We start from the raw sequence: 72,089 nt of genomic DNA on the forward strand, positions 1-72,089 counted from the left end.
CAGGGCCTTAGCCCCTTGGTTATCAATGAGGCCGCTACAACTGCCTTGAATTCAGATATGAACTATGGGAAAATGGTAGGCATTTTCTCAAGCTACATAGACTCGCAAATTGAAGAATATAATGGCGTGTGAGAGAAGCAGCAAGGCCCGGTCCGTGGGCAACTTTGGTAGTTCTTCTGGTGGTGGTGGTGGCAGTGGTAGGTCAGCATTCAGGGGAGGGTCATCAGGGCCATCCCAGTCTTTTGCGTAGTCTTCAATCAGTGCGCAGCCATTGGGGCCCCGTCAGTAGTAGGGGAGCCGCTTTAGGCCTGATCAGGGCAATATGGGACCCTACCAGCAGGGTTGGTCTGGTGCAAGATTTCGGCAGCACCCTAGGCCATCATGCCCTAGGTACGGGAAGATGCACTTTGAGGCCTGCTTCATGGACCAGCCCATATACTATGAGTGTGGTATGAGGGGTCACATTCAGAGGGATTGTCGTTCTTATCACCGAAGCAAGGGCATGGGGTGCATCACAACCGACAATTCTGCAACTACTACATCCCTAACACCTCCTCTAGCTCGATGCACCCCAGCACCCGCAGGGCATGGTGCAACTAGGGGTGGTACACCGAGTTAGAGAGGACCCAACCGTTTCTGTGCTATGAAGGGTCGCCAAAGTTAAGAGGCTTCTCCAGATGTTATCACAGGTATATTGACTGTCTAATCTCATGATGTGTATGCTCTTATTGATCCCGGATCCACTTTATCCTATGTCACTCCTTATGTTGCTATGGAATTTGGGATAGAACCGAACTTCATGAGTCGTTCTCTATAGCTACTATGGTTTGCTAGTCTATTGTGGCTGCGCGAGTTTATAGGGAGTGTTTTGTCACGGTGTGTGGTCGAGACACCATGGCTGATCTAACTGCATTGGGGATGGTTGATTTTGATGTAATAATAGGGATGGATTGGCATTATTCATGTTTTGCCAAGATCTACTATCGAATTGGCCAAGGAGCCAATGCCACCCCAGGAGTGGTAGTAGATCCTTTACTTGATGATGCGGGTGAGGATCCGAGGGGTGAGAATATTCCCCTAACTACTACACTGCCTAATTCCACTACACTTGATCAGACCGCACCAGTTCCTACACCTACTGAGGGTGCAACGATCCCTCCAATCGATACTCCAGTTCTACCTCCAGCCCCAGCTTCCGGTCTCGATGTTTCTGAGGGGGATCTTAGGGGAGCCATACAAATGTTGGCTCAGATAGTGGCTTCTCAGGCCCAGAGATCAAATGTTGTGCCTACTTCTTCTAGTCAGCCAGGGGAATCTGCTAGTTCTAGGCTGAACAAGTTTCTTCAGTTAGAACCTCTAGTGTTCACAGGTACTAATCTCGAGGAGGACCCCCGGGACTTCATTGATGATATGCACAAAACTCTTCGATTCATATGTGCTACTGAGACAAAAGCGGCGGAGTTGTCTTCCTACCACCTGAACGAGGTGGCGTATTCTTGGTTTGCATTGTGGGAGGAGTCCCGTGAGGAGGGGAGCCCTCCGGCGAGGTGGAATGAGTTCACCAATACTTTCATTGATCATTTCTTGCCTGCCGAGACTAAGGCAGCCCGTGCCACTGAGTTTGAAAGCTTAAGGCAAGGTATCCTGAGTGTGTAGGAGTACCATATGAGATTCATGTGCGTGTCCAAGTATGTTGTATACATGTTGCCCACTGTGGAGGCGAGACTGTGTCGGTTTTACTGGGCCTTAGCCCGTTGGTTATTAATATGGCCGCTATAGCTACTTTGAACTCTGATATAAACTATGGGAAGATGGTGGAATTTTCTAAAGCTAAAGAGATCCATAAATTGAAGAATAGGATGAAGCGAGAGAGTAGCAGCAAGGTCCGGTCCACGGGCAATCTTGGAGGTTCTTTGGGTGGTGGTGATGGTAGGTTAGTATTCAGGAGAGGGTCATCAGAGCCATCCTAGTCGTTTGTTTAGCCTTCAGTCAGTGCACCGCCGTTAGGGTCCAGTGCACAATAACTGAGTCATTTTAGGCTCGGTTAGGGCAACAAGGAATCCTACCAGCAAGGTCAGCCTGGTGGGAGATTTCAGCAGCAACAAAGTCCCCCATGCCCTAGGTGTGGAAAGATGCACTTGGGAATCTGCTACATGGACCTACCCATATGCTATGGGCATGGATTGAGGGGTCACATTCAGAGGGATTTCTATTCGTCCCACCAGGGTGTGGGCAGGGGTACGGCACGGCGAACCAGTGCTTCAGCTACTACATCCACAACAACTCCTCCATCTTGAGACACTCCAGCACCCGCAGGGCGTGGTTCAGTTAGGGGTGGTACATAGAGTTCGGGAGGACCAAGCCGATTCTATGCTATGCAGGGTCTCCAAAGTTCAGAGGCTTCTCCAGATGTTGTCACAGGAATATGGACTGTCCAATCTTATGATTTGTATGCTCTTATTGATCCCAGTTCCACTTTGTCCTATGTCACTCCTTATGTTGCTATGGAATTTGGGATAGAACCAGAATAACTTCATGAGTTGTTCTCTGTAACTATTCCAGTTGGCAAGTCTATTGTGGCCGCGCGGGTTTATAGGGATTGTGTTGTCATGGTGCGTGGTCGGGACACCACGGCTGGTCTCATTGAATTGGGGATGGTTGATTTTGATGTAATAATGGGGATGGATTGGCTTTATTCATATTTTGCCAAGATCTACTGTCGAACCAGAACCCTAAGGTTTGAATTTCCAATTGAGTCAGTGATTAAATAGAAGGGGGATGATGTGGTGCGGAAGGGTAGGTTTATTTATTACCATAAGGCCACAAAGATGATTAACAAGGGGAGTATTTACTAGTTGGTTCGGATTACAGACACTGATGTTGAGGCACCTACACTTTAGTCAGTGCCGGTTGTGAATGAATTTTCGGAGGTCTTTCCGGATGAGCTCCCTAGGATCCCACCAGACAGTAAGATTGATTTTGGGGTTGATGTGATGCCATGCATGCAGCCTATATCCATTCCACCTTAAAGAAACAATTGAAGGATTTGTTAGAGAAAGGTTTCATTCGGCTGAGTGTGTCACCTTGGGGCACACCGGTCTTATTTGTAACAAAGAAGGATGGGTCTCTAAGAATGTGTATTGACTATCGGCAACTCAACAAGGTTACAATCAAAAGTAAGTACCCACTGCCAAGGATAGATGACTTGTTTGATCAATTGCAGGGTGCTAAGTACTTATCCAAGATCGATTTAAGATTCGGGTATCACCAATTGAAGATCAGGGAGTATGATATTTTGAAAACAACTTTAAGGACCCGGTATGGTCACTTTGAATTTTTGGTAATGTCTTTTGGGCTAACAAATGCCCTCGCAACTTTCATGGATCTTATGAATCGAGTCTTCAAGCATTTTCTTGACTCCTTCGTGATGGTGTTTATTAATGATATCCTTGTATATTCGCGACAAGAGTGGGTTGCTCTAGTGGTGAGCACCCTCCACTTCCAATCAAGAGGTTGTGAGTTTGAGTCATCCCAAGAGCAAGGTGGGGAGTTCTTGGAGGGAGGGAGCCGAGGGTCTATCGGAAACAGCCTCTCTGCCCCAGGGTAGGGGTAAGGTCTGCGTACACACTACCCTCCTCAGATCCCACTAGTGGGATTATACTGGGTTGTTGTTGTTGTTGTATATTCGTGAAGTCGAGAGGACCATGTCAATCATCTCAGGGCAGTTTTGCATACCCTATATCAGCACCAGTTATATGCAAAGTTTTTGAAATGTGAATTTTGGCTTGAATATGTCACGTTCTTGGGTCATGTTGTCTCTAGAGAAGGAATTAAGGTTGATCCTCAGAAGATTGCAGCTGTGAAGAATTGGCCTAGACCTACTACCCCAACTGAGATTCGCAGTTTCTTGGGCTTAACTGGATATTATAGGAATTATGTGGAGGGGTTATCTACCCTTGCCTCTCCGTTGACTAAATTGAAGCACAAAGTGGTAAATTTTTAATGGTCAGATGCTTGTGAAAGGAGCTTTCGGGAGTTGAAATCGAGATTGACTACGGCACCAGTATTGACTCTACCAGATGAGTACATATAGGTTTGTGGTATATTACGATGCTTCAAGAATTGTACTTGGGTGTGTATTAATGCAACGTAGCAAGGTGATAGCTTTTGCTTCTAGGCAGCTCAAGCATCATGAAAAGAACTATCCAACACATGACTTAGAGCTTGAAGTGGTGGTCTTTGTGTTGAATATTTGTCATCATTATTTGTATGGGGTCCATGTGGATATATTCACGGACCATAAGAGGTTTCAATATATTTTCAAATAGAAGGAATTGAATCTGAGGCAGAGAAGATGGCTTGAGTTAATCAAGGATTATGACATCGATATCCTATATCATCCGAGGAAAGCTAATGTTGTGGCAGATGCTCTTAGCCGGAAATTTATGGGTAGTTTGTCTCACTTGGAGGCATGTCAAAGGCTGTTTGCCAAGGAGGTTCATCGGTTGACTAGTTTGGGAGTTCGTCTTGCGGATTCTAGTGAAAGAGGAGAGATTGTGCAAAATAATGTTGAATCACTGCTTGTTGTGAAAGTCAAGGAAAAGCAATACAACGACCAATTGTTGGTACAATTGAAGGAGGGGATTCATAAACATAAGACCATAGCCCTTTTCTTGGCATGGATGATGACATACTAAGGTACCAAGGGCTGCTATGTTCTCCAAATGTATATGGTCTCCATGATAGAATCATGACCGAGGCTCACACTTCTAGGTATTCCGTACACCCGGGCTCTACAAAGATGTATCATGATCTGAAGGAAGTCTACTGTTGGAATGATATGAAAAGGAATGTAGCGGACTTTGTGGAAAGATGTCCAAATTGTCAGCAAGTGAAGGTCGAACACCAGTTTCACTTACTTTTCCATGAATCTTAACATCAAATCTATGAATTTCAAAAATAGAAATTAGGGGTTTTGGGTAGAATTTAGGAATTTTATAAAATTGATATTTATACCTCGAATTAAGGTTTGATTTCCAAACAAATCACATTACATACTCGAGGATGAATGGGCAATCAAGATTTGGTTTGAATCTCGAATTTTGACTAAGCGGGTCTGGGGTTGACTGTTGTTGACCTTTTCAAATATTATCAAAATTGAACCTTTTCATGTGAGTAGTTTTTAAAGCTTATTTTGTATTGTTTGAATGATAGTTGGCTAGATTCGGTTGGTTTGGTGGCTTCTTCGAAAGACAATGCCATAATGGATTGATGATTTTATTGCAGAAAGAGCCATGTGTCGTGATCAACCTTGATTTGAGAGAAATAAGGTAGAACCGAGTCTATTTGGTATGTGCACTATGTGCTGGGAGCGGCGTATATGCGAGGTGATGAGTGTATAAGTGTTAGCCATGGGTTAAGTATGCAGGTGGCATTTGTCTTATTTATACCATGTTGTTTCATTTACTATGCTTTTAATGCCTTAGATGGATCGTTATTCCTTGACAATTCGCTTTCGTGCTTATTTCTTGTGTTGAAATTGTTGTGAAATTGGAAGTTGAGATAGCGAAAGATGTTGACCAGTTCTTGGTACCAAACGTTGAAAAGATTCTCATATGATGAGATGTATTCAAACACTATTGTTGAAATTGAAATTTGCTTCCCACCTTGCTTGATATTTGTGTTGTTGTTGTTTCTTGGTGAGTAAGAGTGAAGAGAATAAAAAGTGTTGTCGTGCCTCATTTGCATATTCATACCATTGATTGAGAGAATGTGAGGATAAAAGTACGAAAGGTGATATCGTGCATATGCTTTATTATTATGATCATGTGAGGATGAAAGTAAAATCATGAAGGGTGATGTCGTGCGAGTTTGCTAATTTCATTGTTTTACTTCATATTTGGTAGTGTGAATTTTGACTTGGTTGTTTCATTGCCCAACTTGGAAAGAGGTTTACTTTAAGATTCTTTGCCTACTATTCCCGTCTATTGTCCCCTTATACTTGTCCCTTTCCCGTTGTTTTATTTGACTCTTTACTTATATATATATATATCTATATATATATATATATATATATATATATATATATATATATATATATATATATATATATATATATATATATACATATATATATATATATATACAAGGTTTATTTATAGGTGTCTTGTCTTAGCCTCATCACTACCTCGTCGAGGTTAGGCTCGACACTTACAGAGTATATTAGGTCTGTTGTACACATACTATACTTCTGCACTACTTGTGAAGATCTTGGCATCGGTACCAGCGGAGCTCCGAGGGGTGCTTAGCAGATACTGCATTGGTTATTCGAGGTGGAGCTGCAACCCGCCCACGAGTCTTGAGTCATTAGCTTACCTTTATTGTAATGTTTCCACTTTATTCGGATAGTGTTGTATTTATTTCAGAACCTTGTATTTTGTTGGATCTAGAAGCTCATGTACTTGTACACCAAATTTTGGGGTGGTTTACGTTAGTTGTTGGTTTCGGGACTTATTATTTTACCTTAGAGTTACTTTTATGTTATTGTTCTGCTTTCAGATATTTATTATTTTTCTTTATCGTATTATATGTTGTGTTGAATTGCCTAGCGAGCGATGTTAGGCGCTCTCACGATCCTAATTGGTTGGGATTTTGGGTCGTGACAGCTATACTCTAGGGATAATGGGATAAATATATTTGGGCCAAGCAACAAATATCGTATTTTGCATTTCTCAGCCTTCAGCTGAGGTATATATTCTGGTCTTTCTATCAAGACAAAAAATAATAGAATGTAAGCACTTTGTTCCTCGTCTGTTGCCTTTTACAAAGGATCGAATGGGTTGATTCATATCTCATCACTCAAATACAACGTGAAAAATAGTTAGAATCAGGGTCAGTGTGCTCCAACTAGAATTGCATAACTATTTGCATCCCCATATATACACACACTACAGTCTTCCAATATAATAGCATCTGCTTCTTCACATGACTCTAATGTACTTTCTCAATATTGGCATCATCAACGACAATATAATCGAATGGTTGACCCTCCATTATGCTGCTTCCATCAAAATCACAAGCATTATTAGAATTATCATAACTAGGGCTCGGGGAAGGATAATAACACTTAAGATAATTATTCTAATGTCCACCACATATATTACATGAGTGAGATGGTGCATACAACTCGCTTCTGAGATATATTTTCAATATTACTACAAGTGAGATCCTCCAGAATATGGACATGGATCACAAAATTATAAATAATCACCATTCTATCATTTTTTATTTCAAGATGCCATGTTAAGAAAAGTAAAATAATATTAAACTACACTATTATTTAAAACATAAACAGAGAAAAAGTAAAAAAATCTAATCTAGAAAAATAGTTAATTCTATTTCACTAGCAACGGCACCAAAAGCTTGTTGTGGCCAAACGCACATGCCAGTATACACAGTCGATAGGTAAAAAAGTAGTGAGTAGTTTTTACGAGGAATTGTTATCAACTATCGACTAGATTAAACAATCCTAATTGTTTAAATAAGAATTAAAACCAATATTGTTTGAGTGTAAACTAATTAAAACGAAAAGAAACAAATAATGAACTCTAGACAAAATAAGAGCATATTCTTTTGTTATCAATGTGATAACGATGATTTAGGGTTATGGGCTATCTAACATTCATGTTGTATTCTCAATTAATTTAGATTCTTAATTTATCTGGTTTGTTAATTACAAGGTTTACTCGTAGGAATTTCCTGATATCCTACTCACCTATTTAAGTTTTTCTAACGCCTATATTCCTATAGAATTAGAGTTAATAAGAACGCATTTGTAATTTTTGTATAATGAATAAGCAAGACTGTTAGGTATATCCCCATCCTAACTGTGAAATCATCCCTGTGTCCCAGGTATTTGCAATTTAGAATCCCATCTCCCGAGTTCAACTCTAGATTCGTAGATAGTATTCAATTGGTGATAAAGTAATCAAATAATTAAGTACAGGATTGAATAAATAAATCAATACAATAATCAATAAATAAAATTTAATCTCCAAATAATAATAATCATGCAAGAATCAAAAACCTAAAATGTAAAATTTAGCTCCACATAGACATGATAGCCAAACAATAAATCATCAAAACAAAATTACTAGTTTTGGCGAATGAAAAAATGAAGTTGAAGCTCCACAAGTATTCCTTGCTCTTCCTACGTTAAACTTTATAGAAAAATCGTGTTTATTGATTATTTATAGGTGTATCAGACATTTTAATATGTTCCCAACTCGAATTGAAAATGTTGTAGCGCACGTCTTATCGCGAAGCGAGGACCTTGACGTCCACCTCTAGGCTTCTTTGAGCAAGTCTTGCAATGGGGCTCGCGATGGAATCCCATTACTGTCTTGCACAATCACTCAACGCCTTGGCAGGTCAGTCCTGCTCATGAGGCAAGCCACGTTGATGTCCACTTCTCAGCTTATTTTCTCGTATGCCTTCAACTCCAATTTGTGTGGAAAAATCCCTTTTTATGCCTCTTTCGTCCACAATTGCTCCTACACATATAAAACACATAATGAGCACAAAACATACCAATAATAATTTAAATCACAATAAACATACACAAGATATGAGGCGAAAATGCACTAACTACATGAACTTTTAACCGAATATGGCAATCATTTTGTAGAAGTAGATATTACTACAAAAGGAGCTAGGTATATCATATATTATTAAATCTCTTGTGTGCCTAAGACTCTCTGGCCATGCTCGTTGGAGATGTGAGGAAATCGCACGAGCATATTGGCCTGCCCAGACCTAACTCTAGTTAGCCATGGGCAAGAGTTTGTAGTCTAGGGCTAGTAATTCATTTTTAAAAAATCAGGGTACTCATGACGCTAGGCCGTCGTGGGATATCCCAAAGCACACGATACCCTACAACCAAGCTTTCTCGCGACACGAGATAGTGGCAAGAGGCACATGATGCCTTTTGTTTTCTTTTTCTCCAACACATGACGCCTCACCTTACATTTCTTTTCCATTTTGCATTGGTAAGAGAAATCTCCAACTTCATGCACTACACGTAGTTGCTCCTACATGCGCCATGAACAGACATCTTGTGCGTGCATGACAGTATAACATGGGACTATGTGGAGTCAAAATTTGTGATTTATGAATTCTAAATTGGAAAAAGGTCAAATTTATCCCTCTAATTAGTTAATTAGCCTTGTTTATCCCTAGTTGTATTATCCGTCCAAATTCGTCCCCACTGTTAAGATAGTAGATAAAATTGTCCCTAATCCTAACAGAAGTCTACCGTGGGACCGAGACCCTTCTCTTAAACTGCCAACTAGGAAAATTTTGAACCCAATTTTGAAAGACCATCTCCGATCCTACTATCCATACGTCACGATCCAAATCTCAGCCTGTCGTGATGGTGCCTATCATGACACTAGGAAAGCCGACAACTCATACATATCAACACATTTAAATTCATATTATACTAGAACGTGTTTAAATAAATAAAAATCTCATAAAAACTGGATGAAAACGTCACAACCCATTACAGAAATTTTCCAACACTTGGGTGTCACTGAGTACATGAGCATATATAAAATAACATAATCTGAAACACTGTTTAGAAGGGAAGGACAATACAAATAGAAATAAATGATAAAGGATGCGAGTCAAAGACTACGGGCACCAAAGCAGCTACCTCGAGGATCTCCGAACTGAATGATAACCCCAAAGTCAGCAACCACCGCACCCAGAAGTACCTGCATCTGCATAAGAAGTGCAAGGTGTAGCATGAGTACAACCAACTCAGTAAGTAACAAGTATAACTTTTGGACTTAAAGTAGTGACGAGCTTTACAGGTATAGTCTAATTACAAAAATATAGTACATTAGGCATGCTTTCAAGTTTAACGATTAAAGCTCAAATAGGTAAGACATGCCAAGTACAACTGAAATAAGAAATGATACATCTCGATATCTACATGTCAGTTATGCATGCCAACTCAAGTACAAACAGTGATGAAATCATATGTATACTCTCATGGTATCAATCACTCAGTCCTCAGATTCACTCCATCCTCACAGTCATGCATTCCTCACAGTCACTCCATCCTCAGAATAACTCAATCTTCCCAATCGCTCTCGGCTCACACTCATCACTCGCGCTCGACATTCGCATGAATCAATAACAACCCCGCTCACTGTGGGTGTGCAGACTCCGGAGGGGCAGATCCAGCCTAAGCGCTATAATAAGCCAATCATGGCACGAATCAACAAAGCATGTTGCGGTGTGCAACCCAATCCCATAAATATCCTCACAATCAGGCCATCAGCCTCACTCAGTCATCAATCTCTCCTGTCTCTCGGGCTCACAAGAATCATGATAATCAGCCCAGACAATGATGATATAATGTATCAATAAATGGCAACAAAGATTGAGATATGATATGCAAATAATAGTTGTGACTGAGTACAAAATTACATATTAAGCAAATAATTCAACATGCAACACGACCTTTGTGGGTCCTAACAGTAACAACATGTAGCCTAATCATGATTTCTAACATGATTCGCAACTCCCTTTCTCTAACACATGGAGAATATACAGATAACAACAAGATTATTCAATTAAACAGTTCCACAAAATCGACTAAGTCATAATTCCTACGGTGCACGCCCACACGCCTGTCACCTAGCATGTGTGTCACTTTAGCACCAATCACAAAACACATAATTCAGGGTTTCATACCCTCAGAACGAAGTTTAGAAGTGATACTTACCTCAAATAGTGCAAATCTCTACTCCAACAAGCCTTTGCCTCGTGAATCGGCCTCTGAATGCCTCGAATCTAGCCACAAACAATTCGATACAATCAATACGAGCTAAAGGAATCAATTTAATACGAAAATACTAAGTTCTTAATCAAAAGTCAAAAAGTTAACTCAAAAGTCGACCCATGGGCCCACGTCTCTGAATCTGATAAAAATTATAAAATCCGGAAGCCCATTCAACCACGAGTCCAACCATACCAAATTTACCAAATTCCGATACCAAATCATTACTCAAATTCCCAAATTTAACTCTCCAAATCTCTAGCCTCAAACTCCCAAAATTCCACCTAAAAAACACACAAATTAGGTTAGAAATTCAATGGGGAAACAATATTATTGAATAAAAATAATCACAAGTGACTTACCTCAAGAAACACCTCTCGAAAATTGCCTTAGTCCGAGTTTGCAAAGTCCAATATGATAAAAATCATGAAACTCTCGAATTTAACCTTCTGCCCAGTGCTTTCGCACCTGCAGACCAAATCTCCGCACCTGCGGAATCGCTTTTGCGATAAAAGTCCCACTTCTATGGAAATCACTTAAGTCCCCAGGGTCCGCACCTGCGGAAGCGCTTCTGCGTCCCTTTGTCCGCTTCTGCGAAGACATCACATCCCTCCACTCTCCGCATCTGCGAAGCCTTGCTCGCACCTGTGGCCTCGCAGATGGAGATGACCCCTCACACCTACATCGCACCACAGACCAGCCCAGCCCTGCGTTTGTGCCAAATCAACCGCACCTGCGGTGTCGCATCTACGACTAATACCCTCGCATGTGCGATTACACCAAAAGGAAAATTCTAGTCATGCTTCAAATCCATCTTTTATTCCGTTAACTATCCGGAATCCACCCGAGGCCTCCGGGACCTCAACCAATTATACCAACAAGTCCTAAACACGATACAAACTTAGTTGAGGTCTCAAATCAATCAAATGACATCAAAAACACGAATAGCACCTCAATTCAAGCCTCACAAAAATTAAGAAATTCTAACTTCTAGAATCGATGTTGAAACTTATCAAATCAGGTCCGATTGACCTCAAATTTTGCACACAAGTCATAAATGACACAACGGACCTACTCTAACTCCCGGAACCAAAATCTAAGCCCGGTAACCACAAAGTCAACTCTCGGTCAAACTTCTCAATTTTTAAAATTTCTAATTTTCCAACTTTCGCCATTTCAAGCCTAAATCAACTACGGACCTCCAAATCACTATCCAGACGCACTCCTAAGTCCAAATTTATCTAACAGAGCTATCAAAACCATTAAAACTCAATTCCGGATTCATTTACACATAAGTCAATATTCGGTCAACCTTTTCAACTTGAGCTTTCTAGCCTTGAGACTAAGTGTCTCAACTCATTCCGGAACATCTCCGGAACCAAATCAACTACCCGAAAAGTCATATAACAACAATTTAGAATAGAATAAACAGTAAATGAGGAAACGAGACTACAACACTCAAAATAACTGGTCGGGTCGTTACACCATAACCCGATTGATATTGGATCCGCATATCTTATTCAAGGGACCTTCTGGCTCTACGGAGAAAATGCTCGCGATTGCTCTTCTTTGTGAAATCTATGGAGATGCAATCTACGATGTAAGTAGAATGAGACTCCATATTCCATCACTGGAGAATCCACCATAAACAAAATTGAGAGCGGAATTACAAAAATAACACTTACACATCCAAATTTCTAGAAAGTTTGCCACACAATCAGACATAAGCCCATAAATACAAATATAAGGAAAAATAAATTAACGTCCCTTGGGAGACATCCGATAAAAAAGATAAATAAATTAACCCCTTTTCATTTGGTTGTTGCCAAATTTATGAGAAGTTTGTTCATGATGTATCATAGTTGTATTTGTTGGAAATCTATCTGCAATTACAGTTCTAATGCAGTCCTCTTGTTCTGTAGGTTGTGGTAGCGGAGGTAATAGCAGCTAAAATAGAGGTAGAAGTGTGGGTTTTGATTGAATTTCATGGTGGATCTCCATTTGAGATGGTGAATAAGGACACTGGACAAGTATTCTTTTTTATGATGGGAATGAAGTGAAGCGATGGTCAATTGTAAACATTATGGTGGCTTTAGTAAAAGAAGGTGGTAGACCAGTGAAGCAGCACCGTTTTGATGAAGGTGAAGGTACGATTGTCTCCATATTAAGGTTTTTTATATTGTTGATCTTGCACCATGTTTACCCTAAAATTCGAGTAACAATTAAACTTATATTGGTGATTTTAAGGATACGTAATTTAATCCAATACCAATTGTTAAATAAGAAATTAGATAGATAATCTGAATAGTAAAATAAATTAAACCAGTATTCTAGCAGTGCTTTCGACCTCGATTCGAGATGGTCTCGAGGTTGGGTAACAAGAACAGTAAAGAACAGAAAATAAACAATGATGAACAGTAATGGATAGTAAGTGAAATAGAGAGCAGCGTTTGTGTATATTTTTATCAGTCTAATCCTCCTTACAAATGAATGGGATCCCTCTTTATATAGTAGAGGAATCCTAAATAAGGTACAATTCTAATAATGAAAATAAATCCCATGATTGGTGTCAATCACCACTTGATTCGATTTGTTTCGGGATTTCCGCGGAGATCTTTGGTCGGTTGCTAATATCTCGCCATTTTGTTATTATGCTCCGTCTCGATCTTCAGTGAGCACTTCTATCTTCATGCTCCATACTCTGCCATTGAGCTCGATCCTGGTCTATTACGAGCTTACTCTCGAGGCAGCTCCTCGTGCCTATGAAATCGGACATGCCCGATTTTGACCGTATACAGATAATCCCCGCATTTTTTGGAATAAAATGATAAGAAACGGTTTGAGCCTCAATTTTCTGAAACCTCGATCATGACTTCGTCCTCATGACGTAAGCGACGGATGTGACCGAAACGTCCCGTCAATTCAGTTCCCCCAATCATTAATGCATGTTAGTCAGCGGTCGGCCACTAGCGTTACCGAACCGTCGTCGTGAGCCTATAAATACCCGCTCCTTCATTGAATCAAACTTTACTTTTGCTCTAATCAAACCTCTAATTCTTCTCACTCTTTTCGTCTCCTCCTTTTCGTTGTCTGTAGAGCTACCTTCGTTAGCACCGAAACCACCAGTGTTTTATCTTCCTTCGCCCTTTTTTACTTATACCAATGGCAAAAACCTCAAAGACCGTACTGCAGAAGGAGAAAGCTTCTTGGTCCTTTTCCCAATCGTCTGGCGACAAGACGCCGGTGGAGCCGCTTCCCCACGAGTACGTTCCCGGCCCGTGTACTCTAAAATCCGACATCTAGGTCGAAACCCTTCATCGATCCCGGGCCGATGCGAGCATGTGTTGATGTACATGTGCTCGATAACGAAGAGCCACCTCGAGGCCATGAAGAGGGACTGCAACTGGGGTTCCGAGGTCGTGGTGCAAATTCCTGCTCCTGAAGAGAGCATCACCACTTATGTGGAGGGGTTCCTAAGTGTTTAAACTTACCCCTTCACATTGGGTCCCCTCGGCCCAGTGATTATTGATCTCTGTAAAAGATATAAGGTTACCCTCGGCCAAATCCACCCTTCTCTATGGCGCATAGTAATCATGATGCACTTCTTTTCTAGCAAGGCCGAGGGGCTGGAATTTACTTTAAATCACCCAATGTAGTTGTACCAGCCTCGAATCTATCGAGGACTAATCAGGCTCCAACGACGGGCAACGAAGGCCTTGTTCTCGAGCATCGATGATGATAAGGATCGGGGTTGGATGAGCCATTTTATACGGGTGAGGACCCGCGACATTATCCCGTAGGAGAAGATGTCATTCCCTGAGGAGTGGAACTTCGACCGTAAGTGATCTTTTAAACTTTGTTCTTCGTACCTTCTTCGACTTCGCCTAATATCCCCTTTCAACATGTAGCTATTCCTTGGATGCCTCAAGCGGTGCCTGCCCCCTCGAATATTGGGTTCGAAAGTTATCCTCAACGTCCACTTATGCCGAACGCGTATGGCGTGATTTGGCAAGGGGTAGATGGGAGGCCAAGTACCACGGTAAGGATCTCCTTTTTCATGTTCTGAAACACTTTTTGTACTTCATTCATCACTAATTTTCTTTCATGCACGCCTGACCAAGGATGCCATTTTGAGGCCCTCGAGTGGCGAGGAAGAAACCAAATCCTTGATTCCCAAGCCGGGGAAAGACAAGAAGCGGAAGAGTGCCTAGAAGTTCAAGGACCCCAAGCCCAAATGTTGAAGGGTGAGGAGGAAAGTAATAGCTCTCACGATGGACTCGGTCCAAAAACGGAGAGACAAAGAAGAGGAAGAAAAGGAAAATGCTTCGGCACTGACGGTCTGACCTAGGAAAGCCGTCGAGGCCACCAAACCTTCTGAGCCGATGGCAGCTGCTAAAATCAAGCCTCGTGTCGAGGAGGCTTCCAAAAAGAAATTGGGTGAGGATCCCAAATCATCAGAGGTCGAGATCGTTTCTCGGCCATCTGCAACTATACCGGGCGGGGATGGTTCTGATACCTCGAAGATCGATCAGAGCGTCCCGAGCGTCTTGCTCGGGACCATGATAGCAGGTCACTTGCCTTCTCTTCCGACTTTTTCTGAGGAGGCACTAAGGGAGGCTCGAGATTTGAAGACCCCTGATATAGGCGGAGGCTCTAGTGTAGGGTATCCCTTTCGGGATTGCTTTACTGGAGTCGATGTTGCCTCTGATATCAATGACGCTTCTATTCTTTTAGAAGAGGCCCAACGTCTCTTATCTCGGGTAAGAATCAATTACTGCACTTCTTTTCTTTACTCTTTTTTCTCTAAATCTGACTTGTGTTTTCCTTTTTTTGTACAGGCCTTTGCCAAGTTTCGAGCTAACCTTAGCCAGTGTGAAATCGAGCTCCAAAAGGTCTCGGAAGAGAGAACCGCTTTGAAGCTTCTTTGTGACCAAAAGGATGAAACTATAAAGGACCTTCAAGCAGATTTGGCCACGGCTCGTGAGGAAGAGGCCGAGCTAGATAAACAGGTAACCACCCTTTTGATAGAGTATGGACTCGACCCAACTGTAGAGGTTAATACTTCACTATCTCAGCCGCAGCAAAAGGTCGAAAGAATCGAGCTGCTTTGGGGAGAAGTCGATCAGGTCAAGGCTGATGGTGATCGGTGGAAGGAGAATATGGACCGCCTGGCTACAGAAAAAGAAACTACCTTGGCCAAACTGTCATCAACCGAGGTTCAACTTTGGGGCATCAAAGAGAAAAGTTTGTCCCAAGCCAAGAGGATCGAGGAGCTTGAAATCAAGGTTTCTGAGGCTAAGGCAGAGATCGAGAAGACCAAGGTCATGGCGGACAAGTCCATTTCCATGTACCGGGCCAATGCTGAGGCTGCTCAAATACAGCTAAGGGAGGATTCTGACCAAGAGCGATGGATCATTGACTCAGCAAAGTGTCAATCCCGGAGGGAAACCCTCGAGGAAATCCATGCTTGAGGTTTTGACCTCTCCGAGGAGATAGCCCGAGCCAAGGTGCTTGAAGCTAAAGCCAAGCAGCTTGCCTCCTTCGATGACGAAGACGATGATGAAGAAGGTAGTCGAGGCGGATCCAATGAGGGTCCTGAAGGAGAAGTTGCTCCCGGAGAAGAGGTCAAAACCGACCGTAGTTAGGACTTAGTTTCTTTTTTTGTAAGACCTTGATCGGTCTCTTGTACATTACATTTTTTATCAATATATAATAGAAAAACTTCTTTTGAATGTCTTCTCAATTTTATGTTCAAACATGTTTTGTGCTTTTGCCTTGTGAAAATTTTGTTGTTGCAGCCTCTGTAATTGAGTGAACACTAGCTCGAACTTAAAACAAACCCTTAGGTTTTTTAGACACGCAAGGGCGAGTCCCCGAGCTCAATAATATGTTCGAGATTTCGGATGGCTTGATCGATGCCATGACTGCACTGTTTTATAACTAAGTTCGAGTAAGTTTCGAACTTAGAATAGAACAAACCCTTAGTTTTTTTATCAAATAATGGGTAATTTTCGAACTTATAGTAACATATCCCTTAAGGTTTTATGGCGGATCTTTGAGCTAAATTCAAGTCAGTTTTATTTGAACTCGGAATAGTGGAACCCTTAGGTCCGAGTTAAGTGAGAACAAGGTCTCGAACTCTAAATGTATTGGCCTTTAGGCCCTTTTAGGTTGGGCCCATATGGCCTCTAAAAGATGGCTATTATTTGCCCCTTTTGGCTTAAAAGACTTAGTAAAAATTTATTTATGCCTTAGCACGTATTTTTTACCCATTGGGTTTTTTGAGGGTCCGATGTCCGTTGAAACCCTTTTGCTTTGTGTGCCTTAGCACGTTTGTGTTAAGATAATTTGATACCTCTTAAGGTTTTTCGAGGGCTGTTTTTATCGAAGCCCTTTTGATTATTTACTGAGGGTAGCCTTTTTTAACCGGTTTTTCAAAGAATTTGAAGGCCTATCATTATTGCAAAATTTGGATGTCTCTGAGCCGCGTTATTTAGGCCGTAGTCTTCGGGTATGTATTTTGGCCATAGCCTTTAGTTTGGCCATAGCCTTTGGGTATGCCTCTTGGACTTATTTCCCAATAACATTTCGAATTTGTTTGAAATGTCAGTCCCCGAGAACGGTGGCCTTGGCCTATAGATCGAGGGATGCCTCTTTGAGGTCTTATGAATTTGAGTTTAGATAACTCGAATATGTCTATCATCGATGGCAGTCCCCGAGTGTATATTTGCACTTTGGCTCTTGAGTCGTTTCTCACAATATCATAAGCATGAGGTTTGTATAGTAGAGAATTTTCTTCGAGACACAAAATGTTTAATGAAGAGAGAATGATTCTTTGAATAATTTATACATGATCACATGATTTTCCATTGGGGCTCGATTAATCTATATGGACACGTTTTACTTGACCGTTTGGCCCATTACAAAGCTTCCCTATCGAGGCCCTTTGATATGAAATACTATTCTCGAGAATACAACATCTGAGGGTGACGCCTTCCAGTATTCAAAGTTGATTGCAAAGAAGCCTTGGATACTATTGAATTGTCTTCAGGTAGCACATAATTGTTGCCTTGTTAAAACCCTCGTCGGAAAAACCCAGTTGAGATAAAAACCAATCTAAGGGAAAAAGAGTGCAATGCGTACTTTAAAACCTGAGGTCTCGATGTCTTTGGTCAAACTTCTGTAATGAGTTAGCGTCGAATATATATATATATAAATGAAAGAAAGGCGAAAGTCATACCTTAACAGTAATATCGTTTGAGAAGTTATATGTTCCAGTTGTTTGGCAGTGGTTCGTCGTCCATCGTTCCGAGTTTATAAGACCCTTTTCTGACTATATCGAGGACTTGATAGGGTCCTTCCCAATTCAGGCCGAGCTTTCCTTCATTAGGATCTCGAGTGTTGATGGTGACCTTCCTTAGGACTAAATCCCCGACCCTGAAGTGGCGAAAGTTGGTTCTTCTATTGTAGTACCTTTCGATTCGTTGCTTTTGTGCAGCCATTCGAACAAGTGCCGCTTCTAGTTTTTCATCTAATAATTTGAGGCTAGTATTCATAGCATCGTGGTTCGATTCTTCCGATGCATGTCAAAACCTTACGCTGAGTTCTCCGACTTCGACTGGAATTAAGGCTTCGGAGCCATACACTAAGGAAAACAGAGTTGCCCCTGCACTGGACTTCGATGTTGTTCAATATGCCCAGAGGACTTCGGGCAGAATTCCTCTCCATTTCCCTTTAGCTTTGTTCAACCTTTTCTTCAGGTTTTGGATGATAGTCTTGTTCGTTGATTCGGCCTGTCCGTTCCCACTAGGGTGATACGATGTTGACAATATCCTTTTTATTTTATGGTCTTTGAGAAATTTCGTCACTTTATTGCCGATAAATTGTTTACCATTGTCGTATACTATTTTTGCGGGTATCCCAAATCGACACACGATGTGATCCCAGATGAAGTCTATAACCTCTTTTTCTCTCACTTTCTCGAACGCCTGTGCTTCAACCCATTTAGAGAAATAGTCAGTCATAAATAAAATGAACTTAGCTTTACCTGGGGCCGATGGAAGAGGGCCGACGATATCCATCCCCATTTTCATGAATGGCCATGAGGATAGGACTGAATGAAGTTGTTCTTCGGGCTGATGGATCATCATTTCAAACCTTTGACATTTATCACATTTTCGAAAAAACTCCTTAGTATCTTTTTCCATGCTATCCCAATAGTATCCTGCTCTAATGATTTTGTGAATCAGTGATTCGGCGCCGGAATGGTTCCCACAAATGCCTTCATGGACCTCTCGTAAAACATAATCGGTGCCTCCTGGTCCTAAGTACAATGCCAATGGTCCATCGAATGTTCTTATGTATAATGTTCCATCTTCAGGCAATGTGAATTGAGCAACTTTGGTTCGTAGGATCCTCGACTCTTTAGGGTCCGATAAGAGCTTTCCATTCTTCAAGTATTCAATATATTTATTCCTCCAATCCCAGGTTAAGCTTGTAGAGTTTATCTCGGCATGACCTTCCTCGATCACAGATCTCGAGAGTTGAACGATAGTCCTCGAGCTGATCTCATCTTCCTCCACCGATGACCCCCAAGTTTGCAAGTGCATCGGCCTCACTATTTTGTTCTCGAGGTACATGCTTTAAACTCCATTCCTTGAAATGATGCAAAGTTACCTGTAGCTTATCCAAATACCGTTGCATTCTATCCTCTCGAACTTCGAAGGTTTTGCTTACTTGGTTCACCAGCAGTAAAGAGTCACACTTGGCTTCAATGACTTCTTCCCCCAAGCTTTTAGCTAGCTCGAGACCTGCAATCATGGCCTCGTACTCAGCCTCATTGTTAGTCAACCTAGAAGTTTTGATAGATTGCCTTATAGTGCTACCCGTGGGCGGCTTCAAAATGATACCTAGCCCGGACCCCTTAACATTTGAAGCACCGTCTGTGAAAAGGGTCCATACTCCTTTTCAACTTCGGGTACGAGGGTTGGCGTGAAATCGGCCATGAAGTCCGCTAAAATTTGAGACTTGATGGCCGTTCAGGGTTGATATTCGATGTCGTAACCACTGAGTTCGACGGCCAATTTGTCCAATCGGCCTGATAGTTTGGGTTTGTGAAAAATATTATGAAGTGGATAAGTGGTTAATACCCATACGGGGTGACATTGAAAGTATGGTCTTAACTTTCTAGAGGTGCTTATCAGTGCAAGTGCCAATTTTTCTAAGTGTGGATATCTAGTTTCTGTTTCTCCTAAAGTTCGACTTACATAATAAACGGAAAATTGCGTACCTTGCTCTTCTCGAACTAGGACACCACTTACCGCGATTTTCGATACTGCCAAGTACAAGTAAAGTTTCTCATCTGCCTTTGGAGTGTGAAGTAGTGGTGGGCTTGATAGGTATTGCTTCAACTCTTCCAATGCATGTTGGCATTCCGGGGTCCATGCGAAATCGTTCTTCTTTTTTAGTAAAGAGAGAAATCTGTGGCTTCGATCTGATGACTACTAAATGAATCGGGCTAAGGCAGATATTCGTCCAGTTAGCCTCTGTACGGCTTTTACCCTATCCACCATGGCGATGTCTTCGATGGCCTTGATTTTATCGGGGTTTATCTCGATCCCCCGATTTGATACCATGAAGCCAAGGAAATTGCCCGAACCAACCTCGAAAGCACATTTCTCGGGGTTGAGCTTCATGTTGTATTTCCTTAAAATCTCGAATGTTTCCTGCAAATGAGCAAAATGATCCTCTGCGTGTAGGGACTTAACTAGCATGTCATCAATATAAACCTCCATTGATTTACCTATTTGTTCTTCGAACATTTTATTCAGTAGGCGTTGGTAAGTAACTCCTGCATTTTTCAGCTCGAAGGGCATTACATTATAACAATATGTTCCATACTTGGTGAGAAATGAAGTCTTTTTATGGTCTTCCGGGTTCATTTGGATTTGATTGTACCCGGAATAGGCATCGAAAAAAGTAAGGATCTCGTGGCCGGCTGTGGCATCGATCATGCGATCGATGTTAGGTAGTGGAAAAGAATCTTTGGGGCACACCTTGTTTTAATCCTTATAATCTACACACATTCTAAGTTTATCCCCTTTTTTAGGGACTACAACTACATTGGCTAACCATTCGGGATATTTCACCTCCCGAATGGATCCTATTTTGAGAAGTTTAGTTACCTCGTCCTTTATGAATGTGTACTTTACTTCGGACTGGGGTCTTCTCTTTTGCTTCACCGGTTTGAATCTAGGGTCCAGGCTTAGCCGATGTGTCTTAACCTCCGGTGGAATCCATGTCATGTCTAAATGGGACCAAGAAAAACAATCTATGTTATCAACAAGAAATTGAATAAGTGTTTTCTTGAGTTCGGGGGTTAATCTCGTTACCAGGTATACCTTTCGCTCGGGTAGGTACTCGATCAATATAACCGGTTCCAGCTCTTCGACCGTCGATTTGGTGGCGTCAGTATCTTCGGGAATAACAAAAGTTCGAGAGGTCAAAAAATCCTCCTCTTCTTCTTCTCTCTCCTGCTTCCCCGATTCGGTGAGGCTGGTGGTTGTGACTGCTATTTGACTTCCAGTTTATCTTTGATGCTCAACCTTTCCTAGGTTGATAGTGTCGATATTGGTGTTACCTCATCGACCGCAAACATTTCCTTTGTAGCATGCTGCTCCCCGTATACTGTTTTTACACCGTCTGATGTCGGAAATTTTATCATTTGGTGGAGAGTCGAAGGTACTGCTCTCATATTGTGGATCCAAGGCCTTCCGAGTAGGGCATTGTACCTCATGTCGCCCTCGATCACGTGGAACTTAGTATCTTAAATGGTTCCAGCCACGTTCACCGGTAGAATAATCTCCCCTTTAGTTGTTTCACATGCCATATTGAAGCCGTTTAGGACCCGATCTGCGGGCACAGTTTGATTTTTTAGGCCGATCTGCTCCACGACCCACGATCGGATAATATTCTCCGAGCTACCTGGATCTACTAAAACACGCTTAACTTGAACTTTATTTAATAAGATAGAAATTACTAGAGCGTCGTTGTGAGGCTGAAAAATGCCTTCTGCTTCTTTATTGTTGAATGATAAAGTACTTTCAGTCACATAATCTCGGGTTCGTTTTTCCCTAGTGATTGATACCTTGGTGCGTTTGAATATGGGTCCCTGTGGAATGTCAACCCCACCGACAATCATATGAATGACATGTTAGGGTTCCCCCTGTTCATTTTTCCTATTGGCGTCTCTTTATCTGAAATGATTCTTGGCTCGATTGTTGAGGAACTCTCGAAGGTGGCCCTCATTGAATAGACTGTCTACCTACTCCCTTAATTGCCTGCAATCCTCGGTTTTGTGACCATGCGTGCCATGATACTTTCATATCAAATTTGGTTTTCTTTGAGAAGGATCAGTTTGTATGGGTCTAGGCCACCTAGTATCTTTGATCCTTCCGATTGCCGATACAATGCCTGATGCATCAATGCTAAAGTTATATTCCGATAACCGAGGTGCTTCTGTGGGATCGGCGTACTTGTCAAAACCACTCTTGCTCATAAGTCCCCGAGAATTCTGTCCTCGATCACTTCTCCGATCATTTTGGGCGGAATTGCATCCTGAACCATTATCCTTATTGCTCCTTCGATCTGCGGTATATGGTTGGTATCGGTCTGTGTTCGACCTTGGCTCCCTGTCGACATCCCTCTAGTTTTTAACTGCCGACCTGTTTGGATGTGCTGAACCGGAAGGGGCCCCAATTGATCGTCCTCCGACCCTGATCTTCGATTGGTATCGATTATGCACATCTTCTCAAGTTACAACTGGATATTCAATCAAATTTTATTTCAACTGACGTGATGCTATCAAACTCCGCTCGTTCAACCCTTGGGTGAGAGCTTTAACAACCCAATCATCTGGGATCGGTGACAACTCCATGCGTTCCATTTGAAATCGGGATACGAACTCCCTCAGCATTTCATTATCCCTTTGTCTTACCTTGAAAAGGTCTGATTTCCTCATTGCGACCTTTATGGCCCCGGCGTGTGCCTTTACGAAAGAATCTGCTAACATGGCAAATAAGTCGATGGAATTTGGTGGCAGGTTGTGATACCAAATCATTTCTCCCTTCGAAAGGGTCTCTCCGAATATTTTCAACAGCACAGATTTGTTTTCATCATCCTCTAAATCATTTCCCTTGATGGCGCATGTATATGAAGTAACATGCTCATTGGGATCGGTGGTACCATTATATTTGGGTATGTCTGGCATACGAAACTTCTTTGGAATAGGCTTCGGAGCCGCACTTGGAGGAAAGGGCTTTTGTACAAACTTCTTTGAATCCATCCCTTCCAAGATTGGTGGTGCCCCCGGTAACTGATCAACTCGAGAGTTGTATGTCTCCACTTTTTTATCGTTGGCTTCGATTCTCTTCTCCCCTGATTCAATTATTTTGGAGAGCTCCTCGAGCATTTTAATTATCGCAGGATCAGTCCCTGATTCGTTACCATTCGGCCTCTCCGGTACTAGCTCGGTACGGCGAGTAATTTCCGGCTCGACCCTATTCGGAGCTCTATGTTGATTTTGTAACTGAGCAATAACGGCTTGCTGAGTCTGAAGCATCTCGAATATTACTTGGAGACTGAATCCCTCGTTTCCTCTGCCCTGTGTTCCTTGGCCACTAGATCGTCCTTCTCTGTGTACACTCCCATCGAGATCTGCGCTTAGGTCCGCATTTAGAGCAACGTGAGAACTGGCATCGACGGGGTTGGCAACCGGTGCTCCCCCGTGATTAGCTTGTGGCACTTCGATTCCTGGAGCAATCACATTTTTGTTTTCACCATGGAATCTGAGGCCATTGTCACCGTGTGTGGATGCGTTTTGTGAGTTTGACATAATTTAACCTGAAAACAAATATACTTGACAAGAACAAGTGTAAAATAGTGTGTTTCACCAGAATCAGTACTGAAAAATCACTATTATCCTTAGCCCCACGGTGAGCGCCAAACTGTTTACGCTAAAATTCGAGTAACAATTAAACTTATTTAGTGGTTTTAATGACACGTGATTTAATCCAATACCAATTGATAAATAAGGAATTGGATAGATAATCTAAATAGTAAAATAAATCAAACCAGTGTTCTAGTAGTGCTTTCGACCTCGATTCGAGATGGTCTCGAGGTTAGGTAATAAGAATAGTAAAGAACAAAAAATAAACAATGATAAACAGTAATAGATAGTAAGTGAAATAGAGAGTAGTGTTTGTGTATATTCTTATCAGTCAAAAAATCCTCCTTACAAATGAATGGGGTCCCTCTTTATATAGTAGAGGAATCCTAAATAAGGTACAATTCTAATAACGGAAACAAATCCCATGATTGGTGTCAATAACCGCTTGATTCGATCTGTTCCGGGATTTCCGCCGAGATCTTTGGTCGGTTGCTAATATCTCGTCATTCCGTTATTATGCTCGGTCTCGATCTAGTGAGCACTTCGATCTTCATGCTCCATATTCTGCCATTGAGCTCGAGCCTAGTCTATTACGAGCTTACTCTCGAGATAGCTCCTCGTGCCTATGAAATCAGACATGCCCGATTTTGACCGTATACGCATCAGTAGAAATATAAATCTTCAAGTTCTTTATGTTTATGTTCCTGTTTGCAGATATTCCATGACCTGAGATACTTCCAGATTAAGGTACTTAGGCTTTGATTTCTTTTCTTCTATTTATTCTTTTTTCTAATTTTCAGCTCTTCGCAAAGTTAAAAATAAATATGTGGCTTAAAGGTGATTTTGAATTGATCTCGATTCATCTATTAAGCAGTTAATGTTTGTACACGCCACATTGTTAATTAGCATCCTTTATTTGGTAAATTGGGCGCACTATTGAGTTGTAAAGGCAGTTTAATTATATTCTATAATCATTTTCATTGTGTAACCAGTTCTAAAGTTGTGTATAATTTGATAAATACCGATTTATCGCACCGAAATCGAAAATTTTGGTATTTGTTATTCGATATTTTTGTATTTGGTATGGTATTTGGTTTAAGTTCTTAAAAAATATTGGTATTAGGTATTGTTTTCGATATTTAAAAATAAAATATGAAATACTTATATTGTACCGAAATATATACTAAGTTACATAATACACATATTATTGATTATAACATATATATTAAAGTTCAAAATTTTACTTTCTGTTATTTTATAGTTTTCTTTAACCTTTACCACATTCTTTCCACTATAATTGTCTTTCCACCTTTTCTTTGATTGCTTACTTATGTTTCAACATTTCCTCCATCTACATTTAGCATTTTTGGTTTTCATCTTTTTTTTCATTATATTATAATATTTTTCTTTTTTTATTTGTGAGTACCTTAGTTAAGAATATTTCAATCTATAGCTTTATGCATTAGGAGCATTTGAACGGATAGTAGAACTAGAAATAAACATGGCTAATTAACTAAAGTAGAGAGATATATTTTTTTCTTCTAAATTTGTCACTGAACTCATAATTCGTCTTAGTTATTGTGTTATATTTATATATATTTTAATATATATATATATATATATATATATATATATATATATATATATTAAAAGTATGAAACCCTAACTTAAAAAGTTAAATTACTTTTATACCCGTCTTATGTTAAAAATCTATTTACTATAATTTTTAAAATAAAAACTAAAAGCCACAACGAGTCCCTAGCCAACAGTCACCAAATATTGTGACTAGTCCCATCGCCAACAGTCACCAAACGCTACACTCTCCTCCTTTGTTTTGTCTTTTTCATTTGTTCATTAATTTTATGTTAATTAAACACACTATTTTGGCATCCTTCCACAAAGTCCAAACTTCATCAAACTTTAAAATTTTCATTTCTCTTTGATCTAGCAATTTGTCTTCTTAAAAATCCAATTTTCCTATATAATAATATATAAAAAAATCTAATGCATACAAAAAAAAAATATTTCATATACCTTTTTAGAATGAAGTTGATAATGTTTGCAAACAGCCCAAGCGTTACCTATTTTTCATACAGTGCATGCTTGAGTTTCTCTGTTCATGTCTCTATTAGCGGGGAAGATTGCCATTAAATTTTTACTGTATGTATGTCGTTATCATTTCCGTCGAAGAGATTCTTTACATGAAATTGTTGCTCATTTAAGGTTAGTTCATTCTTTCAGTTATTGTTTCTGCAATTCTTTGTGCCTCAAAATAATGAAATGTTTTTATTTGCTCCATTTGTTTATGCTATTGTGTTTAATTTAATTTTTATATTCTGAAAATTGCTCTATGTTTTAGTTACTTAGTTTGCCATTGGATTCCATTTACCCTCTGACCAATATAATAAACTTTAGAAAAGTAATGCAAAGTCCTACAATTATTGTTGAGCATTTATTAGTGAATAATAACAGTAGTTTAACACCTTTTAAATACATTTGGATACCTTCATATTATTGTTTTGAGAGAAATAATTTTTTTTATTAATTACCTCTTCAAGTAAATTAATTTTTTCTAATATAAGAATAATGTCCGAAAATATTTTCTCACATTGTCTTTTAATGTTTTAGTTTTAAACATGATGTATGAAATAGCACTAATATGTTATTCAATTTAACTTTATCGAGTTAAATCATCTCAAGTTTTTCATAACAAAAGATTGATAAACAAAAACAGTTTAGGAGATCATATAAATAGTATATCATTCTAATTATAAAAATTATAATAGTCTTTTGTTATTTAATTGACTAGGGTTCCAAAATAGAAGATTTGGATTGAAAGGGTTATATATATATATATATATATATATATATATATATATATATATATATATATATACTCAATTTATATATTGAAGAGATTTAAGTCGGATTTCAGATAAAAGATTTTGATGTTATCATTTTTCATAGGCAAAGTTGCTTAAATTATTGGATTTTCTAAGAACTGAGAAGTTAGATAGTAACTTTTGTACTTAAATTTTATCATGGGTGTGGTAGAATAGTAAGAATTATCTTTCTTAATCAAAGATCTCCGGGTCGAACATTGAGAATAAGAACTATATTGATATATAACGATTTAATTGAAGGACCACAATTAAACTGTTCAGCTTATAAAGATTTGTTTTAAGCTTTGACAAACTAAATAATTTTTTTTCTTTCTTGGAAGAGCACATAAGGTGTCATCTCATATTTCACTATGTCTAAACTTGATGACATAACATTCCTTGATTTCCTTTTTTCCTATCTTTTTGTTAAATAATTAGATTCCTCATTGGCCCGAAATATTTGTCTTAGATGGGGTATATGTATTTTAGAAACATGCTAAGACTCTTGGGCTTCTCATTAAGTTCAAAAACAAATATTCACTCATTTCTTATGTATTGTATATTTCCTTTTAATTTTGGTGATGTTGTGGCACTTAAATTTACAATTTTGAACATCAGAGGCAAGTAGAGATGGAAGATTTCTATGGGACTAATCACAAACAATAAAATCAAAGTAATGAATTAAGGAGAAAGTGTCAATACAAGCGGTTTCTACATTTTAAGTCTACTTATTTTTATTTATTTATGATTTTTTATCTTTTGTGATTTTTGTAAAACTTATTTTTATAAATAATGTTAGGTAGATCTATTATGTGATGAGTTCTATACGTAAGTATGAGTTTTGTTAAATCCCTAAATTATTTGACATGGTGAAAATTTTGATAAAGGAAAATGTTATTTTCACACGAGCTTTCTTTGTTTTAATATATCTTTCGGGTAACGGTGGCATGTGAGCCGGTTAGGACCGGGACCGGCCCAGGACCGCAAGCCCATATGGGCGGTAGGCCTAAACGGTCCTAACCGGATAGGACCGGGACCGTGAGGAGGTGGGATGGGTAGTGGTCCGGTCCTATAGGGGAGGCCCGCGAGACCGGGATCGTTTGGGACCGGGACCGGCTGAGAAGTGGGCCGGTTCAAGCGGTCCTAAACGGGTCTATCCGGGCCCAACAGATAATTTTTTAAAAAAAAAAAATTGACCGTTTGGCCATTTAAAAACTAGCCGTTTGGTCTGCCAAAATAGTCGTTGGCTATTTGCGAAATAGCCATTTAATCCCCCCAAACTTTATTTTAACCCCAAACTTTTTATAATTACACTTTTTCCCTATTTTCAACTATAAATACCCCCTCATTCTTTTATTTTTCTCATAAAATCATCAATCTCTCTCTAATATTCTTCTATAATTGCTTACTTAATTGTTACATTTTGTGCAAAATTGTGAAGTTGGTGAATTGAAGTCTTCAAGTTTTCAACGATAATTAATTTTCAACAAGTTATTCATCAATTCGGTAAACTCGTTCCAACTCTTAAGTTTTAATATTATAGTTTTGTTTGTTTTATTTACTTAGCTTGATTAATTAAGATGGCTTATTCCTTAAAAAAATATTTAGTAAAAATAAGGGAAAATCCAAGAGTGGTGAATCTAGTGGCCAATCTGTTCCTCCCCCACTTCCCCCGGCTCTCCGACCCAAACCTGTTACCCGTCCTACACCTCCTATTCTTGATAGCGATAATAGTTTATTACAATTCACCGAGAGTCAATTTTGCCATAATATTGCACCCGGTGAACAATTAAATCATGAATATATGAATGCTCTTTATGGTAATCCAACTATTGATGAAAATGATGATGAAGAAATAGATTTTGATGAAACGCAACCGGATGACGATACACCCACTAGTCCTGCTCTGAAGTTAACCCAACTAATAATAATCCAAATGATGCCCCGTCTGACCCTCCTGTTACTGCCCCTACTTTTTCTAGACAACCTTCTAAACGGGTAGAAACATCTCTTGTTTGGCCATTTTTTACTCAACTAAGAGAAAACAAATAGGGCTAAGTGTAAAACTTGTGGCAAAGAGTTAGTTTTTAAATATGTTGGAAGTTGGGGGGAGGGGGGGAGAGAGAGTTTGACTAGACACATATTGCTACACCCTCAAGATAAAGCTAGATATTTTCGTATGAAAGCTTTGGCCGAGGGGACAAGTGCACCTAGTCAGGCTGACCTTAGTATCGGGTCAAATCAATTTCAACCGGGAATTAACACTGTTACCAGTGGTATTTTATATTATGATCCAAAAAAAGATCGGGAAGAATTGGCAAAAATAATTACTGTTATGCGCTTACCCTATAGTTTTCCTTCTAACCCTCACTTTGTGCATTATATTAGAAAAGTTTATAATCCTACTTATAAAGGTTTTCCTCGCACAATCGTAAAGAATGATATTTATAAATATAAACATGAATATGAATAATATTTGCGCTATTTATTTACTCATATAAATTATCGTGTTGCTATTACAACTGATATTGGTAAAAATGGTAATGACTATGATTACCTTACTGTTACCAGTCATTGGATTGATGAGGATTGGATAATGCAAAAGCGCATTATTGCTTATAGAATAATTAATTCACGTCACACATGACACTTTATTTCTAGCACGATTACGGATATTTGTAGATATTTTTACATTAGTGATAAAATAATGTCAGTTTCAATGGATAATGCTACTAGTAACACAAATGCCATAATTTTTTAATGCTATAATAAAATTATAACGCATTACTTTGAATATCTCTTTAAAATATTTTTGTCTTTTTATATATCTTAAGCTGTATATATAGTATAATATATATATATTCGATTTAATATATATACATCTTACTATATATAAGTTATATTCGATTTATATACTATATATACATCTTTATATATATATATATATATATATATATATATATATATATATATATATATATATATATAGGTGACAATTCTATAATATAATTTACAAATTGCCTTAGATATTTTTATTACCATTTGTTTTCTCTGACTTGTATAAAAAAAATTTAAAAAATAGAAAATATCCGTTGGGTTCCATTTAGGCCCGCTTGGGCACGGGACCTGCCCACTTAACCCAGGACCGTTAGTTCGTGGTCCCGGTCCCGGGCCGGTTCCAACAAAAAGTCCGCGAAACCCGGGATCGTTTAGGACCGGACCTGCGAAGCCCACTTAGGACTGAACCCGGCCCACATGCCACCCTTACTTCCGGGTCTAATATCTTTCTTCTTTTCGTAGAGATCAAACAAACATTATATGGAGTATAGTTTAGTGGACTGAACGAAAGAAGTATCACATATATATAGAAGTGAAAAAAATGGGATTGTGATTGGTTTAAAGGGAGGATTTATGGTTAGATACAAGGGAAAGAAATTATAGCTAAATCTCTCTTTTATTTTCTAAAAGAAGGTAGTTACGGGGTTGTTAAAGTAAAATTTTGAATTTTCTTTTGGTGTTTTTAATCTCTTGCTCCATTGGGCATTGACTCAGACAAAGCATAAAGAGTAGTAAAGTGGTCTATCGTGCCCATCAACAATAGTCAGAAAGCACATTAGAGTGCTCAAGTGGTTCACCGTCCCCAACCCCACAAATAAAGAAGAAGCCGCACCAAGTACTCCAACCATTGGTCGATCGTCGTCTTTTATATTTTTATTTGAACCAGAAAGTTTGCTCACTTTTTTAAATACTATAAATGGTCACAAAAAAAAATACAGGCACACACAATGGGAAAGGAGATGCTGCTGAACGAGTGAAGCCAAGGACTCTCTCCGACAGGAATTTACTTCCGAATTCCACATCCTTTTGACGTTCTCCGGCCACTTCTTCCGATCTTAGCTTGCTAACAATCTCCTTCACTATCTGCTCTATACATTCCGCTTCATTCCTACCAATATTAATGAATTAATTCCAAATCAACTCATCCATCAGTTGATAAATGACCTAAATTAATTAATTAAATTTTATTTGCTAGTATGAATTGAAAGAAAACAAACTTTTTCCATGAACAACCAAAGGTTAAACAATATATGCATGCATGACCCGTGGAAGATTAATTTTATGCACAGGCCTAAAAGATAGAGTAAACTTACTTCTTTCATTCAGCTACTCCATTTAAATGAACATTCATTTCTGAATCTCATCGTCAAATTCGAATCTCTCCAGAGAAACAAATAAGATCAATAACTTTTCTAATATGAATGATTGATCTGTAATGACCCTATATTATTTCATTATTATTACTTTTTTTTATTACATGATTCCTCACATAGAAATAAATATAACATTGAATCCATTTGATTTCTAAAAGGAACTACAGTAATACTAACCCGTCATGTGTCTTGCGGAGATCCAAGCCTGATATATTTCCTGCTTCATTCAAAGCATCCCTCCATCTTTTCACCCTTTCTGATCTTCCAATCTCATCATCATTTTCACTATCATCAGCAAATGCCTCGGCCAAGCTGTTCCTTTGCCTTCGTACTTCCGATGGTTCCACGTCGTAGAATATCGGTATCACAATCTTCTTTAACAGTTTTCTGCAATCCATAATCTTTACAACTTCATCCAAACAATCTTTAGATAAAACAAAATTCTCGCAGAAGACAACAACTATAATCTGGGATTCTGCAATAGCTCTGGACGAATCCTTTGAAACCGATGTTCCTCTGTCTTGGTTCCGATCATCTTTGAAGGTGTAAATCCCTTCTTGTTTCAAAGCTCCATGCAAATGGCTGACGAAGGTTTGGCCTATATTTCCTGTCTCGCTAAAACTCAAATACGCATCGTAACTGAGTTCTGGTGCCATTTTTGTTGATTGATGGTGAAGTAATTGCCGGAAAATTAATGATTACTGTGCAGTTGGCCGGACAGGAAGACTTAGCTTAGAATGTGTGAATGCGAGTGCAGTACGTATTGTTCTAACTTCTAAGGAAGACTTGGGGTCAACTCATCCCAAGTCTTTGTTTTCTTCAAAATGACTTGGGGTTTGTTTAACTTTATTTTCCAACACTAATTGTTCTTTTCTATTATTGTATTTTACTACAACAGTGAGTATTAACACCCTCAACTTCCACCGATAGATTTTGAGTTCGAGTAACCTCGAGAGTAAGGTGGCAAATTCTTGGAGGAAGAAAGCCAAGGGTCTATCGGAAACAGTTTCTCTACTCCAGGGTAGGAATAAGGTCTGCGTACACACTATCCTCCCCAAACTCCACTAGTAAAATTATACTGGATTGTTGTTGTGTTGTTGTTATAGTATTATTATATTTTACAAGTTAAAGAAAAGAGATTTACTTACCACACAATTTGGATAAGACTGCTGTCCATTTTCGTGCCTCTTCCTCTCTTCAAGTTCCTATTTAGATGAGAGCCACGTGTCATATTTAAAAATTGAAGATTGAGATTTAATTATCAAAATAAGGTCTTAACCATGACTAGAATAATAAATATTTACTTTATTTGTTCTCCAACTTTTTTGTAATCCCATGATTCTAGCTAAAAACATTACCTAATTCATTTTTTTTAAATTTCTCTTTTTCCTACTTTATTACGAGCTCATCTTTTTTTTTTTTAAACAGATTTTTTTCTTTGTTTCAAATTCAGTCTTTATATTTTGAGTTAATATTTTCTTGATTCTTTGTTGTATTCTCTTTTTCTTTAATTTGTTCGGTACTTCTTTTCCTTTTTTTCTTTTAACAACTGACAAATCAATGAGTGGCTTGCTAGAGTTTTAACATCCTACATATTTTTTAAATTTAAATTATACAAATATCTTTTTATTTTTTTAATTTTAATATTATACGTTAATTCAATTTTGTCTTATTGTTCTTACTAAGCATTAGATGCCTATTTTCCTCATCTTTGTTGGGAATGTAAGAAGAACTGGACAAAAATAAAGAACTCGTACCTATACTAAAAGAAAAAATTGTCAAAACAAACAAACAAATAAAAAGAGAAGAAAATCTCGTAATAAAGTAGGAAAAGAGATTTTTTAAAAAATGAATTAGGTAATGTTTTTAGCTAGAATCATGGGATTACAAAAAATTGGAGAACAAATAAAGTAAATATTTATTATTCTAATCATAGTTAAGACCTTGCTTTGGTAATTAAATCCCAACCTTCATTTTTTAACTATGACATGTGGCTCTCATCCAAATAGGAACTTGGAGAAATGGAGACATGAAAGTGGAGAGCAGTCTCATCCCCATAATTTGTTCTAAACTAAAATAAAGTGAAAAAAATGAAAAGACTCTTAATAACAAAAAATATCCTTATATTCTGTTCGAATACTGTAATAAGCCCGAACTAAATGTGATAAACTGAGTATTTAGAAGGGATAATACATAAACCTCCTCTATATTTTGCTTCATTTGTAACGTTCATGATTAAATTATTGTTTAACTTAATTAAAATCTGAATTTTAAATAAATCAACTAAAGTTGTATAGTAAGGTCACAAGCAATTATTTTTAACCAAATATTTAGTAGATCTTTGCTAATGGAAAACAAGAAGGCAATGTTAGCTAAAACAAAGTAAAGAATTCTTATTGAGCACTAAATGAAGCCGAACAACAATGTTGACAATTGAAAGTAATGTTGTAATGGTTCCAATATAGTAACAGTAGGTGAGACAGATTGAGAATCGGGAACAATCATGGCGAAGGGGATATTTATAGCATTAACTAATCGTAACTATCCCCTAGAATCTCTCTCGCACGTTGTATCCGTTATCTAGGGGTAAATGTATATCGCAGTAGTTATATTATTTGGGGGCGTAATTGTAGGAAGCGGTTAATGGTGGATCTCGATATTTGGGGATCCATTGACTGAGAAGATATCTATTCGGACACTCGTGACCCTCCGAGTTTGTTGGCTCACAGCACATATCTATCAGACGCCCATGACTATCCGGGCTCGAAACGGCTTGAATTGACACATGATTCTGGGACTGCATTCTTGTTAGTCATTCATCGATCCAAAGGACTATAGATGACTTGATACTAACTAGGAAATACTTGATGAAATCCTTTTCCTTTGTCTTTTACCCTACTCGTGTTCTTGAATTTTTCCCAAGTATAACAACTTGTTCCACACTACTAGAAATCCGGTAAAAATCGATCAAAAAAACCAACCAACGTTGGTCGGTAATGGCAAAAAACGGACCAAAACGCGATCATTTACGTGTGGACGGTATTTTTGTGGTCGGAATGGAATACCGACCAAAGTTGGTCGGAGTCGGTTAATTAAATTCAAAAAAACAAATATTGCAAAAAAAACCGACCAAAGTTGGTCGGTATTTTAGTTATGTAATAAAAAGATTCGCCATCTGGGAATCGAACCGGGGTCTGTACTGTCACAGGATATTATTCTACCACTAGACCATTGGTACATTTTGTTTTAAGGCTATCTTTTATTTGATTTATACTCTTTAATTGTATTTTCGCATGAAAATAACCGACCAAAGTTAGTCAGTTTTATTAAAAAGTAAAATTACCGACCAAAGTTGGTTGGTTTTTTTAAATGACCTGCCGAATTAACCGACCAATTTTGGTCGATTTTTTTAATATTAATTTTTATTTATTTTAATTGAAAAACCGATCAAAGTTGGTCGGTTTCTTGAAACATAAATTTTGCGGGACTCAAAAATAGTTTCCCGCATTTTTGCGCCAAAGAAAACCAACCAAAGTTGGTCGGTTTCGTAAAAAAAAATATTTTGAAAAACCGACCAACTTTGATCGGTTTTTTGACCGACCAAAGTTGGTCGGTCGACCTTGGTCGGTTTTTGCCGAATTTCTAGTAGTGCCATGCAATCTTCTCTAGTATCAGACCGCAACCTTCAAATGACTGAAGCCTCTGATATCCCTAGTTCTGACGTTGTTGAAAGGCATTCTCTATCTGTCGTTACCATCGTCAATGAGATAAAGGAGGAAGAAATTGGAAGCAAAAGGTGTCACCATCTGTCACGACCCAAAATTCACTAAAGGCCTTGATGGCGCCTAACACCGCCGTCAGACAAGCCAACAGTGATTGATCAACTTAATTACTCATTTTTAATATTTTGAAATCATAATTTTTATTAATTAAATAGTATGAAATAAAATTTACAAGGTAAAATGATAATAATTGCGTGGACTACCATACCAAACATCCAGAAGAAGCCCCCAAAATCCGGTGTCACAAGTACATGAGCATCAACTAGGAGATATTATAAAATACAACATTTGTCTGCAATACAATTTAGACAAGAGAACATAAATAACTCTGATGGTGATTCTGCATGTTGCGGATCGTAACATGAAATGCAGCTCACAGTAAAGTCCCCGCAATGTTCGCTTCTTTGCGCCCAAGAGACCACCAGACAAATATGTACCTGTACAATAAGTGCAGCAAGTGCAGCATGAGTATGTAAATCAACGCATACCTAGTAAGTATCTAGCCTAACCTCAGAGAAGTAGTAACGATGGGTCGACATCGACACTTACTAGTGGCCCAATAAATCATGTACAATGAGAAGTAAACAAATGTGAGGCAGAGTAAGTAAACGAAAGAAACAAGTATAAATACGTGGTACAATCCTCTTCTCGACAATAAACTCAAGCTCTCAATTAGCAGTTACCTCATCAACCGGAGCATATATATATATATATATATATATATATATATATATATAATGGACCTCATCAGATAGGTCGTCACAATCCAAATCAGAAAAACTCGTAGATACATTGGCTTCTTGTCAAATATTACGCACGATTCTGTAAGAGTATTTTATAGAAATACCGAGGCGTACGGCCCGATCCCATCATACTGTGTGCACTGCCGAGGGTCGAACGTCACGAACCATAGATGCATCTATTATACTGCCAAGGCAAACGACCCGCTCCCATGAGAGTGTGGTACATAATCTTGCCGAGGCTAATGACCCTGATCCCATTAGAATAAGAAGCTTTAACGGGTCCTTGACGCCACTCACTAATAAACGTGTTAGTTATAAATTTTAAGGAAAACCTTTCGATGAAAACGAAGAGCGCGGGAGAAATTCGTAAGAGCAGCACAATTATTCTGCGGCTAATCATAAAGCTAGTCAAATCTCTACAATAGTAAATCCAGTCACAAGTCGTAATGTAAATAAAGGAATTTAATAGGCAAGGGGCAACTCAAATAGTACAGTTATAGCATGGCAAAAACCTAAGTCTACCCGGACATAACATGAATCTAACTACGTACAGATTCTCGTTACCTCGTGCGTACGTAGCTCCTGCAACAAGTAGTACATATCAATTACATCATCTAGGGGTAGTTTCCCTCTCACAAAGCTAGACAAGAGACTTACCTCGCTCTGAAGTTCTATAACCGGCTCCAACGCCACTCTAACACCTCAAACCGATGCCCATCGCTCCAAAACTAGTCAAAGAATGTGCAAATTCATAAATATATACTCTATTACCCATATTTAATCAATTTATAACAATTCCCAACTTCGCTCGAAAAGTCAATAAAGTCAACCCTCGGGCCCGCGTGCCCTGATTTCGAAAATTTTTGAAGATAAATATTACCCATAATATTTTGAACTCAAATATATAATTTATTCCCAATTCCATGTCTAATTTCGTGGTAAAAATCCAAAATACCAATTCTAGGTTTTCTCTTAAAATCCAACAATTTCCAGAATTGTTTCATGTATTTACAAGCCCAAATTCGTATATTTAATTCACAACTTGTAGAAATTACTTTCCTCACGATTGACGATGACTAAATCGCTCCAAGGCTGGCTCCCATGGAAGAATAAAAATAAAAATGAGCCAAACCCACACACTTAAACAAGCCCCCTGCCCGGTGATCATGGCACCTGCGGACCACCAGCCGCATCTGCTGCTCTGCATGTCACGATCCAAAATTCAAACCGTCGTAATGGCACCTAACCCAACCCGCTAGGTAAGCCAATTAACAAAATAACATAATATAATAACACTGATGTGAATCAAAGATGAGACAACCGAATTTTATTCAACTTTCCAAGGATTGGTAGTACAAATTATGAGCTTCTAAGATTTAGAATTTACAAAGCAGGTATAAAATAAAGTACATCATCTGTTTGAACTATACAAGAACAGATCAAAATTCTAAAGTTACCAAGATCAAGAGGCAGCTATGACCGGAACGCGGGTAAATCTTTAGATCCAGCTCCTGTCGTGCACATCAACATCAACATCCAACATCTGCACGTAAGGTGTAGAAGTGTAGTATGAGTACAACCGACCCCATGTACTCAATAAGTAACAAACCTAACCTTAGGTTGAAGGTAGTGGCGAGCTGGGACAAGGGTCAGAGTCCAACTCCAATAACTAGCAACAATCATAACAATAATAATAAAATTATACATGAAAATAACTCAGAGGTAAGATGCTCAACTCGTTCTCAGTTATAGAAAGATAGACATGCTTTTCAAGTATAACAATAAATCCCAAATCTATCACCGAAAACACCAAAAGCATATGAATAACTTTAAAAACTGTGATCTTTTTTCAAAAACCTTTCAACAATAAACCAGATGTTTCATTTTCAGATAGCATGAGGAAAATACATCTCTATGCCTACATGTCATTAGACAGGTGAAATCATGAATGTCACCAAAATCGGGTAGCATGAAAAAATGCATCTCTATGCCTGTATCTCAAGTAGGCATGTCAAATGCAATGCATCTCAACGATGAACTCATGTGCTCACGCTCTCAGAGTACTCAATCTCACTGTCTCGTATTTTCACTCACCATGCTCAATACTCAGCACACTAAGTCACTCAATACTGTACCGGGCAGATCCAACCCACATGCAAATAAACCAAGGCAGATCCAGCCCAAAGATGAAAATAAACCAGGGCAGATCGAGCCCAATGCGAATGAACCAAAATGCAAATAAACTAGGGTAAATCCAACCCAATGCAAATGAACTATGGCAGATCCAGCCCAATGCAAATGATTGCTAGCAATTGCGCCCACTATAGGTGTGCAGAATCCGGAGGGGCCAATCCAGCCCAAGTGCTATAGTAAGCCAAATCCTGGCATGGATCAATAAAGCATGCTGCGGCGTGCAGCCCGATCCCATAAATATCACTCACAACAGTCCCTCGACCTCACTCAGCCATTAATCTCTCCAGTCTCTAAGGCTCACAACACTCATGCTAAGCAACCCAAATCAATGATACGAGATGTGACAATATACGATAACAGAGACTGAGATATGATATGAAATGATGAATGCGACTGAGTACATAACTGTAATTAAGCAAATAACTCAACAACAAAGAACGACCACTGTGGGTCCCAACAGTACCAACATATAGCCTAAACATGAATTCTAACATAAATTACAGCTCAAGTGCTCTAACACATAGAGTGCAGTAAAATATTCAGATAAGATAGCTACATAGTTCCATGGTTCGGTTATCCAGGGGGGATGGGAGATCGACGACGATGTCACACACCATATTGGGGTAGGATGGATGAAGTAGAGGTTAGCATCTGGAGTCCTGTGTGACAAGAGAATGCCACCAATACTCAAAGGTAAGTTCGATAAAGTGATTAGACCGGCTATGTTGTATGGGACTGAGTGTTGGCCCGTTAAGAACTCACATATCCAGAAGATGAAAGTAGCAGAAATGAGGATGTTGAGGTGGATGTGCGGGCACACTAGGATAGATAAGATTAGGAATGATATTATTCGGGAGAAGGTGCACGTGGCTCCCATTGATGACAAGATGCGGGAAGCGAGTCTTAGATAGTTCAGACATATTCAAAGGAGAAGCCCAGATGCTCCGGTACGAAGGTGTGGGCGACTGGCTGTGGAGGGCACGAGAAGAGGTAGAGTGCGGCCTAAGAAGTATTGGGGAGAGGTGATCAGACAGGATATGGCGAGGCTCCAGATTTCCGAGGACATGACACTTGATAGGAAGATCTGGAGATCGAGTATGAGAGTTGTAGGTTAGGATGTAGTTGAGTCTTGTTTTATTTCGTACCATTGAGGGACTAGCCAGGTAGGGTTTTTGTCTAAGATAGCTAGTGACAATGTTGTATTTTACTACTTCGCTTTTCAGTGCATGTCCTATTTACTAGCTATCGCTTTTGCTTTGCATCTTTCTTCTGCATTTCATGGTGTTCCTATTTTTCCTATGATTGTTGTGGTGATACAAATATTCTCCTTTTGTCCTTTTGTCTTTTTGTTTTCTTGAGCCGAGGGTCTTTCGAAAACAGTCTCTCTACTCCTTTAGGGTAGGGATAAGGTCTACGTACACACTACCCTCCCCAGACCCCATTAGTGGGATTTTACTGGGTTGTTGTTGTTGTTGTAGGCTAAAGAGATACTTACTTTATAAAATTATTTATTACATGAATATATATACAAATGCATACACGTAATCAAAAAACTAGTTATTTAAAAATTAAACCATACAACATACAATAGAAATTAGGAGTATAATACTAATATAATAGTTAAACCATCCAACGTACAGTAGAAATTAGGAGTACATTACTATAGTGGGTAGCTATCTACCCCAAGAGCTAGCCTTATATATGATTTTGAATTTTCTTTTGGTGTTTTTAATCTCTTGCTCCATTGGGCATTGACTCAGACAAAGCATAAAGAGTAGTAAAGTGGTCTATCGTGCCCATCAACAATAGTCAGAAAGCACATTAGAGTGCTCAAGTGGTTCACCGTCCCCAACCCCACAAATAAAGAAGAAGCCGCACCAAGTACTCCAACCATTGGTCGATCGTCGTCTTTTATATTTTTATTTGAACCAGAAAGTTTGCTCACTTTTTTAAATACTATAAATGGTCACAAAAAAAAATACAGGCACACACAATGGGAAAGGAGATGCTGCTGAACGAGTGAAGCCAAGGACTCTCTCCGACAGGAATTTACTTCCGAATTCCACATCCTTTTGACGTTCTCCGGCCACTTCTTCCGATCTTAGCTTGCTAACAATCTCCTTCACTATCTGCTCTATACATTCCGCTTCGTTCCTACAAATATTAATTCCAATTCAGCTCATCGCCATCAGTTTGTAAAGGATCTAAATGAAGGACTTCAAATTAATTAATTACTAATTAATTTTATTAACGCTTGTATGAATTTGCCAGCAGAAAGAAAACAACATTTTTCCATGAACAACCAAGGTTAAATATTACAAACATGAATGACCCCTTCAAGATTAATTTTATGCAGAGGCACAAATTAAAAGATAGAGTAAACTTGTTCCTTTCATTCAGTTATTTAAGTGAGCCCTTCACCTTCTTTTAGCTACTCATTAGCTAGTTTGGTTTAGTGTAACGTTAAAAGCCATTAATGGAATGAAATTCCTATATACATTCAACACTATCTCCCTCTTCCCTCGTATATACAAGTGGTGACAAAGAAATTACTACAATTAAACTTGAGATAGTTGAAACTTACCGATAGTACTGTTCCATACACTTGTTGGTATCCCAGCCTGAATCTATTGCTTCAGTTAGAGCTTTCCTCCAACATTTCACTCTCTCCTCATCAAAGTAACCATCCGTAGAATCTGCTTCACGTTTGGCAAAAGCTTCAGCAAAAGCATCAACTATGCTGCACTTTTCTGACTCGTTAATACCATAGCAGATGGGTATAACAGTTTGCTTTCTCTGGATCTTGCATTCGATGATCTTAACGAGTTCCTCCAAACACCATCTGGACGACGCATAATTCGCCGAGAACACGATAACGGCCAGTCGTGACTCTTCAATAGCACCGATAAGTTCATCTTTGATTGTTTTTCCCTGCTCTAAGCTCCGATCATCTCTGAAAGTGTGAACTCCTTTCTTTGTTAAAGCACGGTATAGATGACTCACAAAGTTTTTGCGGGTGTCTTCTCCTCTAAAACTTAAAAACACGTCGTATTTAGGCTTTGCTCCAGCTACCATGTTGATGTATGTAATTGCCGTAAAAACTTAGATCCGAGGGGTTCAATTCAACCTGCCGGAAAAGAAACTACTTTACTGACCCAATAATTCGAATTGGCTCTAAGGGGAAAGTTATTTTCCGCAACTATTGCTAGTCAACAGAGTCAAAAAGTAAGCATAATTAACGATATTGAACGGCAATTTCGTGCAAGTTTCTTTGGTGGTCACTCTCCCGTCACTAAAGAGTTTCAATGTACTTTCTCAAAATGTGTAAGATTCTATCACGACCCAAAACTTAGCCGGTCAGCGATGACGCCTAACGTGAAGCCGACACTTCAAAATACTTTCAACATTTTTAAATAAAAAAAATAAGAATAACACAGGAGTAAATCATCAAAATCCTCAAAACTGGATAGAAAGTCAAAACCAAATACGGATATTTTCAACATCAAAGTGTCACTGAGTGCATGAGCGTCTATACAATACAAGTCTAGAAATACTGTCTATGGAAGACTAAAACTAAATACATAAAGCTTAAAGATAGGGAAGGAGAGATAACTAGGGAAGGAGAGACAAGGTCTGTGAACGCCAGACAACTACCTTGGAATCTCCAAACGATCAAGTTGTGCTAAGAGATCAACACCCACTGTGTTCGAAAACACCTAGAACTGCACACGAAGTGCATGGTGTAGCGTGAGTATGACCAACTCAGTAAGTAACAAGACTAAATAATGGATTGAAAGTAGTGACGAGCTTCACGGATATAGTTCAATTACATAAATTAAAACATAGAAAGATAGGCATGCTTTCAAGTTCAACAGTTAAACTCAGTGCAAGTAAGATAAATCAATTCTAAATGATATGAGGAATACGACCTCTCTATATCTACATGCGAATGTACATGATGTATGTAATGCACCACACTAGAAGCTTCGTGTACTCGGACATTCAGAATACTCAATCACTCAGTACTATATATGGCCAATCTAACCCAGGAAAGATCCATCTCAACTAACAATCAGTCACTCAGTATTATATAAGGCCAATCCAGCCTAGAAAAAATCCATCCCTAAATATAAATGATTCGGGCAAGATCCATACCCAGGGAAGATCCATCCCTCGATATAAATCAACTGCGCTCACTGGGTGTATGCAGACTCCGGAGGGACTCTTTCAGCCCAAGCGCTATACAAGCCAATTATTGCACAAATCAATAAAATATGTTGCGACATGCAGCCCGATCCCATAACATCCTCACAAAATTAGGCCCCCGGCCTCACTCAGTCATCAACCTCTCTAGTCTCTCGGGCTCTCAGTAATCATGATAATCAACTCAAACAACAATGATATAATGTATCAATAATGAACAATAGAGACTGAGATGTAATATGCAAGTAAAACTATGACTGAGTACAAAACAACAATTTAGTAGATAATTCAACATGTACACGTCCTCTACGGGTCCCTACAGTGCCAACACATAGTCTAAACATGATTTCTAATATGATTTGCAGTTCAATTTCTATAACACATGGAGAAAATATGGATAATAACATATTTTTCAACTATTCAGTTCCATGGAATTGATCAAGTCATAATTCCTACGGTGCATGCCCATACGCCCATCACCTAGTATGTGCGTCACCTCAAAACCAATCACATGATACATATTACGAGGTTTCATACCCTCAGAATCAAATTTAGAACTCTTACTTACCTCAAACCGTGAAAATCCCTACTCCAACATGCTCTTGCCTCGTGAATCGACCTCCAAATGCCTCGAATATAGCCACAAACAGTTCGATACAATCAACACGAGCTAAAGGATTTAATTTCATAAAATAAAAAAAAATAAGTTATTAATAAAAAGTTAAAAGTCGACTCAAAAGCCCCCTTCCCCCGACCCATGTCTCAAAATCCGATAAAAGTCACAAAACCCAAAAGGCCATCCAACCACTAGTCCAATCATACCGAATTTACCAAAATCCGACACCAAATCGCCAACCAAAACCCCAAATCAAACTCTCCAAATCCCTCAAAAATTCCACATAAATTATTTGGGAAAAATTAACGAGGAAACAAGATTATTGATTACAAAATGAACACAAGTGACTTACCTCAAGAAACCCCTCGAAAATCCTCTCCAAAATCTCCCAATCCCGGCCTTGAAATGTTCATAATGAAGAAAAATCGCGAACCTATGAATGTAAGGTTCTCTCCAGCCTTTTCGCTCATACAGAAACTTAGTCGCATCTACGGTTCCGCTTTTGCATAAAATCCACCGCTTATGCGGTCCTGCCAAGGCTTCACTGGCTCCGCTTATGTGATCGTGCTTTTGCTTTTGCGGACACACCTGCGCTTCTGCGATCACGCATGTGAGAAATTTCTCTCGCACTTGCGGCCACTACCCCACTCTCTCCTTTCCGCTTTTGCGCTGCCATGCTCGCTTCTGTGAGCTCGCACCTGCGATCAGAAATTCGCAGGTGCGATTACACCAGCAGACTTCCAGCTTTAGCAATGCACCAAGTCTCGTTTTGATCCGTTAACCATCCGAAATCAACCCGAGGCCCCCGGGACCTCAACCAATTATACCAACAAATCCTAAAACACGATGCGAACTTAGTCGAGCTCTCAAATCACATCAAACAACATCAAGAAAATAAATCTCACCCTAATTCAAGCCTAATGAAAAATAAGGAATTCCAACTTTTACGAACGATGCCGAAACCCATCAAATCACGTTTGATTGACCTCAAATTTTGCATACAAGTCACAAATGACACCACATGCCTACTCGAACTCCTAGAACCTCAATTCAAGCCCGGTATCCACCAAGTCCACTCTCGGTCAAACTTTCAAATTTGTAACTTTCGCCATTTTAAGCCTAATTCCTCTACGGACCTCCGAATCACAATCCGGACATGCTCCCAAGTCCAAATCACCCAACGGAGCTAACAGAACCGCCAAAACTCCATTCCGAAATCGTTTACTTATAAGTCAATATTCAGTCAACCTTTTCAACTTACGCTTCTAACTTTGAGTCTAAGTGTCTCAATTCATTCTGAAACCTCTCCGGATCTGGATCTGAACCGACTACCCCATTAAGTCACATAACAATTATAAAGCACAAAATAATAGTAAATGGGGGAATGGGGCTACAACTCTCAAAATGATCGGCCGGATCGTTACATCTCCCCCTCTTAAACAAATGTTTGTCCTCGATCGGGTCAAGAAACGTACATGGAGTCTCAAATAGGCGTAGATATTTGCTCTGCATCTCCCGCTCGGTCTCCCAAGTAGCCTCCTTAACTAGCTGACCTATCCACTGCACCTTCACTGAAGCTATGTCCTTGGACCTCAACTTTCGAACCTGCCGACCCAAAATGGCCATCAGCTTCACATCATAAGTCAAATCACCATCCAACTGAACCGTGCTAAAATTCAAAACATGAGATAGATCACCGATATACTTACGGAGCATAGAAACATGAAATACTGGATGCACACTCGACAAAATAGGTGACATGGAAAGCTTGTAAGACACATCTCCAATCCTCTGAAGTACTTCAAACGGCCCAATATACCAAGGGCTCAACTTATCTTTCTTCCCAAACCTCATTACACCCTTCATGGGTGAAATCTTGAGCAATACCTTCTCCCCAATCATGAAAGGAACATCATGAACCTTCCTATCGGCATAACTCTTCTGTCTAGACTGCGCCATGCGAAGCCGATCCTGAATTAATTTAACATTGTCCAAAGGATCCTGAACCAAGTAAGTACCCAATAGCCTAGACCTCACCGGGCTAAAACCAACCCACCGGAGATCGACACCGTCTCCAATACAAAACCTCAAACGGAGCCATCTGAATGATCGACTGTAGGTGCTGTTGTAAGAAGACTCCATGAGCGGCAGAAACGAATCCCAAGAACCCCCGAAATCAATAACATAAGCGCGTATCATGTCCTCCAATATCTGAATAGTACCCTAGGACTGTCCGTCCGTCTGAGGGTGAAATGTTGTACTCAACTCAACCTGGGTGCCCATCTCTCATTGTATTGCTCTCCAATACTGCGATATAAACTGCATACCTCGATCTGAAATGATAGATACTGGCATACCGTGAAAGCGAACAATCTCACAGATATGAATCTCAGCCAACCGCTCTGAAGACTAAGTAGTCCCAACTGGAATGAAGTGCGCAGACTTGGTCAGCCAATCCACAATCACCCAAATAGCATCGAACTCCTCTAAGTCCATGGGAGCCCAACTACAAAATCCATGGTGATCCACTCCCATTTCCACTATGGAATCTCTAGCCTCTGAAGAAATCCACCCAGTATCTGATGCTCATACTTTACCTGCTGACAGCTAAAGCACCGAGCTACAAACTCCACTATATCCTTCTTTATTCTTCTCCACCAATAGTGCTGCCTCAAGTCTTAGTACATCTTCGTGGCACCCAGATGAATGGAATACCGCGAATTGTGGGCCTCGTCGAGAATCAACTCATGTAGCCCATCTACATTAGGCACACAAATCCGACCCTGCATCCTCAACACCTCATCATCCCCAATAGTAACATCTCTGGCATCACCGAGTTGAACCGTGTCCTTAAGGACAAGAAAATGGGGATCATCATACTGGCGCTCTCGGATGCGATCATATAAAGAAGACTAAGAAACCACACAAGCTAGAAACTTGCTGTGCTCCTAAACATCTAATCTCACGAACTGGTTGGCCAAGTACTGAACATCAACTGCAAGAGGTCTCTCACCAACATGAATGAATGCAAGGCTACCCATACTCACCTCCTTTCTACTCAAGGCATCGACCACCACATTGGCCTTCCTGGGATGATACGAAATAGTGATATCCTAGTCCTTTAGTAGCTCCAACCATCGTCGATGCCTCAAATTTAGAATCTTTTATTTGAACAAGTGTTGAAGGCTCCGATGAACCGTAAAGACCTCACAAGACACACTGTAGAGATAATGCCTCCAAATCTTCAATGCATGAATAATGGCAGCCAACTCCAAATCATGAACATGGTAGTTCTTCTCATGGAGATTCAATTGGTGCGAAGCATAAGCAATTACTCTACCCTCATGTATAAAGACACACCCAATACCGATCCGAGAAGCATCATAATACACTGTATAAGAACCTGAAGCTGAAGGCAAAACTAGAACTAGGGATGTGGTCAAGGCAGTCTTGAGCTTATGAAAGCTCTCCTCACACTCATTCGACCACCTGAAAGGAGCACCCTTCTAGGTCAATTTGGTCAAAGGCGATGTAATAGATGAGAAACCCTCCACGAAGCGACATAATAACCGGCCAAGATGAGAAAGCTCCGAATCTCCGTAGCTAAGGACGGTCTGGGCCAACTCTAAACTGCCTCTATCCTCTTTGGATCTACCTAAATTCCCTCATTGGACACCACGTGCCCCAAGAACGCTACTGAGCTAAGCCAAAACTCATATTTGGGGAACTTGGCATAATACTTCTCCTCCTCTAACCACTACATCACAATCCTCAAATGCTGGGCATGTTCCCCCTAACTACGAGAGTATACTAGGATATCATCAATGAATACTATGACAAATGAGTCAAGATAAGTTTGAAATACATTGTTCATTATATGCATGAATGTTGTGGGGGCGTTGGTCAGCCCAAAGACATCACAAGGAACTCATAATGACCATAACGGGTCCTGAATGCCCTCTTTAGAATATTCGAGTCCCGTATCTTCAACTGGTGATACCCATACCTCAAGTTGATCTTAGAGAACACCCTCTCTCCCTGAAGGTGGTCAAATAGATCATCAATGCGCGGTAAATGATACTTGTTCTTGGTCGTAACTTTGTTCAACTACCTATAATCCATGCACATCTGCATAGTACCATCATTCTTCTTCACAAACTGGATCGGTGCACCCCAAGATGACACACTAGGCTTAATAAACCCCTTATCAAGAAGTTCATGAAGTTGCTCTTTCAATTCCTTCAACTCAGCTGGTGCCATTCGATACGGAAGAATAGAAATAGGATGAGTGTCCGATACCAAGTAAATACCAAAGTCAATATCCTTGTCGGGCGGCATGCCCGACAGGTTTGTAGGAAACACATCCGGAACGTCTCACACCACCGGAACATAATCAATAGTAGGAGTATCAAAACCAACATCCCTCACAAAGGCCAAATAAGATTAACAACCCTTCCCAACTGTTGGGACCAAACACACACACAAGTATACGTGGCCGTCAAGTAATAAAGTGACTTGAAAGTCGAATGTCGAACCCACAGAGACTTAGATAAATCGTTAACTAAGCAAACTGAAATCAATTTACTGTCCAAGATGATCAAAAGTTTAACTTTTATATTACAATTACTATTGCGAAATTCATACACGTAACCAAGGGAGATATAGATTTCAGGGTTGTGATCGGTTTATCAATCCTATTAAGTTAATAATTACACATGTTAATCCAAATTATCTATGATTACTAGTTGATCGGATCGTTTATATAAATAGCATGTTCCCACAATACTATCCGTCTATCCATAATATATCAACATTATATTCCTATGGTCTTGAATCTATCATGAACGAATATAATACGGTATTCTACTAAGCAAGACTGTTAGGTATATTCCTATCCTAACCGCGAAATCTTTCCCCGTGCCACGGGTTCAAAAACAAGCTCTCTCTAATTCGACTCTAATCTAAACAATGCTTTCCCGAGCATAGAATATATAATAAATAGAACTCAACTGCTGGCCAAACAATTAAGCAATTATGCACAGAATTAGAGAAACAACCAAAGATGATAACTTGAATTAACGGTAATATAATTAATAAACTTCAATATTCATGACAACCACAACCCTAGAACGTGAAGTTTAGCTCCACATAGACATGGTAGCAAAACAACAAATTATCAAGAAAAAGTAAAGATTACTAAGTTTGATGGAATCTAATGAATTCTGGCCTCCACGGCGGCTCCGTGCTCTCCTTAGGTCTAATGTCTGTCCAAAGTCGGTCTCCCCTCCCCTTAAAAGTGGCGTTTTTAGGTCTATTTATATGTGTAGGAAAAGATCTAAACGTGTAGGTCAAGTCCCAGTCAAACCAGGAGATGAAATAAATCTTCAAAACTCGAACTGGACCTCTCCCTAGGCCTGACATCGCCGGGCTAACGCCTGGTTAAGCTGGCCTTTGCCTGGCCTCGCCTAGTCTAACGCCTGCATACAAGCCTGGCATCGCCAACTTTCTCCTTTTCACTGTTCTCGAGCACACTTTTAACATTTAAGTATCCCTTTTGCTCTACTTTCATCTCTAATTCACCTACACATAAAATATACTCCATTACATGCAAATAAAGTGTAATTTATCATTAAAGCATGTAAAATGTAAGGCAAATAATGTACGAAACTATGAAATTATAGCCACACATCAATACCCCATAATTAAACATTGCTCATCCTCGAGCAATCAAATTACACTTATAGACACAACCTATTAAGCAATTCCCTTAACTCATTATGCCAAGAATCTTTAAAATAGACTAAGCACAAGGGTGTAACATCTTCACCTCAAGATTTGACTCACAAGTACCATGCATTATTTCACAACTCACTCACTTACTCTAACATAGAGGTCAATGACATTACCTTTCCTTCATGAATCAAGTGCCCTCACACAACAAAAGAGAGTAGTTCCACACACAATAAAATTTTAAGGACAATTAGGAACTCAAGTTAGAAAGAATTCACTCACTCTCATAAATAACATTCATATGCTACAAAAGATGCACCATAGGCTTGCCCATAGTGTAATACTCGACTAATCGAGCTCATTCAGTCTAGGATCAAGTAGGACTTTCATTGGTTGTAATGTAGGCTGCGGTTCGGGTAGGATACATTTGGATATAAGAGTGACTACACCTCCTTAAGCACTTTAATACATACATTTTAACATTTAAACCCCACACTTATGTCAAACCATAACTCCACCTTCACATCAATGTATATTAACTCCATACTTCTTTAAGCACAATTACATAAAGAGTCACCACTATCAAGGGATATTTTTCACAGCAATTCAACTATTTTTTTCCTCTCTTTCTTTTTCAATTCAAGTGGCTTTTATTTTTTTTATTCAAAACAGTGCACCTTTCTCCTTATTTCATTAGTTCCACTCAAAATCCAAATGAACCATCCCAAACTTTAACTTGTACAAAGTTTATAACAGTTCAAGTGCTTATGAGAGGTGAAAAGGTTCAACTAGATGTTAATTCAAACAAATGGGTAAAGCTTGTAATGTGTTTGCCAAAGAAACAAGATTACAAGCTCAACGGGGTTAACTACGATACATAACAATTAGGCGGCTAAAATATATATATATATTTGGCTCAACAAAGAAACGCCTATATCACTTCCAAGACTGAACAAAACTACTATTTCGCTTTGTAAACACACGGGGCAAGTTATAGACATCAAATGCAATGCACGGAATAACATACAAACCACACACACACATGTCATATAACTCACTCAGGATTGGACTCATCAAGACACTCTAGTTAAAACAGTTAAGCAAATTTAAGATTATACAATTTAAGGTACTTATACAAGAGTAAAAAATTGAGCCTAAGCGTCACAACCAAAGTACTCACTATTCTCAAGGCATAACAAAGTCAAAAGATATTGCATCAATTCAATTCACATCACCATGGATCCTTTCCTAAAAAAATAAAACTACCTGCACCCGGTTCAAATAAAACCCTTGAAAAAGAACCGCGGCACAAAGAAAAACCAAGGGGGAATTACTACACTACCTACAAAGAAAATCTTTTTTTCCTTTTTATTTAGAATTAAATCCCTCAAGAAAACTGTCTAGGAGATCCATCGTCGGGAAAAATCCAAATTTTCTACCTTTTTTTTTCATAGCTACTAAAATACTACACAACTACTAAAACAAAAATAAGAAGTTAACATTTTTCTACTACTAATTTTTTTTAGAGAATTCTACCACCCCATACTTAAAAGAGTGCAGTGTCCCCAATGCATAAATAAAGTAAAATAATAACGAGGGTGGACAAGAAATTCCCTGAAAGGCCAAAGGCCGAAGCAATAACGGCTCATAGGTTACTCAGACTTCCCCCAGACATGGTCCTTTGTGTGATCACCCCACACTTAGTTCTCACCATCTAGCTTGCTTTTGCACTCTTCCAATGGCTTTGCCTCCTATGCTTATAATCCTACAAAACTAAAACAGACACTACAATAATAATAAGATAAAAATAAAAATAAAAGAAAGCAGTAAAACTGAGTTGCCTCCCAACAAGTGCCTGATTTAACATCGCGGCACAACTTGAACCACTTTTTGCCTCCACCTCGAACTTATGAATTGAGCCCCAATATGGCATCTAGTATGTGGCTATGCTCCTTCGGTGGGGCTACAAAGAAAACTAGGCCAAGCAATAAATTTTCCACTCTACACTTCTTAGCCTTTAGATGAGCAATGCAATTTTTACTTTTTGGCACGACGAATTCAAGAATGTAAGCACCCCGTTCCTCGTCCATTGGCTCCTCCAAAGGCTTAGATGACTCGATTTCCATTTCATCATCCAAACACAATGTTGAAAAATATATGAAATGAGGACCAATACGCCCTAACTCTAGAATTGTATTACTCTTTACATCCTCATATTTACATGCACTAGAATCTTCAAATATAACATTATTTGCTTCCTCGCATGGCTCTAGTGTACTTTTCCCAACATGGGCATCATCAACAAAAATATTGTCGAATGATTGACTCTCCACTTTTAGCTCCTCAATTTGGCGTATAAGCTCATTTTCAACTTCACACAACTCATTACTATTTTGTTGGGCATTAGACGCATCAACCTTTGCAATCAATTGATCTCCCAAGTCGTGAATAACAGTGCCATTTGTTTCGATCTCTTGTCCCAATTCAACTCTTCTTTCTATTAAGTCTTTTATTCCATCTGTAATTTTCTCACATTGAGCCTCATATATTTCCAATCTTTCAGCTTGTTCCACCAGCCAAGTTTGACTCATAATCTCCTCTATTTCAAATTTTTCCTATTGCTGGTACTCTCTCTCTTCATTCAATTCTTCCATATTGGCCTTCATTCTTGTGATTGTCGCCCTCATTCTTTTCATATCTTTTTTGAGTTCATCATGTTGCTCTGCTATTTGCCTCAGAATATCCCTAATATATGCATCACGTTCCACATCCTGCACTTCATTGCCCCTATCAAACTCACAAATACTATTAGCAAGATCATAATAAGGGCTTAGAGAAGGATAAAAAGAATTAGGAGAACCATTCCAATGGTCATCTTGAACACCACACATATTATAAATATTCCACTCAAAGGATTGAGATTGTACGCACAACTCGCTCCCGGAAATATTCTGATAAATTTTCCACCAGTGGGGTCCTCCACAATATGGACAAGGATCATCAAAATAAGAATAACTATCATTCGAACAATTTACATTCCAAGATGCCATGTGAAAGTAAGTAAAAGAAAAAAATACTAACTAAATAAGAAAATTAAAAACTTGAACAAAAATCAATTAAAAGCTTTACTTAGATAAACAATCAATGACTAAGTCCCCGGCAACGATGCCAAAAACTTGTTGGGACCAAACACACACACAAGTATACGTGGCCGTCAAATAATAAAATGACTCGAAAGTCGGATGTCGAACCCACAGAGACTTAGATTACCCGTTAACTAAGCAAACTGAAATCAATTTACTATCCAAGATGATCAAAAGTTTTACTTTTCTATTACAACTACTATTGCGAAATTCAAACACGTAACCAAGGGAGATATAGATTCCAGGGTTGTGATCGGTTTATTAATCCTATTGAGTTAATAATTTCACTTGTTAATCCAAATTATCTATGATTTCTAGTTGACCGGATCGTTTATATAAATAGCATGTTCCCACAATACTATCCGTCTATCCATAATATATCAACCCTATATTCCTATGGTCTTGAATCTATCATGAACGAATATAATACGATATTCAACTAAGCAAGACTGTTCGGCATATTCCTATCCTAACCGCGAAATCTTTTCCCGTACCACAGGTTCAAAAACAAGCTCTCTCTAATTCTACTCTAATCTAAACACGGCTTTCCCAAGTATAGCATAGATAGTAAATAGAACTCAACCGCTGGCCAAACAATTAAGCAATTATGCACAAAATTAGAGAAACAACCAAAGATGATAACTCGAATTAACGGTAATATAATTAATAAACTTCAATATTCATGAAAACCACAACCCTAGAACGTGAAGTTTAGCTCCACATAGACATGGTAGCAAAACAATAAATCATCAAGAAAGAGTAAAGATTACTAAGTTTGATGGAAAAAAGATGGAAGATGAATTCCGGCCTCCACGACGGCTTCGTGCTCTCCCTAGGTCTAAAGTCTGTCCAAAGTCGGTCTCCCCTCCCCTTAAAAGTGGCGTTTTTAGGTCTATTTATATGTGTAGGAAAAGACCTAAACGTGTGGGTCAAGTCCCAGTCAAACCAGGAGACAAAATAAATCTTCGCCCTAGGACTGGACCTCGCCCTAGGCCTGGCTTCGCCGGGCTAACGCCTGGTTAAGCTGGCCTTTGCCTGGCCTCGCCAGGTCTAACGCCTGGTTAACCTGGCCTTTGCCTGGCCTCGCCTGGTCTAATGCCTGCATACAAGCCTGGCGTCGCCAGCTTTCTCCTTTTCACTGTTCTCTAGCACACTTTTAACTTTTAATTATCCCTTTTTCTCTACTATCATCTCCAATTCACCTACACATAAAATAGACTCTATTACGCGCAAATAAAGTGTAATTTATCATTAAACCATGTAAAATTCAAGGCAAATAATGTACGAAATTATGGAATTATAGCCACACATCACCAACCATCCATTGGGCCTTCAAATATGAAATCACTTTGCTGGGAACATAGTCTAGAGAAACTCTCCACTCAATCCTTGGCAACCCCGGCATCGCCAACGTCATAGTCTTAGTGTGACAATCCAGAATAACATGACATGGAGATAACCAATCCATTCCCAAGAGCACGTCAAAATCATCCATACTAAGCAATATGAGATCAACTCTAGTCTCCAATCCCCCAATAGTCACTACACATGACCGATATATACGGTCCACAACAACGGTGTCACCTAATGCGTAGATACATAAACAAATGAAACTAAGGACTCATGGGGCATATCCGGATAATGAGCAAAATACGATGATACATACGAATAAGTGGAACCAGGGTCAAATAATCCAGAAGTATCCATGTGGCATACTGAGATAATACTTGTGATCACTGCATCTGAAGCAATATTGTCTAGCATGGTAAGAATATCATAAAATCGGGCATGACCACCACCTGATCGGCCTCTCCCTCTTGGACCACCCCTAGCGGACTGAGCCCCACCCCGAGCTGGCTTGGAGGGTGGTGAAGTAACTGGTGCTGAAGTCGTAGTCTGACTCCTCTGCTGAGTTGGACTTCTTGAAAGGCATGGGAAATATCTCTTTATGAGACCCAAATCTCCATACTCAAAACATTCCCTCTTGGAAAATGGCGGCAAGTACTAAGGTGGACCCCGAGAACCACAATACTTGCTAGCAGCACCCGGTGCAGATGAACCCTGAGCTAAAAGAGCACGAGACAAATTCTGAGCTGGAAGGGCACTAAGAGATGACTGACTCTGATGAGCATTGTATGAACCATGGTTGGATGATGCACCACGGTGAACTGGACGAGCCATCTGAGTGGGCCTATAAGGACGACCCCTATTGTGGTAAGGTTATCTCCTAGAATGAACACCACTAGGATCACCCGAACCTCGAGGAATCTTGGCCTCCCTCTCCTCACTCTCCTAACTACGGACCATCTCTATCTGCTGAGCAATATCGATCACCTCGTCGAAAGTAGCACCAGACACCCTCTCTCGATTTTCATCCAACTGTCTGCGCAGCTCCTCCCTACGAAACTGTGGCATGAACTTCTTCAAGAAGAGAACAAAGAAATCATGCCATGTAAGTGGTACTGCACCAATAGGCATGCGCCTCTCATAAGCCTCCCACCATATGAAGGCATCCCCACTAAACTAAAAAGTAGTGATTGAGACCCCACTGGTCTCCAAAATACCTGTCGTGCAAAGAATCTGCTGGAACCTGTCCAAATAGTCCTGGGCATCCTCAAACTCGGCCCCACTGAATGATGGAGGCTGGAGCCTCCCAAATCTCTCTAGTCTCTTCTACTCATCATCTATCATAACGGGACCCACCTGATTCTAAGCAGCTACAACCGGCTGGGCTTGCAGTACCTCCGGTATCTGAAGTCTTTGCACTACCTGCTCTACAGTATGGGCGACAGGAGTATGAGTACCTCCCCCGGCCCGAGAAGTGGCTGGTGCGTCCTGGGTCGAAACTACCTGAGCAAGACCAGTGCAAACAGTCAATATCTGGGCCAAAGCCTCCTGAAGGTATGGAATCACAATGGCACAGCTGGTGCCTGAGCTGGCCCCGCTGGCTCAACCCTATCTAGAACCTGCTCCTGAGCTGGAGCAACTGGTAGATCTGCAGGTGCTGCATTACCTGGTGTACGAGCTGCACCTATGTCCCTACCGTGACCTCGGTGTCTCCGGACCCTAGCTAGTGGTACTGGTGGCTGGCCGTCCAGTTCGTAAGCGCATGTCCTCACCATATGTGAGGGAATAGAAAAACAAAAATTTAGTGACCGGAATAAACAAATTCGCACGACAAGAATACAAGAATGTGAAGTTTCCGAAGGGTTCGACAGCCTCTCGAAGATAAGTACATACGTTTTTGAACTGATCCGCAAAACTCTACTAAACCTGCTCATGACTCGTGAGACCTATGTAACCTAGGCTCTGCTACCAACTTATCACGACCCAAAACTTAGCCCGTCGTATTGGCGCCTAACATGGTACTAGGAAAGCCGAAACTTCAAAATACTTGCAACACTTTTAAATGAAAAAAATAAGAATAATATAGGTGTAAATAATCAAAACCCTCAAAACTGGATAGAAAGTCAAACCCCAATACCAAAATTTCCAACATTGGGGTGTCATTGAGTACATGAGCATCTATACAACGCAAGTCTAAAAATAATGTCTATGAAAGATTAAAACTAAATACATAAAGATGAAAGATAGTGAAGGAGAGACAATGTCTGCGAATGCCGGGCAGCTACCTTGGAATCTCCAAACGATCAAGCTGTGCAAAGAGATCAACACCCAACATATCCGAAAACACCTGGATCTACACATGAAGTGCAGGGTGTAGCGTGAGTACAACCAACTCAGTAAGTAACAACACTAAATAATGGACTGAAAGTAGTGACGAGCTTCACAAATATAGTTCAATTATAGAAATTACATCATAGAAAGATACGCATGCTTTCAAGTTCAACAGTTAAACTCAGGGCAAGTAAGATAGATAAATTCTAAATGATATGAGGAATACCTCTCTATATCTACTTGCCAATGTACATGTTGTATGTAATGCACCACACTAGAAGCTTCGTGTACTCACAATCGCAAAATACTGAATCACTCAGTATTGTATATGGCCAATCCATCCCAGGGAAGATCCATCCCCAAATATATATATATATATATATATATCGACTGACAGTCAGTTACTCAGTACTGTATAAGGCCAATCCAGCCTAGGGAAAATCCATCCCTAAATATAAATGATTCAGCCAAGATCCATACCTAGGGAAGATCCATCCCTCAATATAAATCAACCGCGCTCACTGTGGGTGTGCAAACTCTGGAGGGGCTCCTTTAGCCCAAGAGCTATAACAAGCCAATCATGGCACAAATCAATAAAACATGTTGCAGTGTGCAGCCCGATCCCATAACATCCTCACAAAATCAGGCCCTTGGCTTCACTCAGTCTTCAACCTCTCGAGTCTCTCGGGCTCTCAGTAATCATGATAATCAGCCCAAACGATAATGATATAATGTATGAATAATGAACAATAGAGACAGAGATGTAATATGTAAGTAAAACTATGACTGAGTACAAAACAATTATTTAGCAGATAATTCAACATGTACACGACCTTTGTGGGTCCCTACAATACCAACACATAGTCTAAACATGATTTGTAGTTCAATTTTTATAACGCATGAAGAATATACGGATAACAACAGATTTTTCAACTATTCAGTTCCATGGAATTGACCAAATCATAATTCCTACAGTGCACGCTGACACTTCCGTCACCTAGCATGTGCGTCACCTCAAAACCAATCACTTGACACATATTATGGGGTTTCATATCCTCAAGAATCAAATTTAGAACTGTTACTTACCTCAAACCGTACAAATCCCGACTCCAAAATGAGTTGCCTCGTGAATCGGCCTCCAAATGCCTCAAATCTAGCCACAAACAGTTCGATACAATCAACACGAGCTAAAGGATTTAATTCCATAAGAAAAATACTAAGTAATTAATCAAAAGTCAAAAGTAGACTCAAAAGTCGGCCCCCCCGGCCCACATCTCGAAATCCTATAAAAGTCACAAAATGCGAAAGCCCATCCAACCACGAATCAACCATACCAAATTTACCAAAATCTGACACCAAATTGCCACCCAAAATCCCAAATCAATCTCTCCAAATCCCTAGCCTCAAATTCTCAAATTCCAACTTGAATACACACAAACTAGGTGGGAAATTCAATGGGGAAACACAATTATTGATTAAAATGAACATAAGTGACTTACCCGAAGAAACCCCTCGAAAATCCTCTCAACAATTGCCCGATTCCGAGCTTGAAATTTTCAAAATGAAGAAAAATCGTGAACCCTTGAATTTAAGGTTCTGTCCATCCTTTTCGCTACTGCAAAAACTTAACCGCATATGCGGTTCCGCTTTTTCGAAAAATCCACCGCTTCTGTGGTCCTACCAATGCTCCACTGCCTCTGCGATCGCGCTTCCGCTTTTACGGACTCGCTTCTCCGAGAAGCAGTCCGCTTCAGTGACCCCTCGTCTGCATCTGCGATCACGCAAGTGCGGAATTTCCCTCACTCATGCGGCCACTGCCCCACTCTATCCTTTCCGCTTTTGCACTGCCATGCTCGATTCTGCGATCAAAAATCCGCAGGTGCGATTACACCAGCAGACTCCCAGCTTTAGCAATGCACCAAGTCTCATTTTGATCCGTTAACCATCCAAAATCAATCCGAGGCCCCCAGGACCTCAACCATTTATACCAACAAGTCCTAAAATACGATAGAACTTAGTCGAGCCCTCAAATCACATCAAACTATATTAAAAACACGAATCGCACCGCAATTCAAGCCTAATAAAAACTAAGGAATTCCAACTTCTACGAGCGATGCCGAAACCCATCAAATCACGTCCGATTGACCTCAAATTTTGCATACAAGTGACAAATGATACCACGGACCTACTCCAACTCCCGGAACCCCAATCCGAGCCCAGTATCCACCAAGTCCACTCTCGGCCAAATTTCTAACTTTCCTCATTTCAAGCCTAATTCCTCTACAGACCTCCGAATCACAATCCGAACACGCTCCTAAGTCCATATCACCCAACAGAGCTGATGGAGCTAACGAAACTGCAAAAACTCCATTTCAGAGTCATTTACTCATAAGTCAATATTCAGTTAACCTTTTCAACTTAAGCTTCCAACTTTGAGACTAAGTGTCTCAATTCTTTCCGAAATATCTTCGGATCCGAACCGACTACCCCGACAAGTCACATAACAGTTATAAAGTACAAAATGAGCAGTAAATGGGGGAATGGGGCTACAACTCTCAAAACGACCGGCCAGGTCATTATAGATTCCCATATTGGAATCGTCATGAATGAAGCAAACGAAAAAGGTAAGGAGAATTAAGCAAGAATTTAAAGAAAGAAAAACTTATATTTTCATTTCAGATAGATCACAAAAGGAAATACGTTAGGATATTTAAAGGGAATCCAACACTAACTAACTAGACACGTGACAGTTGCAGACAATAGACACCTTAAGGGACTGACTAACAATTAAAAAGAGACTAAACTGAAAATTATAAAATATTTTGCACTAGAACGCCTAATTGCAATACTCAAGGTACCATTTCGTTATATTCTTTTCCCCTTATGAAAACCTTGTCCTCAAGGTTAGATTCTGCACATAACTAATCTAGTGAAATTGGAGAGCCCCAAATATCTTTAGACTATCTCCGCCTTCAAGTTTCCACTTCAGTTTTGGGCTCTTTGCTTTGTAAATATAAAGGCCAACCTGAGTAAGCATTTGAAAAGTTGCTGCAACAACCTTGCGGCTCTCATTGCCTTCTAATTTGTCTTTCAAAAAGTCATTGACAACCATTTCGTATATAACTTCTAATAGAATAAATGTGCTAATGTTGTTCTTTAGCACATTACTCTGCAAATTTACATTTTCTACCAAGACTCCCTCATCCTCCTGAATATTCATACCACGCACAATTGCAGCGAACACCAAGCATACCAATGCCACCACAGTAAATGCAAATTCAATGACCACCTTTTGTGTCATAGCAGTGAGACCAAGAAAATACATATAATATATCTCAACAGATCTTAGTAACATACCTCCACATGGCATCTTAAAAATAACATCAAGTGTATAAGTCTTAGAGCAACAACTTCTAAACTCTCGAATGACCTTGCCAACTTGGTCAATCAAGACTTCAATATGATACTTCACCAATATAAATTCTCCGGAAGAGGTTGATACAAAAAGACATAGGATTTTGTATTTCAATACCTTCTCATATTGTTCCAAACTTATAAGAAAACCAGGATTGCAGTCATCTTCTAAGTGGTATGAGATTTTAATGTTCTTCGCGCCCTCCACGAGCCTATCTAGAATTTGTGAAGCAGTTGGTTTTTGTAATATAAGACCTGATGTTACCCTGCATTGAAACTTTATCCATAAGCAGCTGACAAGAGTCCATTCAACAGATTTCTCAAGGGCATGAATGTCATCAAACACAACTATTGGAATTTTTCCACCAAGTTTGAGAGTAATTGGTTTAACAAGTTTAGTTGCACCTGTCATGATCTTGACCCCTGTAGAACCATTTCCTATAAATGCAATTATTTCAATTTTATGGTGAAATACCAATGGAGAACATGTTTCATGCCCCAATAATGATATTATGTTAATAAAACAATAGGAAAAAGTTTCTCCACTCTATGGATTTCATCCCACTCCAAAGAGGTAGTATATGCTAGTACAGATAGCTTAAGTACAGTTGTACAACTAGCAACCATGACATGAGTAACTTTCCATGCGGTCGTCAACAGAGGATCACTCCATGGAATAATCAATCTCTCAACAGCAAGATGTCCTCTAAGAGTAAATGAATCCAAATATAGTTTAACTTTTGTCTTCTTTTTCAAATCCAAAGTTTCAGTGAGGTTTATATTGTACTCAACACATGCTATTACCTCATCTATATCTGAGGCAACCTCAAACCAGTATGTTTCATTATTATTTGTCTCGAGATTAACACACTCACACCTCCCCCAATACATTTTCAAGGATTTGTTGAGCAAGGTTAATAATAATATGTCCAGTATCAAGCAAAATGAGAACATGTATGCCAAAGTAATGATGAAGCCACATGGTATATCGATCAACAGCATGAACTACCTTTTTCTTTCTCGTTGCTTTGAATATCCCTCTATCATCTGGAATTCCATGAGGGCAAAACTTCAGAGTGTATTCACCGAGCACCATAGTTCCAGTCAAAAGTTTCTCTAAGCATGACAATCTTGATGTTTTCTCAGATACAGAAAATTCACTGTCACACTTCCCATACTTGAACTGCTTATCCATCAATACAGACCCAATCTTAACATGATTGGCAGGTCCCAAATCATATCCATCAATCGTGCCATAGACCCAATTTGCATACTTAACAACCCCCAACTTTGCACAAGCTGAATCAATCCCCATCAATGTTACATCATCAATCTCCACCCCTGCTGACTGTATCCAGTGGAAAAAACTCAATATCCCCTTTGTTTTACCATTCTGTGAAAAACCAAACATCCTAACCGTCCATGCCATCACATATTTCACAGTCAATCTCTTAAGCAACTCAGTAACTGCCACTATATCTCCGGACTTTGAATACACAACGATTAAGGAAGTCCACGAGATGATGTCCCTCTCGGACATTTTATCGAAACATTTACTAAGATCTGAATACTTCTTGTTACGAGGTCCTAAGACTTCTTCAAATGGTTATTATATTCTAGTACATTCCTCTACCACATTCGACATCATATACTCTCGACTACCAAAAGGAACCAGAATTGATTCCTCGTCTGCACCTTGATGAAGAAGCACAATTGCACCTCTTTCATAACTTTCATCAATCACCTGTTCCATATTGCATAACTTGGCTTCCAGCAACTTCCATTCTTTGAGCACTTCCACCAACTTAGATGAAATAAAATCTAATGGAATAAGTTCAATAATACCAGCATTGTAACTACAGTACAACAAAGAGTATACTACATATTTATCGAGTCTGAAACTATCTTTGATGTCGCAATTCCCATTCTCATTTCTAATCAATTCCTCCATTAAATCTCTTATGAAGTTGGAGTCCACAAGATCCAGAAAAGGATCTTGGTACTGCGTACTAACAATATTAAGTTCTTTGGTAACATCACTTCTTAAAGGCCGATGACTCTTCTCCCATTCACGGATGCCGGGAAGCCAATACTGAATTCTCCATTGCTCTCAAATCTATCTTCATATGCAAGCACTTCACCATCTCCATCATTGTAGGCCAAAACAGTCCCATAGTCACTGATACAATCACTAAGAATTGAACCAACACTATCTAAGTCACATTCCAAATTTCCCTGAATCTCACAGTTTAGTTCTCACCTTCTCCGTCATTATGGATCAATGTAAACCCATCGTCATCAGGAATCAGTTTAGCGTTAAGTTCACTTACATAATTTAGATTCATTGAAGTTGCACACAATTGAAACTTAGTGTTGGTGATCTCATCAGGGCTAATTTCCACAATCTCATTTATGTCGGTGACTTTTATCAAACAGTATGAAAATTTCAGTCATTTCATTTATTGAGTTCTTATTATTTGTTTTACAGTTGTGTTGATTATTATTTTGCTTACAGAGCGGGTTGAGTTAGGTACTATCACGACTAGGTAAATTTTAGGTTGTAACATGTTGATATCAGAGCTCTAAGTTCATAAGTTCTACGAGTCATAAGCAAGTGTCTAGTAGAGTCTTATGGGTCTGTATGATGACATCTATACTTATCTTCGAGATGAAACAGGGCATGTATGAAAATTTTCCATCTTTCTTTTCTTATTATGCGACATTGATTCAGCTTGAAGCGTATCTCTTTTAACCCCTTCCATCCACTCGTACGTGATGTTGAGTACTCGGTATCAGTTGTGCATCGGTGGCTTGTGAAATAATGGATAAGGTGTGAGATATATTCTCGGTATTGTGGAGATAGGCCAGTTTGGAGGACTTGAGGCCAAGTTCTGACCGTAGCTTGGGCTCAGTGGTTTTGATTGTGTGAGTATATGCTTTTAGACTTATATGTCTGGTAGTGTCCCTAGGAGTAGGCCCGGTGGCTCAGTGAGTGGTTGGATAGCTATATGAGGAGTATTAGGTGACTGCAAAATGTGTTTGGATGGTTTGGATGTGACGAGAAGAATTTTGCTCTGGTGAAGGTTTTGAACAAAGTTTTATTTGATATGAGGTATATCGCCAGTATTGGGTTTGCTAATGAGCAACAATTGTTGTCTGAAGTTATTGTTATGAGTAACTGAGTTTTGTCGTATATCATGTGGAAATAATTTGGAATATTGTTATGGCTTGATACAACTTGTTCAGACATATACAGTGTATATATGCAAAAATGGAGTCTTATAATGAGTTCCAGATGTTGGAGATTGGTTTCTAAGGTTTATGGACTAAGGTTGAAGTAAGGATCTTTAGTTAGGTTGTGTTGTTAGGCTTATATGGATTGGGGTGACGTGGGATCACCCATGGGTACGTGCATGGTGAGTATATACAGTGATTTGATGGATTTGGAATGAATCTTGGCACATTCGAGGACGATCATATGCTTAAGTGGGGGAAAATGTAATGACCCGAATGGTCGTTTTGAGAATTTGAATTCAGTTTGGTGGTTTGAGGTCATGAGTAGCTTCATATGGTATTTTATGACTTGCGTGTATGGTCAGTTTTGATTTTCAAGTTGTTCAGGGTCTATTTGGAAGAATAATTCTCAATTTGAAAGTTTTAAGTTGGAAGAGTTGACCAAGTTTGACTTTTGTATTTTTGACCTCGGATCGGAGTTTTGATGGTGGTCCGGATGATTATTTTAGACTTGGGCGTATGCCCGGATTTGCACTTGGATGGCTCTAGAAGGTTTTAGCCCTAATTGGCGAAAGTTGGTAATTTGAAGGTTTAAGAAGTTCATAGATTTGACTGGGAGTTGACTTCGATATTAGCATGTTTGGATTGTTGTTCTAGGAGTTGGAATAAGTTTGTTATATCATTTGGAACTTGTGTGCAAAATTTGAGGTGATTCCGATTTGTGTAGAGGTGTTCGGCATAAGTTTGGAATTTGAAAATTTGAAATAGTTCAATAAGATTGAATTGAAGTGTGATTCGTGGTTTTGATGTAATTTTGTGGGATTTGAGGCCTCGAGTAAGTCTGTGTTATGTATTGGGACTTGTTGGCATGATTGGATGGGGTCCCGAGGGGCTTGGGTGAGTTTCAGATGGGTTTCAGACCATTTCCGGTCATGTTGGTTATTGTTGGTTGGCATGGGTCTGGTGTGGTTGCACCTGTGGATCTTTGGGCGCAGGTGCGATGTCTGCAGATACAGACGAGAGGGCACATAAGCGAGCTGGTTGGGAGTTGGGTGTTGCACATCTGTGATGTGCTTTCTGCAGATGCTGCTCCGCAAGGGCGAGGTGCTCTCCACATGTGCGGATGGTTGGGCAGTGAGTGGAACTCGCAGATGTGAGCTATTTTTCGCAAATCTGACGCCGCAGATGTGACTGTTTTGCCCGAAGATGTGGAGAAGCTTGGGCAAACCTCATATATTCGAGGGTTGAGTTATTCTTTTTCACATTTTGAGGTTGGGAGCTCGGTTTTGGGCAATTGTTTAGGCGATTTTCTTCAAATAGATTGGGGTAAGTATATTTTACTCGGATTTGATTATTTTACATGATTCCATCATTGATTTTGGCATTTGATTAATGAATCTAAAAGAGAAATTAGGGGGGTATTTCAAAACTTTTCTAAAGTGAATAATTGGGATTTGAACATCAATTCGGAGTCGGATTTTAATGAAACTAGTATGGTTAGACTTGTATTCGAATGGGTTATTAGAATTTGTGAGTTTTGTTGGGTTTTGAGGTGCGATCCCGGGTTGAATTTTTGGTTTACTTTGAGCATTTGATTAAAGATTCGACCTTTTATCGTTTGGCTTTGATTCCTATGGCATTATTTGATGTTTTTGAGTTGCTTTTGGCTAGTTTCGAGCCGTTTGGAGGTCGATGCATGCGAGATGATGCTTATAAAGAATCGATTTGGCTCGCTTGAGGTAAGTATCTTACCTAATCTTAGTTGAGGCACTAGTTGCTTGAGTTATTTGTGATAGCTACATGCTATAGGTGGTGCACATGTGTGGGGTTAAGCCCATGTGCGTGCACCGGGGTATTATTCATGCCCGGGGTAGTGTTTAGGCTATGATATGCCTTAAATTGATTGCTAAGCTTAATGCTGTGATGTTTTCTATATTTGTACCCATGTTTGAGCTATTTGAGCAATGTTTGAGGTTACATAGGAGTTAATATCCTGATTGAACTTGATAATTGCTACTTTTGTGATATATTTTCCTGATTGAGCTGTGATAGCACACTTTGCACATGCATACACCTTAGCATGTCACTTATACCAGTCCAGGAGTATGAAGTTTGATGTTCATTGATCATGTACATGTATTCTTGTATATCTGCTTTTTGTGTGAAATGGATTGGACTGGTAGCCCGTGACCACGCAGGGCGGATTGTGATATTGAGCCAGTGACTATGTTGAGTGGATTGTGATATTGAGTATGTGACCTTACCGTGCGGATTGCAATATTGATCATATGACCACACCGAAGGGATTGCGATATTGAGCGTGTGACTACGCCAGACAAATTGAGATTATTGGCACATAAGGTGTCCATGCGGTTGATATTATTAGCCTGCGAGTTGTCCCTATAGCACGTGAGTTGTTTGAGCGGATCCAAGATATTGATATTATTGGCACGTAAGCTGTCGGTGCACCATATAAGTTTTCCGTGCAATTGATATTATTAGCACGTAAGTTGTCCATACAACACGTGAGTTGTCCCTGCGGGGTGTGGATATGGATACATCCCCCTAGGGTCACCGTCTCATGTTATTTCTTGATGGTGTACACACGGATTGTGAGAAACCGATGGGTTTCTGGTTGATGCGGACTTTGGAAAAGCTGATCACTAGTTTGGTTAGGTTATTGAAATTCTGATATGGCCCTTAGAGCCGTATCGTAATTCCTATTTGGATCGGGTTGCGCACCGCAGCGGATTGATATTTGGTTATTGCATTTCACATTTACTTGAAATTACCTTGGTTGTCTACCTGACCTATTTGTATATCTTCTCTATAAGCTGGATTGTTGACTGAGCAGAGTATGTTAAGTTATTGTGTGTATCGAGGTGGTTTTAACTGTGATTTATGACTTGATCATATTATAATTCAGTACTTAATGAAGTTATGTATTGTACATGTGATTAGCGAGTATCATTTATAATTCTTTCCACTATTATCTCGTCGAGGTTAGTTATGATACCTACTGAGTACATGAGGTCATTGTGCTCATACTACACTTCTGTACCTTGCGTGCAGATCTTGGAGTTGATACTGCTATGGACGATGGGAGCTAGCATTGAAGTTGTACCTGCGGATATAGCTACCACTTGTCCTGGGTAGTTTTAGATTTGTAATATGTTTATGTATATTCCTAATAGATGTTGTATTTATTTTCATACCAGCTTTGTAAATCTATGTCTTAGTGGCTCATGACTTGTACTACCAATTCTTGGGTTATTGTATGAAAATTTCAGTTATTTTATTTATTGATTTCTTATTATTTCCTTAGAGTTGTCTTGATTATCGTTGGCTTACCTAGCGGGTTAGATTAGGTGTCGTCACGGCTAGGTGGATTTTGGATCATGACAAGTTAGTATCACATCTCTAGGTTCATATGTTCTACGAGTTAGGGTTGTGCATGGATCAGATCAGATCGGATTTAGCACATTTCAGATTCGGATTTCGGATTTCGGATTCTACAAAATGCAATCCGAATCTGATACAAATTAATATCAGATCGGATCGGATTTTAAAGTTTGGATCATATCAATATTTCAGATTTTGGATTTCGGATCGGATTATACATATTATTAAGGCTATCGCTAATCTAATCGGCTAATGCATCTGGCTTATCTGCTTCTTTTGTGTTCTGTGCTAATACAAACATCTCTTTGCTTTTCATCCCTTTTATTAGCATCGCATCTCTAAGAAAATATTTCTCTAGAGGTTCGATTTGTTATGCCTCAAAGTTGCAAACTCATACGTATATTTTCTTTGTAAAAGAGGCAATACAGCAAGAAAAATTCATGTTTCTACAATTATGAGGGTATTGTGGTGCCAATATAGCTAAATCCAGCAATTGTAAAGGTAATAACTTGGAGGAAGATGTAAAGGAAGTACTAAATATCCGAAATTAAAGTTTAGTATTTATACATGCTTTAATAATTTTGGATTTCAGATTAGATCGGGTTAACATTATACCAATCTGAATCCGATACGAATATCCAAAATTTTAATAAACATAATCCGAAATCTGATCCAAATATCCAAAATTCAAAATCAGAAATTGAGCGGATCGGTTCGGATTTCGAATATCCAATCCAAATGAACATCCCTACAACGAATTATGAGAAACTATCTAGCATAGTCTTACAGATCGGTACGGTGATGTCCATACTTATCTTTGATAGGCTATAGGGCATGTAGGAAAATTTTTCATCTTTCTTTCCTTATCGTGCGACATTGATTCAGCTTGAAGCGTATCTCTTTGAACCCCTTCCATCCACTCGTACGTGATGTTGAGCACTCGGTATCAACTATGCATCGACGACTTGTGATGTCATGGATGAGGTGGGAGATGTGTTCTCGGTGTTGTGGAGATAGGCCAATCTAGATGACTTGAGGCCAAATTCTAACCGCAGCTTGTGCTCGGTGGTTTAGTTTATGTGAGTAAGTGCTTATGGACTTATATGTCCGGTAGTGTCCCTAGGAGTGGGATTGATGGCTTAGTGAGTGGTTGGATAGCTATATGATGCGTATTATATGACTATGAAATGTGCTTGGATAGTTTGGATGTGACGAGAAGAATTTTGCTCTGGATGTGAAAGGACTATGGATGCTTGTTTTCTATCTTGATATGTTGTATAGTCTTGAGTTATGAGTGTGTTAGGAATCTTTCAATCGCACATTTGTGGGACGAATTATATTCTTATGTCTTGTTGATGAATTTAGCCTCGGGGAGATTAAGTGATGGCATAGTAGTGGCAACCATGATGGGGTCGTAGAGAGATGCCAATTTGAGACTAAGCAGGTGGGTTATCTCCTGCAGGGTAGTCTACGGATGTGTAATCCTTATGATGTTTCTGTGAAGAGTTTCCTTTCTACCAGTGGGGTGTGTATGTGAAGCAATTTGAGTTCGGATCGCTTGAGGAAGGTTGCACAACTGTCACGAGGATGGATATGCGCTTAGCAGAAGATTTGAGGTATTTTATGGCTGGTGCTACATGAGCGTATGAAGGATTTAGTTGAATTATATTACGGGATCACGACAGTTATAGAGTAAGGGTATTGTGGGTTATCAGATGTTATGTTATATGGCTTCGGGCCAAGTGAGGGAGTCTGCTATCGACGATCAGATTGCATGGTTATGTGTTAGTTTTGGACAGAGGCATGCTTGAGGATCGGTTATGACTTGGAGAAGGCTGACTTCAAGGATGACTCGAGCAAGGAAATTGCTGGACGCATGATGTACTATACTTTATGGGCATATGGAAATCTTGGAATGATTCAGGTTGGTTATTCGTGGTGGATGTAGTGTGCAAGGAGAAGGGATTCACTCGGTTGATTAAAGGCGGGGGTTACTTCTATAGGTGACTATGTACTAATGGAGCACAAGTCTTTCGTCTCATTTAGGTGGTGCACTGGATATTAGAGCAGAGTGGATTACTCTCGAGAAAGTTCCAATGAGTTCAAGATTCGTATATTGTATTTGAGGCTAAGATGTTAGATTTGCATTGGATGGTGCTGGGAATTGCGGTATTTATATATCATTTATGATCATACATTTCAGTATCAGATGGGTTAAAGAAGCAACTTTAGATTCACGCAAGGTCTCTTTAGAGTGGGTATCTCGGTTGTGGTATTATTGGGTGCTTAAGAGTGAATACAGTAGCTTATGGGCTTTAAGATGACGTGGTTTCATGCTAAGATCTCTTGTGGAGCTTTGGTTAATGATTGTAGTGTACTGGTAAGGAGAAGCATTAACTTGAAGGCAAGTCGGGAGGAGCTCGAAGAAATAGGATAATTTGGTAGTGGGTTGGATCAACATAGTAATAGAAGTGATCGGTTCCTTTGGTGTGTTAAGACTCTACACGTGTTTCATAGCAATACTCTTGGATTTTGCTGGTTGCGTGACTTGGTTGAGTTAGAGGGATTCATATGTAATGGCTTTGTTAAGTGTAAATGGGTTTCGAAAAGTTCTCGATAGTTTCGACCATGGCTTGGGATGGATGTTTTCTACAGGCGTGAGGAGTATGTTGCGTGTTCTGAATTTTTCTCCTGCATGGGGATCAAGTGAAAGGTTTCCGGCTGATGGGGTGACTCTCTAGCTTGTGATCTAGAGTCTATAATAGGGTTCTCATGTTTTCATATGATGGCATGATAGATGCAGTGCGACGTGTGGGATTGCCATTTGCATGTACAAGTTTGTGGTTCAGTTTTGAAGGGAAGGTCACGAGTTCTAGACAGCATGGACGGTTTTGGATGTTTAGTTGAATGCTAGCACTATCTGAAAGCACCTGAGAAGGGTGCGTATTTCAGAAGGCGCATTATTTTTTGTCTTGCGGATGCTTGACTAAAATTATGGTAATCGTCTGGTTGATCGACTGCTGATGTTCAGATTCTGCTATGTGGCACGGAAGAATTATAGAAGCATTTCTCATGATATGATTGTGTATAAGGGATGTGTCAATCATTTGAGTGGTGGAGTTGGGATCGAACTTGGAGATTCTTGTATTCTAGGGGTTTGAAGACTAGGAGGGTTCTCAGAGGCAGATTATTCCTTAGTTGCGGACAGTGAAGGTATGTAAAGAGGTTGGTGGCTGAGTGTATGTGTTATGGATAGGTTATTATGGACTTTTCGAAGGTTATCTACCTATTTCGGGGGGATCAGAATTGATTGGAAGCCACTAGTAAGCCTAATGACGATGTTTATTCTATATCGAGTCGAATCTATTTACTCAGCATGACTATTCTTGAGGGGTGTGTCATTCGATTAGAGTTGATCTATTCTTGTCTAATATGTTCCATATGTTACTCTTTTATGCTACGATGGCTTGTGAGACTGTTGGCTATCTACACACATGATATGGTTTTGTTTGGGCCTTGTGGCAAAATTCGAGCGAGATGGTTCTTGGGGTGTTGAATGATAGATGGTGCCTTGGTTATGGTCTTCATGTGTGTGGTATATTATGTTATCTGTTTCTCCATGGTTATGGTCATGTACTTCGCGTGTTTGTTGTTGATATGTATATGGTTGTTGATTGTGAGCATCATGGATCGAGGTATTCCATGTGGACCAGTGTTTGGATTGGGTCACGCGTTGCAGCAGAGTTATTTTGGGATATGATCCTTGTGCTTATTTCATGTGTTTTGTTTCTCCTTTATTTGATGGGTTCATAGCATTGCGCTTTGTGCTGGTATCTTTTTAGCTTGCAGGACAGGTCTTTCATTTGATTCTCTTTCCATCATTGGGTACATTCGAGTTGTTGCTTGTTTTGTCCACGGATTACACGGTATGTGGCTCGATGTGATGCTGGTGTGGCGTGTCAGTTGAGCAGCTTGTATTGGATGAGATGAGGTTCTTGAACCTGGGATGAGTACTATCGGATTTGATTAAGGTATGTTTAGAGATGAGATGATGTCATTAGTCAACTCAAAATTTGGCAATGGTTCTGATAAGGCAAAAAAGCTCCACGGCTTGTTGATATGATGAATGATTATGAGTATCTACATGTTTCTTCAATCATTCACAGTGTACGAAGGTTCAGAATGAGGTTTTATTTGATATGAGGTATGTCGTTGGTACTGGGTTTGTTAATAAACAACAATTGTGGTCAGAAGTTATTGCTATGAGTATCTGCGTTATGTGGTGTATCAAGTGAAAATATCTTGGAATATGGTTATGCCTTGATACATCTTGTTCAGACTTATGTAGTGTATAGATGCAAAAATCAGGTCTTATAATGAGTTCTGGATATTGGAGATTGGTTTCTAAGGTTTATGGACTAAGGTTGAAGTAAGGATCTTCAGTTAGGTTGTGTTGTCAAGCTTATATGGATTGGGGTGACATGGATCATCCATGGGTACTTGCATGGTGAGTTTATACAGTGATTTGATGGATTTGGAATGACTCTTGGCACGTTCGAGGACGAACGTATGTTTAAGTGGGGGAGAATGTAATGACCCGACTGGTCATTTTGAGCATTTGCATTCAGTTTGGTTTTTTGAGGTCGTGAGCAGCTTCATATGGTGTGCTATGACTTGCATGTATGGTCGATTTTGGTTTTCAAGTGGTTCGTGATTGATTTGAAGAATGATTCTCAATTTAGAAGCTTTAAGTTGGAAGAGTTGACCAAGTTTGACTTTTGTGTATTCGACCTTGGATCGGAGTTTTGATTGTTCCATTAGGTTCGGATTGTGATTTTGACTTGGGCATATGCCCGGATTTGCATTTGGGTGTCTCGAGAAGGTTTTGGCTCTAATTGGTGAATGTTGGCAATTTGAAGGTTTGGGAAGTTCATAGGTTTAACCGGGAGTTGACTTTGAGGTTAGCGGGTTAGGATTGTTGTTCCATGAGTTGGAATAAGTTCTTTATATCATTTGGATCTTGTGTGCAAGATTTGAGGTGATTCCGAGTTGTTTGGACGTGTTCGGCGTAAGTCTGGAATTTGAAATTTTGAAATAATTCATTAAGTTTGAAATGAGGTGTGATTCGTGGTTTTGATATTATTTTATGGGATTTTAGGCCTTGAATAGGTATATATTATGTTTTGGGACTTGTTGGCAGATTGGACGAGGTCCCGCGGGGCTCAGGTGAGTTTTGAACGGGTTTCAGACCATTTTGGGTCATGTTGGTTATCACTGGTTGGCAAGGGTCTGTTGATACCCAATTTTGCCCTCATATTTTTATAAAATATTCTATATGCTTTCGAAATATCATTTTGCATTATTACCCAATTTACAAGAGTCATATAAGTATTTTCTATAATGTTTTATAATTTTTAAATCTTTAAAATTAATTTTCTTGCATTTAAATTGTTCAAATATTTATTAATTATCCTTTCAAATTATTTTGGCATGATTTAATCATCCAAATTTATTATTTACACCAACATGTATGTTTTATAACATTTTACTTCATTTCATATAATTACATTTTGTATTCTAAGGCTATTTACACAATTTTTGAAATAATAACATACATTCTATACATAATTATATTTATTATATTATTTATGCTAAAATAGAATTTTATATTTTTATAATGTTAAGCTATTATTTTTAATTATTTTACTGTATAAGTAATATTTTATTATCTATTAATTATTTTTTATTAATTATTTAATTTATAGTCCAAAATAGGGCTACTTTTGGGCCCAAAATAGGCCCAATGCACTTAGCCCATCCCATTTAAACCTTCAGCAGCCCAAATCAAACCTCTTCCTTTAATCCGGTCACGACCCGTCTCATGACCCGCCTTACCTCCCCTTTCGATCCTGGTCGTTGATCTTAAATGATCAACGGCCCACAACAACCCTTCCCCTCTATTTATAACCCTTGCCCAAACCCTAGAGACCCATTCCCTTGCCCAACCGCCTCTGTATTCTCTCATCTCTCCATTCTCATACTAAACCCTAGCCGACCATGGAGATTCTCTCTTATTCCTTCCTTGTACACGTTCATACACAGATTCTACTTACTTTTTCTGCTATATTACTCATTTATGTCCATTATACTTATGGCAAGTTTGATTCTCATAGATCTGGCTTTGATTCTATGGTTCTGGGTGCGATTTTGGTTCTATACACGTAAGAAGAGAAAATCTCTCTTGTATATGGTATGTCTCCGGTGATTCTATCGTGATTGGGGCTTGTGAACGATTTTCCCTAAATTCGACTCCAGCTAGAGTTCAGAGATCTTACTTCTTCTGTTATTTTGAGCATGCATGGGATATATTCTTTCCTTTTTTGTGTTGATTGATTATATTTCCTTGTTTGTTCGTCCAAGCTTGCTACTATATAAACCCTCTTCCCCCTTCCCATTCGAAGTCTTAAATGATTATTACTTAACTACTGTTACCACTGCTATTCTCTCACTCTCACTCATTCTATACTATTTTGAGACTTTTGATTTTGGTCGGCTGAAAGCCAAGGCCACTGGAATCCATTCATTAGCCTCCTCTAGTGCAAGCACTGCTCGGAGCCCACTTCGAGGCTCTTGTGAACTATAAAGCATTGGAGATTTGGGGTTTCATTGTTCTCATGCAATCGTCGCAATTTCTGAGATTTTGAGTTTCTCATTATTTGTTCACTTTGTTTGTAACTAGTTAGTACTTTATTTGTTTTTATGTTATGTGCACTAGTGCTACTTGGATTTCATTGAGTTAATGTAATTTAGATATTATGCCACCTTGTATACAAGCATGTTTGTCTTAATACCATTCTGCAGTAGCTTTAACTCAGTTCAAGTCCCGATTTTAACTCATGCATAGTTAGCTAAGTTGATTCATCACGTTTGCCTGGTTCATAATTAAATCTGGTTGATGTTTGTTACACCTTGTTTTGATTTCTTGTACTAAAACCCTTAGGAAACTATGTTCTTGCTCAGCATTGCTCTCTCCATGTTTAATCCTTTATGCATAACTTGTTGTTTC

The 72,089-nt window shown here is 39.3% G+C and overlaps 2 protein-coding genes across 2 annotated transcripts; both read right to left on the reverse strand.

Annotated features, from left to right (window-relative positions):
- Nucleotides 1–30,348: 30,348 nt before the first annotated feature.
- On the reverse strand, nucleotides 30,349–31,683 carry LOC107772287 (TMV resistance protein N). Its single transcript, XM_075252255.1, has 2 exons — nucleotides 31,063–31,683; nucleotides 30,349–30,620 (listed from the first exon to the last, which is right to left on the reverse strand). Exons 1-2 carry the CDS (start codon nucleotides 31,539–31,541, stop codon nucleotides 30,416–30,418), a joined length of 684 nt encoding a protein of 227 aa, XP_075108356.1. The 5' UTR covers nucleotides 31,542–31,683; the 3' UTR covers nucleotides 30,349–30,415.
- Nucleotides 31,684–39,189: 7,506 nt separating this feature from the next.
- Nucleotides 39,190–40,811, reverse strand: LOC107769264 (toll/interleukin-1 receptor-like protein). The gene is made up of 2 exons (XM_016588470.2): nucleotides 40,188–40,811; nucleotides 39,190–39,757 (listed from the first exon to the last, which is right to left on the reverse strand). Exons 1-2 carry the CDS (start codon nucleotides 40,676–40,678, stop codon nucleotides 39,553–39,555), a joined length of 696 nt encoding a protein of 231 aa, XP_016443956.1. The 5' UTR covers nucleotides 40,679–40,811; the 3' UTR covers nucleotides 39,190–39,552.
- Nucleotides 40,812–72,089: the final 31,278 nt, after the last annotated feature.

The sequence above is a fragment of the Nicotiana tabacum genome, chromosome 4 (assembly GCF_000715075.1).
Source record: "Nicotiana tabacum cultivar K326 chromosome 4, ASM71507v2, whole genome shotgun sequence".
NCBI classification, from domain to species: Eukaryota; Viridiplantae; Streptophyta; class Magnoliopsida; order Solanales; family Solanaceae; genus Nicotiana; species Nicotiana tabacum.

Bases quoted from the DNA above. Each gene is read 5' to 3' on its own strand.
- LOC107772287 (XM_075252255.1), bottom strand. From the start codon at position 31,541: ATGGCACCAGAACTCAGTTACGATGCGTATTTGAGTTTTAGCGAGACA. The intron at 30,621-31,062 runs GTTAGTATTACT...TAATATTGGTAG, and splicing joins CTCCGCAAGACACATGACGG to GAATGAAGCGGAATGTATAG.
- LOC107769264 (XM_016588470.2), bottom strand. From the start codon at position 40,678: ATGGTAGCTGGAGCAAAGCCTAAATACGACGTGTTTTTAAGTTTTAGA. The intron at 39,758-40,187 runs GTAAGTTTCAAC...TAATATTTGTAG, and splicing joins TGTATGGAACAGTACTATCG to GAACGAAGCGGAATGTATAG.